Source organism: Chrysemys picta, chromosome 3, assembly GCF_011386835.1.
Source record: "Chrysemys picta bellii isolate R12L10 chromosome 3, ASM1138683v2, whole genome shotgun sequence".
Lineage (NCBI taxonomy): Eukaryota > Metazoa > Chordata > Testudines > Emydidae > Chrysemys > Chrysemys picta.
This window is the reverse complement of record NC_088793.1, coordinates 130,471,597-130,543,685: the sequence shown is the minus strand read 5'-3', so window position 1 is coordinate 130,543,685 and position 72,089 is coordinate 130,471,597. Positions and strand designations below refer to the sequence as shown.

The following is a 72,089-nucleotide window of genomic DNA, read 5'->3' as shown; positions in this document are numbered from 1 at the left end:
CCGACCCACCGGGCAGCGTGTTTTGCAAACACGTGGAGACAGAATGGTAAGGGGACTCCGGGGGGGGCAGTCAGGGAGCGGGGGACTGTTGGATGGGTCCCCGGCCTCCACCTGCCACCCCCCCTCCACGCATCCCCCCCCCGTGGGCCCTCCTCCCTGCCTGCCTCTCCCTTGTCTGCTTGTACTGCCAGAGTCAGCAGCAACTGCTGTCTGCTGCCCCCGGGTCCTTGTGCCCCCATCCACTAATGGGAAGACAGGCTGCCTTTACCCTGCCCTTCCACCCTAGCCCTGAGCCTCTCCAACGCCCCAAACCCTCAGCCCCAGCCCTCATCCCCCGCACCCTAATCCTCTGCTCCATCCCTGAGCCCCCTCCTGCATCATGAATCCCTCATCCTCAGACCCACAGCCCTCACCCCTGCGTCCCCTCCTATCCCCAAACTCCCTCTCAAACCCCCTTCCCACACACACCCTCAAACTCCATCCCAGAGTCTGCACCCCTCACCCCCTCCTGCACACCCACTCCCTGCCCCAGCCCAGAGCCTGCACCCAGCACCCAAACTCTATCCCAGAACCTGCACCCTGCACCCCTCCTGCACCCTAATCCCCAGCCCAGGACCTGCACCCCAGACCTCCTCCACCTACCCAACCCCCCTCCCAGAGCCTTAGGCAAGTGGGGGGGGGGGTTTCTGGGCACCACCAAAATTCCTACAACCCTGCCACCCATGCGAGTGGATAAGGGGCAGTCAGGGGACAGGTAGGGTCCTGGGGGGGCAGTTAGGGTGGGGGGTTCTCAGCAGGGGGCAGTCAGGGGACAAGAAGCAGGGGAGGTAGGGGTTCTGAGGGGGGCAGTTAGAGGGTGGGAAATGGGAGGGAGTGGATGGGGGCGGGCGGGGGCGGGGCTTCCCCCCCCCCAGTGTCCTCTTTTTTGATTGTGGAAATATGGTAACCCTACACACGGGCAGTTATACTGGAATAACTATAGTTGTTTAAATTCACACATTGGATTATACTAAAAAAACCTTTCCTGTGTAAACAAGACCTAAATTACTTCCAAACAGGACAATTCCATTTCAAAAAGCAATACAAAATCAGTTCCTGCAAAGCTTAAAGACAGTTCCTGTAAAGAGGGTTCTTAAGCAACCCACAAGGACAGACAGGAGCCTGCAGATTTCACATGCCTTTACTTGAAGAACTGATCTTGCAAAAGTGGTTCATGGTCCTTTGTACTGTCTACCTTAAATCTCTGAAGCTGCTGACCCTTTATGGAATAGCAGCACTCATGACCTTTACCCCTTAGGAATATGACTGTGCAATACCATTGCTATCTCATAGCAGTGCAGTTAATTTCTGAAATACTGCCACCTAGTGACAATTTAGAGATGAACTCCACAGATTTCAGTGTGGGGGTTTTATTTGTTTTGGTTTTGTGTGTTTTGTATTTTTCTATTTTATTTTGGTTCGGTTTGGGGATTTTTATATTTACCTTATACCACATGCCATGGCAGCCTCAGTCTGCCCCGACATCATCCTTATCTCATCTTGTTGTTGTTTATTGTTAGAAATCTCTTGCAGCGCAATGTGAATGCCCACAGCACTTTACAAACTGAGGGCCACCTCATGCACTCCCTTTACAAGCATGGTGGTGAGGAAAACAGGCTAAAAAGTCTTACATTGTTTCAGTGGGAGAAGGAACAAGTCAATGGAGAATCCCTGCCCCCCGCCCCTACCCTCCAACTCTACAGAAACCTTTAGGTCAAATTCTGGACAACTGAGGCTCTTCAGAGGCCCTGAGACAGTTGGCCAACAGGAGGGCTGTTCTCCACAGCATCAGCCCCCTCCAGACTCACCTGGATTTCCCTATCAGAAATCTCCTATGCAGAATCCCATGCCACAAAATCAAGCCTCCTTTGAAAGGCAAGTGTTGACCCAGGTATGGAGTGGGAGCGAGTTTCCCAGGAGAGCTGCCATGGGAGACAGGAACCCTGGGGAGAAGTGCAGATGCTCTAGGATACCCTATTAATTTCTTGGCCTTCTGCATACATATCTAGAGCTGCAGGATTTTGCTGTGGATCCATAGACTTCCATGCCTCCCTCGGCCTTGCAACACACACCCATCACTATGGGCTCTGCCCCCGCTCCATGGCAGGATGCTTTGTAGAAACTCCACAAGCTGAAACACATGGCGTTTTCTGGCCCTTGCAGTTTTCTCCTGCAGAAGGCGTGAGTTGGCTCATAAAACACATTCCCACACCCTGGAGTTCTAAGACATCCACATTACTGAGGTTAGCAATTATAACATCAGTAATGAGAAGTAGGTCAGAAAAGGAGGGATTCACTCCTATGTTGAAGTAGATTTTCATGCTTGAAGCTGGAACAAAACATGTTTGCTCAGTGTAGATTATGGTGTATTTTACAGGAATGCTCACATCAGTTCTGGCCAGAAAGAGAGTCTACTTGAGAGGCAATGGGCAGGTGACTGTTGTAATACTAAGGAGAAATATGTCATTTTCTCAGCATGTTGTGCAAAAATCTGGGAGTGTGGGACCAACCCTGCATATGCTTGTGGAAAATGGAAGACGGAGCAGAGACTCAAGAATGCACCACAGCAGGTGCAAAAAACGACATTGCGAGAGCACAGGTACCAGCCTTTGTCTTGCACAAACACAGTGCATGAACACTCCACAGGCTTGAGAGAGCCATTAAGGTGCCATCTGGAATTGGAGGCAGAGTTGGGTTTACTGCCCTATTGGTAGGGCCCTACCAAATTCACGATCCATTTGGGTCAATTTCATGGTCATAGGATTTTAAAAATTGTAAATTTCCTGATTTCAGCTATTTAAATCTGAAATTTCATGCTGTTGTAACTGTACAGGTCCTGACCCAAAATGAAGTTGTGGGGAGTCGCATGGTTACTGTAGGAGGGGGTTGCGGTACTGCTAACCATAGTTCTGCACTGCTGCTGGCGGTGTTGCCTTCAGAGCTGGACAGCTGGAGAGCGGTGGCTGCTGGGCGAGAGCCCAGCTTTGAAGGCAGAGCCATCGCCAGCAGCAGCGCAGAAGGATGGCATGGTGTGGTATTGCCTTCGTTCTGCACTGCTGCTGGCGGGGTGCTGCCTTCAGAGCTGGGCAACTGGCCAACAGCCACTGCTCCATGGCAACACAGAAGTAAGAAGTATTACGTCCCCCCTAAAATAACCTTGAGACCCCCTGCAATTCCCTTTTGGGTCAGGACCCCTAATTTGAGAAACTCTGGTCTCCCCCATGAAATTAGTATAGGGTAAAAGCACACAAAAGACCAGATTTCACAGTGGGAGACCAGATTTCACACTCCATCACATGTTTTTCAGGACCATGAATTTGTTAGGGCCCTACCTATTGGGCTAGGTGGGAAGCACATACTGAAAGGATAGTGCATTTGCTGCAGTCCCTGGGAGCTCCTGGAAATAATGTGCTTCTTGCAGCTCCCAGGTTGTGCAGCCCATGCAACATCTTTTCAGAGGGTGCAGTATAAGTGTCCCACCTAGTCTGAAGCCTTCTTCCAGCTAATAATTTTGCCAATGTTAATATTTACTGTTGTATACTGTTTTCAATCATAGATTTCAAAGTGCTTTAACAAAGGAAGTATCACTGATCCCATTTTACAGACAGGGAAACTGAAGCACATATATATTTCCAAGTTCACACAGCAGGTCAGTGACATAATCAGGAAGAGAACACAGGTCTCCTAATTCCCTGTCCTGTGACCTATCCACTCGGACATGCTGCCTCGTTTAAGACTCAGCCAAAATCAATTCCTGTCAGAGAAGCAAATTCCTGCATATATATTAACTATTTTTATTATAATCAGACACTTTTAAAAAATGAGTATTTTTTTAAATAATATTTTGGAGTTTTGCTCTAAGAAACTTGTATGATAACACCTTGTTTATCCATAATCCAACCCTTCTTTAACCCAATCACTTTTATATCTGAATCATGTTTGGTCCCCTTGAATGAAGCACTTACCCATTAACTCCCCTGATTGTCCTAAGTCCTTTTTATCTGCATGCTGTTGATGTTGCTGACACGTCTCTGTCTCTTTGGATAAATGAGATTGCGCTGCAATCAGTTCTCCTAAGCAAGATAAGCCCTGCACACTGTGCATGACTACATCTATTAAAGTTTTCTTAAGTTTGCTTTTTTTTTTTAAGAACACGAATATTCATGTTAAAGTTTAAAGGGCTGGCAAATCTTGCAACATGAGGTTTTCTCTAATTACACTCTGCATGGTGCAGTAAACTAAGTCTCCACATTTTTGTCTCTGTGTGCGCTTCATCCCTGCAAATTAAGTGGAAAACCTTTTATGGAACCCCCAGTGCTTAGCTTTGCTGCACAAAAACACCACAGATCCTGAGCCCCCTTAGGCTGTTTTCTGCCACTTTGGAGGCATAAAGTATCCCTAAAGTTTACATGGGGAATCCCCAGGTGGCACAGAGCTGGCATTATATGTGCCTGACACACCCCTTCCCATCCCAACGTGCCAGAGCTGGTTATGTCAACTCTACAGCCACTGGGGATTCTCCCATGCCAGAGAAATAAACAGCTGGGGTGGGGAGGCCAGTCTCAGCTTCTTTTTGCCACTGGAGTTCCACAAAGGGAGCAGAACAGAGACCGGGATCTGGTTTGGAGTGTGGAGGCCTGTGAACAAAAATGTTTATGAAAATGCATAGCCACATGTAGTTACTGCTGTTGCATGAGCAAATAGGATAAAGCACATGTAAGCCGATAGCTAGATGCCCAAATATCCATTTGCAATGAGGGAGCATTGAAGTCAGTGGATGGAGAGAATCAGTCAGAAACTGACCTGGAGGAAGAGGGAAAAGAAGAGGAGGGAAGGAAGCAGTGTTAGAGATAAGTTCAAGGGATCTGTGGAGGGGATAAAGAAGTATCTGCTTGGGTTGGGATGAAGAAGGAAAGATAGGAGCCACAGAAAAGGGAGAAGAGAGAAAACCTCAGATTATTTTAGAACAACTCATCTTCTGAAGGTGAAGGGAGTCCTGCAATTCAGTCTCCAACTCTAGATGAGTCCTCACGAGCTCAAAACACACACACGGAGCCAAGAGTGTCTGTTCAGAATTGCATTTAAAATCTCAAGACAATGAAATAAAGCTCTGCAGAGCACACTGACACTGAAAATCTATGGCTGCCAGCCGCCTACTAGCCATTTGTCCTCACCGTAGAATACCAAAGAGGAACATCCCATGGACCTTCCCCCTGGCAATTCTGCACACCTTTAGGCTCCCAGAAGCTGCAAATAACTGCTGCACAGTGGCAAACTGGCAGTAATGTCACAGCAGCAATATACTATCGGAGAGAGTGAAAGGGCATTTCCAATTGAGATCAAGACATGATGTTGACATTATTGCCCCCTTAGGAGAGGGCTGAAACCATCCCACTTATTTCTTTTTAATACCTTAGGTTTCATTTAGATTCCATTCCCAAAGGTGAGCAGCCAATTTCCTTCTCCATGAATAATTCAGCCTCCCTGTCTATTGACTATTTCATGTGGCATCTGCAACTCCATGTGTCACAGTTAATTTCTGACAATATCTCCACACCAGGCTGGAAAATATTTTTTCCTTTACTTATTACTCAATATTTGCTAATTCTTATGCTTAAAGATCAAAGCGCTTGGACTTGCTCCAGGAAAGGATTTTCTAGCCTGTGGCTGCATATCAACCACAGGTCTGGCAAGGTTTCAAGATTAAATTTTAGCATTGCTAGGGGAAGCTTTGCATACGTTACTGAACATTTCAGCACTGGAGGAAGAAAACAGAGAAGATTCCAGTTTTCCAAACAAATCCAGGATTTGGGATTTTCAGTAAAACAGAACCAATTTTCTTTTTAACTTCGCCCATAAACAAGATTGAAGGCACAAGGAAGCAAATGGGAAACATGTTTTCTAAGGGCCCAGTCCAACTCCAATTAAAGTCAATGAAAAGATGCCCAATTCAAAATGCACAACAAAGGTTGATTGGGGAAATGCCTCGATAGCTAAATAGAAGGCCAACAATGCAAAAAGAATGTCTGGAGGACAGGCTTACAGGTCAAAATTAGAGATGGGTCTGATCTGGACCTAAACTTCCCCCCAAATCAGGGGTGTTTGGATCCAGAAATTCTATTTGCTCCACTACCCAGGAAAAGATATCTACAAAGTTTAAATTCAGTTCCAGACTTCCTCCAAGTTCAGTGGTGTTTGAGTTTGGGATTTTTACTCAGGCCCATCTTTCCGGCAAATAAGAGGGCTGGCAAGAGACAGGTTCCTTCCCATAATCTAGACACTGTTCCCTTATCCTGCACATAAGAAAAAGTAGATCACAAATCTGGACCAGATCCCAACCTCAGTGGCATGGCTTGTAACTGCAAATCTCCCCCGTTGGAATTGGAATCTAGCCATTCAGAGTTAAAAATAATTTAGATGATCTGAGCCAAGAAAATAAAAAAGAAACACCCTCCAGCACCAGCTAATGAAATCAAGAAGCTGTATTATTAAAAGTCATTGTTGCTTTCATTTTATTATAAGTACCAGTTTACTTTATGTTCAGTATACTAAAAAATAAAGGCCTCGTTACCCTATATGTCGATGTTAACAAGGGTATTATGGGGGAGACCCTGTTCTAAGGGTACGTCTTCACTACCCGCCGTATTGGCGGGTAGCGATCGATTTATCGGGAATCGATATATCGATCCCTAAACACGCTCCCTGTTGACTCTGGAACTCCACAGGAGCGAGCAGCGGTAGCGGAGTCAACGGGGGAGCCGAGACCGTCGATCCCGCGCCATGTGGACCCCAGGTAAGTCGATCTAACATACTTCGACTTCAGCTACATTATTCACATAGCCGAAGTTGCGTATCTTAGATCGATTCCCCCCCAGTGTAGACCAGCCCTAAGAGCCCATCTCTGCTTCTACTAGGAGCATCGTCAATGATGTTCTGAATCCCCTGTGGGTACCTGTGTTGGAACTTGTTTGAACCTTCATCTATCACCTAGACCAACTTTAGCTCTTTTTTTTTCCAGTTCATATGAGTTCAGATAAGGATCTGGTGGTTTGTGCTTTAAGCACAGAGCCAGCTGCTGTCACTCCTGTCAGATGTGCAACATGCTCCAGAATTTGTGCAGATCCAAGGGCAAAATTTGGCCCAGAATACAGGAGCTGCATGTGCCCTGGGAGGAGAAAATAGACCTTCCAACTGGGCATCCCTGAAGCCATAATAATAAGATAACATAATCTCCCTTCCTCCCCATAAAATAAAGCAACGAACGACTTTTACAACACTAACAAAGGCTGCTGTCTGCCAAGGTTGAGATTTAGCCAATGACTTGCACTCTGTTTACCCAATATGGATAAATAAACTGATGTCAGAGTAAAAGTCAATGGCATATTTGTCCTAACCCTAAATTGCATAATAGTGTGTCAGGGTGCAGACATTACTTCATAATAACTAGCCTTGTTTTGTGTTTTAGGGATACTTGCCCCTATCAGCACTGATGTGAATACGCCTTCTTTTGATTTTTAAAGAAGTAAAGAACAAGTTTCAGGAGGCCCTTCAGCAAAATGTTACCATGTTGTGGGAAAATGGCTGCCAACCAAAAGTAATATCTTGTCGGGAACAAATTTAAATATTCAGACAACAAAATTTAAAAAAGGAAAAAGTTGGAGCCAGGGGATGTCGAAAAGCAAACATTGAACCCCGCAGCCTGGTCACATGCTTTTGCTGGGTTTCATACAACTATGTGGGCCCAGCTCTGTGCTCCACAGAGTTTACCCAACTGGAAAAGCTAGTTGGTCTTTTTGGTGTGAGACAGTAGTAAACATCAGAATGGATGAGCAAACACAAGAAGGAGAGCTAGGATTCCCTTGGAAAACTTCCTCAGTTAGGAAAATGGGTCAAATCCTGCTCTCAGCTAATGGATCTGAGTTCAGAGTAACTCCACTGGAGTCAATGGAATTATGCTTACTGATATAGACCGGTGTGACTGAGAACAAATTGTAGTCCATTGGATTTGTATGAACATTGCTGAGCGTGAAAGTCAGGACACCATAACAGTCCATCCTTCTGAGATACACTGATCACTCTCCTTGGACCTGGGCATTTTTCTTCCTGATTTTAAAATAATGTCTTTTTGATGAATCACAACCCTGAATGGAGGGTACAAATTATTATTATTATCCGTTACTTATATTGTGACAGTGCCTTGAGGTCCCAACTGAGAGAGGAGCCTCACTGTGCTAGATAAAGTACATTGAACCTCTTTGCACAAGCAGAGCTCACCTTGTCCTGGGAGCATTTACTCACAGGGGAGAGGGTAAATGGTATGTTCACTGCAACTCTCCCTCAGGGATTCCATCTGAGATAAGATTTTAAACTGTGGTCTGGACATCTGTGGAATTCTACTGGCAGAGGATGATACCAGGGGATGCGCTTACGAGTGCATCTTCTGGCCACACTTCCTCTTTAACCACCACCTCCTACTTCCAGAGCCCTCAGTGGAAAAATTATGTCTCTGCAACGTCCCCCAGTGGACTTTTTGCCTCAGATGGCTCTGTGCCCAGGATTACATCACTAGAAAATGGGATAATCCAGGGCTGAATCTATTGCAATGTGTTATCATGACATTTTAGACAATAAAGCTTTTCAGACAGAGTCTAACCTCCACTCATCCTTGGGAGCCAGGGACCGGGAGCATTAGGAAACCCTGCTGTTGCATATGCGATTATAGAGAAGTCTAGTACAATTAAACAAAAACTATACATAAAAGAATTGTGGTTCTTATTATAGATGGGACAAAATCAGAAACTTGAATCCAAAGTCCTATGATTTGTGACAGCTGAGATTCAAATCCTGTCTTGACATCCCATACATATGGGCTTGGTTCAGAGCTGTATTCAAAACAGAAGGGCTCTATTTTCTGGGTTCACTGGTGCTGCAACTGAAATCTCCTCTGAGGTTTTGGACCAAAACTCAGAAAGTAAGATCCACCTCTGACCTATCACTATCTCAGTGATTGGCTCACATACAGATAGGATGAGTGATAGATTAATCTACCTATATATACTCTAGCTACATTACCTAGGCACAGTGAGGTAGATTAAGGTTTAGAATCCCATTTGATATCTTCTTCCACACCCATCTTCACATATTCTTCCTGACATACAGAGCATCTTTTCTGATCTGGTCTGCAAAACCACTACACCACTCATTAAGGACTCCATCCTACTCCCACTATAGTCATTGGAAATTTTGTCATTGGCTTAAATGGAGCAGGCTCCAGCCCATAAATCCCTCCTGAAGGCCTATTTCTTCCATGATGCCTTCAAGAAACTAGCTAAGACACCTATTAGTTAATTTTATGTATTTATGCATGAAAGAATTGCACATATATGTGAAGGGAAGGATACAATATCACTGGAACTGAGGTAGGGAACTACTGTGAGGGAAAACGAGTAGGCTGAATTGTGGGGGGAAATTATAACGATGTGCCTGTCATTCTCCTGATCACTTTTTTTGTATGTTGTATCCATTTCCCCTGCCTTCTGTCTGGGTGAGATTCTCTGGTTCAAATCTTGATGCAAGAAAAAGAGGAAATTCATTGTATGAATTATTCATCCAACGCTATTAAGGACATTTCAACCCTCTCAATTTTCCAGACCTTAATATTATTTTAATCGTGCATTAGCAATGACATAGTTTAGTGTGCTGGGATTTCCTTGAAAAACGCCCGATTTCCGGGGTATTATAGCTTTGTAAAACAAAACCCTTCCAGGTTGAAATGTGATATGTTCAGCCAAGGAAGGAATTTTTTGCAGCATTTGGTAAAACAATAATCTAATCATGTAAAAATGTAAGTGCTGCCTCAGTTTGACTTGAATGCTGCTGGATGTTAATAATAATGGGTAAACCGTTTTAAACTATTTTGCACTAAAATAAACGGTATGATTTATTTTATACACAAAAAATAACTGGAATATGGAGCATGTTAAATGGAAGAGGCTATTTTGTGTCTCTTTAGTGCTTCTGATGTTTAAATCTGCCTGAGACTAGGGAGAAATGGGTTCAATTCCCTGTTCTACCACAGGCTTCCTGTGTTTGGCCATCGTGGTCATCCCTGGCCATCATAAGCAGCTGTTCAAACAGTTCCCTCTGCTGCTGGAGCTTCTACTCCCTCATCGCTCTGTCATGCTTGATGTACTCCACCACCACCCACTCCTTGCCCTCCCTTTGCATGTCCAGGAGCTGCTCCAACCTTTGTGCAAAGTCCCTATGTATGTCCTGCAGCAGGTTGTCCCTGAGCCTTTTCTTTTTGGCCAGTGTTCAGGGTCCTCCTCACCCAAACAGGCTTTGGTAGGTGCCTTGCTCCAGCTGAGGTAGAAGGTCCTGCAAAGGCAACGAAAGATTATTTTTTCCAAGGGAGGAAAAAAGTTTCTCCTCTTTAAAATTCTGCATAACAGCAAGGCCAAAACTTGAACCTTTGATCTCCTTGGTATCGGGGCCGGCTCTAGGTTTTTTGCTGCCCCAAGCAAAAAAAAAAAAAAAAAAACCTGTAGGAGCAACTGCCGAAGTCTCCGGAGTGCTGCCCCTGAAATTGTGCCACCCCAACCATGTGATTGGTTTGCTGGTGCCCAGAGCCGTCCCGGCTTGGTATGCCATTATTCCATCTCCCTACATATTCCTGCTCAGAAACAGCCCCAGCCCAGCAAGACAATGGTAAATATTTCATATTTATTTTATTTTAAAATATTCAACAAACCAGATGTCCCCAAGAACGTTGGTGTCAGCCTCCAGTCAGCTAGCAGCACGCTGGGATGGCATCTCTATTCAGTCAGGCGCCCTTCAAGTGCTATGTAGAAATGGAGCAGGCCATGTGGAATGAGGGGTATAAATTCTGACCAGGTGCATATAAACTGGTAGGTGATTTTTAGTGCAGAGGAACGGAGTAGGTAGATGGCCAGGAGAATACAGCCCCAGGGAATTGTGGGAAGGTGGTGGAGGACTATCAGAACCTGTCTTGTAACTCATATTTCAGCCTGCACTCTCACTGCGAAGTAGGTGTGTTAGAGCCTGAGTAAAAGTGAAATCTGGGCTCTAAGCTATACCCCCAACTGGGCAAACAAGCCCAGGTTCAAAGCACATATACATCCAGGGAAAGGGGTTTTGTGTGTAGATGGTGGGAGGAGGACTGGGTAAAAGCCCAGATTAACTCTGCAGTGCTTACATATCTTAATCTCTCTGTGCCTCAGTTCCCCATCTGTAAAATGGGAATAACAGCACTTCCCTACCTCACTGGAGAGTTCTAAATGCATTAAAGCTGGTGAAGTGCTCAGAGACTACGGTAATGGGGGTCATATGAGCACATTTGACTGATGAATTGAAATGTTCTGTATTTTGCAAAAGCTGATGCTTGGAATGATGAAAATAGTCACTGAAACATTGAGTGGAGCTGTGCCAAAAAAAAATCAATACTACCCCAGGCTAGAAGTGTACGGTCCTGCTGCAAAACCAAGGATAGATGTGCTTCTTCCCCTCAGCTTGCCTGCTGGCTTGGAGTGCATCCTGAACCCCAGCAGCCCCTACATAGTGCCCCCACACAAAGTGCTTTACCGGTTTCCTTTACTTGTTTCCAGTCCAGTAGGGAGAAGCTGTCTACATCCACTGACTAGGTTATTAGAAACTTTTTGAGATTCCCCACATCCCCTGAGTAGCTTTGTGCTGTAGGATGTCTTTACATTTGGAGCTGAATTCTAATCTTGACAAGTGCCTCAGCAGCTGGTTTCATAAACAGCCTATCAAGACAGAGCGGAGTATGTAAGATCCAAATGAAGCCCTTACTCGTATGTTTGTATTTGGAAGTGCCATGAATGTTCTGTTAAAGGCCTTAGCCTGTGGAGCTGTCTACCATCAGAAATAAGACTGGGCCTGCGTTTTGTAACACCCTTTGCACAACCCTGTCTCCAGTAACAGAGCCACAGAATAGCCCCAGCAACATCCTCCTGAGAGAAAACCATTGGAATTAGCCTGCATGGAATACACAGAAGCAGGGGTGAAAATTATAGTCCCTTCTTAGCTGAATCAACGTGAATCTCATTTATGTGCATGGTATTCAGATTCTGCCATAACAGCTGCATTATAAATGCATAGATAGGCGTATTATATTAATCTCAGGTTTCACAGAAATAACTCCTGCAACCACTTGGGAAGGAAACCCATTGGATTTATGACATTATAGGATTTTCCATTAAGACTTATGCAGTTGACATTAGCTTTATATGTAAGGACTTTATACAGATCTAAATCTGATTTCTGGAGTTTAAAAGGGATTGCATGGCTCAGCTGCTGTAGAACTTAATCCTGATCCAAGGGCTAAAATTTACTGTGCAGTCAGTGCAATGCAAATCTTAGGCAATGACCCATCAATTAATCTATATCAAGAAGCCAACTTTTCCCAAATATGGGAGGTGACATATATAAAAGGGCATCATATACTTTTTTTCCTGTTCCTCATTCTGGTAACCTGCTCCTCAGAGAATATACACAAAAAGAACAGGAGTACTTGTGGCACCTTAGAGACTAACAAATTTATTAGAGCATAAGCTTTCGTGGGCTACTGCCCACTTCTTCGGATGAACATACACAGTTTATGCATTGGGACCAGCAGGATTTTCTCCTTTATTATTCAGCTTCTTCCTAGTGCCATTGACTGACATTGACATGATCTTACATAGAATAGTCTGGGCTTCTTTGCTAGCACACACGTCTTATTAAAAGGAGGAGAAAGATTAAAGGTTTCCAAGCTGCCTACTGCAAGACATAAGAAAAGAAGAACGGCCATACTGGGCAGACCAATAGATCATCTAGCCTTGTATCTTCTCTCTGAAAATGGCCAGTGCCAGATGCTTCTGGCAGTTGTAGGTTTAGGGACACTCAGCGATTGGGTTTCATCCTGACCATCTTGGCTAATAGTCATTGACATAGGCGCTGACTTTTCATTTTGCCAGTGGGTGCCCCGCACCAGCTCTGCCCCCTCCCTGAGGCCCCGCCCACACTCCGCCCCAGGGCCTTGTCCCCACTCCAGCTCTTCCCACTCCACTCTGCCCCCTCCCCTGAGACCCCCTCTCCTGAGTGCCTCCCGCCAGCTGCTGGCTCCTTTCTGCTCCCTCCTGCCTTAAGGGCAGTGAGGGGGAGAGGGCAGGGCAGCCCCACTCAACAGCCGATCAGTGGACGAACCACTGAAGTGCTGCTTGGACATAGGGCCAGCTGCTGAGCAGCTAACTGGCAGCTAACCTCAGCGCCACCATAGCAGCAGCCCCAGTCAGGCCTGTGGGTGCTGAGCACCCACTATTTTTTCTCCATGGGTGCTTGAGCCCCTGTGCACCCACGAAGTCGGCATCTGTGACCATTGATAGACCTATCCTCTATGAATTTATCTAATTCTTTTCTGAACCCAGTTATAATTTTGGTCTTCACAATATCCCCTGGCAACAAGTTCCCCGGGTTGACTGTGTGTTGTGTGACAAAATACTTCCTTTTGTTTGTTTTAAACCTGCTGCCTATTAATTTCATTGGGTCACCCTTAGTTATTGTGTTATATGAAGGGGTAAATAAGTCAGGATAAATTCCTTAGTCACGTTTTCCACCCCATTCATGATTTTATATTCCAGCTTACGTACCATGGATTTATATAGAAGCATTAGGATATTGTTTGTTTTATTATCTATCTGGTTCCTAATACTCTGTTAGCTCAAGGGTTCTCAAACTGAGGTTATTACAGGGGGGATTGCGAGCTGTCAGCCTCCACTCCCAAACCCTGTTTCACCCCCATAATTTATAATAGTGTTAAATATAAATAAGTGTTTTTAATGTATAAGGGGGGGGGTCACACTCAGAGGCTTGCTGTGTGAAAGGGGTCACCAATACAAAAGTTTGAGAACCACTGTGTGTTAGCTTTTTTGACTGCCACTGCACATTAAGCAGATATTTTCAGAGAACTATCCACAATGACTCCGAGATCTCTTTCTTGAGTTGCAACAGCTCATTTAGACCCCATCATTTTGCACCGATAATTGGGATTATGTTTTCCAATGTGCATTACTTTGCATATATCAACATTGAATTTCATTTGCCATTTTGTCATCCAGTCACCAAGTTTAGTGAAATTCCTTTGTAACTCTTCACAATCAGTAATTTTGTATCATGTTGAGTAATTTTGAATCATCTGCAAATTTTGCCACCTCACTGTTCACCCCCTTTCCCAGATCATTTCTGAAAATGTTGAACAGCACTTTTCCCAATACAGATCCTTGGGGGACATTGCTATTTACCTCTCTCCCTTGTGAAAGCTGACCTTTATTCCTACCCTTTGTTTCTGATCTCGTAACCATTTACTGATCCATGAGAGGACCTTTCCTAGTGTCCCATGACTTGCTTAAGAGGGACCTTGTCAAAGACTTTCTGAAAGTCCAAGTACACAATATCCACTGGATCACCATTGTTCACATGCTTGTTGACTCCTTCAAAGAATTCTAATAGATTAAGGAGACATGATTTACCTTTACAAAAGCTGTGTTGACTCTTCCCCAACATATCATGTTTATCTATGTTTCTGATCATTCTGTTCTTTACTATAGTTTCAACCAATTTGCCTGAAGTTAGGCTTACTGGTCTGCAACTGCCAGGATTGCCTCTGGAGCCTTTTAAAAAATTGGCATTACATTATCTATCCACCAGTCATCTGTTACAGAGGCTGATTTAAAAGATAGGTTACATACCAGAGTTAGTGGTTCTGCAATTTCATATCTGAGTTCCTTCAGAACTCTTGGATGAATACCATCTGCTCCTGGTGACTTATTATAGGTTAGTTTATCAATCTGTTCCAAAACCTCATCTACTGACAACTCAATTTGTTCCTCAGATTTGTCACCTAAAAAGAATGGCTCAGGTGTGGGAATCTCCTGTGTGGGATCAACCTGACTATTTGGCAACTGCAGTTGTCCATGAGCCCTCTTTTCTCTAATGTTTACATATTCAGTTTATAACATGAGTGTCCATGGGTGCAATCAAGAGTAAAGAGGCATATGGTGCCAATACTTACATGCTGGCTGTGTGCAGACCTTTCTACACTTAAGATGGCACTTCCTGGGTTATGCAGGCCAGATATCTAAACAGATGGTTGCTTGGCACCTATGTCCATAGCAAGGACCTGATCAGCTTGTGTGCAGGCACAAGGACAAGATGGGCACATATGCAAGTGCCCAATTATGTGCACCAAGTGTAGCTGATGCGGATAAGATGCCCTTCTGGGAACACCTAAACAACTGCCCAACTTGAACTTCTACACCAGGGGTCGGTAACCTATGGCACGCGTGCCAAAGACGGCACGCGAGCCGATTTTTAATGGCACGCTGGAGCCTGCCGGGACTCCAGCGTGCCATTAAAAATCCTGCCCAGCCCGGCCCGCTCTCCTCTGCCCTCCGCTCCCCCCGCGGGGGCAGGGAGCAGAAGCATAGCCGTGTGCACGGGGTGGGCAAATGGCCCCACTCTCCCGGCACGGCAAGCCGTGGGGTCTGCGCTCCTGGGCCAGCGCGCCGGGCCGAGCGCAACAAGCTGACGGCCCCTCCCCCCACTTTCTCCCCTCCCGTGGAGCCCTGCTACCCCACGTGCAGCGCTCTGGGGGTTGGGGCTGCGCGCTCCCACGGGGCAGGGTTTGGCTCCACGGGGAGGGAAAGACGCTCCCCGCTCACCTGGAGCCCTGCCGCCTCGCGCGCAGAGCGCTGGGGGCTGAGGCTGCGCGCTCCCGTGGAACAGAGTATCTGGCTCTGCGTGGAGCCTCATGGTAAGGGGTCCGGGGCAGGGTGGGTTGGATAAGGGGTGGGAGCAGTCAGGGGACAGGGAGCAGGGGGGATTGGATGGGACATGGGAGTCCCGGGGTCTGTCAGGGGGTGGGGGGTGGATAGGGGTCAGGGCAGTCAGGGGACAGGGAGCAAGGAGGGTCCTGGGGGGGGCAGTTAGGGTGGGGAGTCTCTGGAGGGGGTTGTCCGGGGCAAGGAGCTGGGGGGTTGTATGAGTCAGGAGTTCTGGGGGTCCTGTCAGGAGGCAGGGGTGTGGAGAGGGGTTGGGGCAGGCAGGGAGCGGGAAGGGGGGGCGGTTTGGATGGGTCGGGAGTTCTGGGGGTCCTGTCAGGGGGCGGGGAGCGGTTGGATAGGCATGGGAGTCCCGGGGGTCTGGCTGGCAGCAGGGGTGTGGATAAGGGTTGGGGCAGTCAGGGGACAGGTAGGGGTAGAGTCCAGTCAGGGGACAAGGAACAGGGAGGCTTAGATAGGGGGTGGGGTCCTGGGGGGCAGTTGGGGGCAGGGGTCCCAGGAGGGGGTAGTCAGGGGTCAAGGAGCGGGGGGGTTGGGAGTTCTTGGGGGGGCAGTCACCCTGCCCTCTCCCCGAGACCTGACCCCGCACACACACACCCCACCCTCTGCCCTGAGCCCCGCACACACCCCAGGCCCCTGCCCTGAGCCCTGTACCTTTCTCATTACACACCCAGCCCTCTGCTTGACTCCTTCATCCCACCCCCACAACCCTAGCCCTGACTCTGGCACCCCCACACATACCCAGCCCCCCCTCTGCCCTGACACCTGCACCCCCCCACATCCCCAGCCCCCCCCACACTCCATGCACCCGCCACATCCCCACCCCCTCCCGGAGCATCAAACGGGAGCTCCTGCACCCCCACCCCACATTCCCATCTGCACCCCTCGCATCAAATGGCAGCTGCCCAGGTAAGTGCCCCACACCCGAACCTTCTGCTCCAACCCTGAGCCCCCTCCCTCATTTTAGCTCCTGGCCCGACCCTTCACCCCCAGTCCTGTGCTCAGTGCACTCCCACCCTCAGTTCAGTGCAGAGAGAGGAAGAGAATGGCCAGAATCCGGGAGAAGGTAGGTACCCACTGTATGTGGGGAGCACTGGGACCCCAGACTGGCAGCGGGCTGAGCGAATCCAGCAGCCGGGAACCCGGCTGGCAGGAGCCAGCAGATGGAACCCCTGAGCGGCAGTGAGCTGAGCTGCTCAGTCCACTGCCGGTCTGGGGTCCTGGCCGCCAGCCCCACACAGCCCGCTGCTGGTCTGGGGTTCTGGCTGCCCGACCCTTGCCAGCCAGGGTCCCGGCCGCAGGCCTCGCTCAGCCCGCTGCCGACCTAGGTGAACAGAACCCCAGACCAGCAGCGGGCTGAGCGACGTAAGATCAACATTTTAATTTCATTTTAAATGAAGCTTCTTAAACATTTTGAAAATCTTGTTTATTTTACAATACAACACTAGTTTAGTTATATAATATATAGACTTATAGAGAGAGACCTTCTAAAAAACATTAAAATGTATTACCGGCACGTGAAACCTTAAATTAGAGTGAATAAATGAAGACTCGGCACACCGCTTCTGAAAGGTTGCCGATCCCTGTTCTACACTAATGGTTAAAGGAAAGTACTTTTAAGTCTACTCAGAACACAATCTTAAACATGCAACAGATTTGACATTTGCACTAAGCCCCCTTTACACTACCAGAGTGGTGCAAAGGGACCTTAGCGTAAAAGAGAATCAGACCCACTGACTGTGGAAAGTGAGACCGTGACTACTTTGAATCAGGCGGAGGGTTGAGTAGTTGTGTTAGCAAAATGTGTTGCTGTGGAGTATAAAGTAGTGATTCCCCTTATGGTTGGTAGGGGCAATTTTCCCCTTCTTGAGGGACTGTGCAGTACATGGTGGAAAAAAGCATAGTTAAACATCTACACCCTTATTTAATCCATTTGATAGGCATCAGTTTAGGCAAAATGGATCTAAAAGACTTCCTTGGCTCAGCTGACTTTATAAGGGTAGCAGAGTGAAGAAATCTATACTATCTACATAACTACTGAGGATTGCTAAGAATTGAAAGTGGTATAAAACTTAGTTTACACACTTTTTGGTGTAATTTACGCACTAAAAATCATTCTTGAAAAATACTCTTGAAAGAAACAAAAGAATAATTTGATATGATGCATTGCCAATATAGCAGCAATATAGGATTCATTGTATTGTACTGTATTGCTGAACCCCTGTCCCCCAAATGGATCCACAGGAGAAGACTCCCACGCCACTTGGAGAAGTTTTAAAGATAGGAGCTATAAATGGCAGCTTTGAGTTATATGGTCTCTGACAGAATTTCACTGAAAAGCATGTCCAGTTCATGACCATTCGTTTTGTTGTTTTTTTTAACTTAAAAAACAATTGTATAAAGTTACTTGCTGTGAAAGGTCCAGCACTGGGAGCTCTAGAAACCACATTCTCTAGTTATCCACAGAACAGATACAATGCTGCACAGGTACCAGCAGTGCAAGCTTCTCTACACTGCTCTGCCGATGTATGAAAGGGAGGAAGAGGGTTATCTGCCACATTAAATCTTGTACGTAGTGTTGCTACAGTGGTGTCGGTCCCAGGATATTAGAGAGACAAGGTGGGTGAGGTAATATCTTTTATTGGATCAAGTTCTGTTGGTGAGAGAGAGGAACTTTCAAGCTTACTCGGGTCTCTTCAGCAGACCTGAAGAACAGCTTTGTGTAGCTGGAAAGCTTGTCCCTCTCACCAACAGAAGTTGGTCCAATAAAAGATATTACCTCACCCACCTTGTCGCATTAAATCTTGGTCTTTCTGCTGAGCACACCAACAAAAGAGCCAATGAGTGTTAACTGTGCTGTGTGGGTTTTGTGATGTGAACAGCTGAGAAGCTGGATTAAGATTAAACACATTTTACATAGGCCATTAGTAGGGCCCTACCAAATTCACAGCTGTGAAAAATGTGTCATGGACCATGAAATCAGACCTCCCCCATGAAATCTAGCTATTGGAGGAGAGGAGAGGGGAGGGGAAGGGGAGGAGTGGCAGTGTCTGAGCCAAGGGCTCCTACCGTGCCCGGGGCTCCAGCTGCTAGTCCCATTCAAGCTGAGGAGGGACAGGACTTGCTCTTCTGCTGCACAGCTGCTCTTGTGGGGAGAGCAGATCTACCTCCAGGTACCTCTCCCGGCTGCAGGAAGCTCCGGGGCTAGGCAGCAACCCCAGAGCTTCCTGCAGCTGCAGGAGTTTGCCAGAGGTGGAGGGAGGCGAGTCTGATCCGCCCTCCCCCCTCCAGCCCCTGAACCCCCCCAAGAGCAGCCATTCAGGGGAAGAGCAAGTCCTGTCCCTCCTCAACCCAGCCCGAACTAGCAGCTAGGAGCCCCTGGCTGGAGTGCTCTCAGCAGCACGGGGGAGATCAGACCCACCTCTAGCTCCAGGAACCTCCTGAGCTGCAGGAAGCTCTGGGGCTGCTGCCTGCAGATAGGGTGACCAGATGACAGAGGTCAAATATGGGGATGCGGGGGGGCGGAGCAAAACAAAAAAACAAAAAAAACTGCCGGAGCACAGGAAAAACTGAGAAATCACGGGCAGCTCCATGCCCCCCCACCCCCAGCTTGTCTCTGCTCCGTCTCCACCTCCCCCCTCGGGGAGGGAGGGGGGCAGCACGCAGAACCCCCCCACTTCCCCTGCCAGAGGGACCTGCCAGGGGGCCAGGTGAGTCCCAGGCAGTGCTAGCCTTACCTGGAGCGGCTCCCTGGAAGCATCCAGCAGGCAGGTCCCGTCCCTCTGACTCCTAAGGTCGGTCAGGTCGGGTTGAGGGGGGCGGGGGCAGGGGTGGGCTCGCTGCCGGCGGTGCTCGCTGCCGGCGCCTACAAGCCCCACCCCTGCAGCACACAGTGGAGACCTACTCGCCGTCTCTGTGCGTGCCTGGGGAGTGGGGCTGCAGCACGTCTGGTCACCCTACCTGCAGAGCCCAACTCTGAAGGCAGCGCAGAAGTGAGGGTGGCAATCCCACAACTCCCCCACGACTCTCTTTTGGGTCAGGACCCCCACGGTTACAATACTGTGAAATTTCAGATATAAGCATTTGAAAACATGAAATTGACTAATTTTCAAATCTTATGGCCATGAAATTAAATGGAATGGACGTGAATTTGGTAGGGCCCTGGCCATCAGTAACAATGTTCAGTCACTACCAACCTGGGCTGGATTTGAACAAATGCTCAACCATTTCAACTTGATGACATATAACTAGCTTCCTTAGAAATAAAAAAGAAGTATCTTCACATAACACAAGTATTTTCAAGGTACTGAAACTACAAATATACTCCTAAAAAGGAAAACAACAGCAGGATTAACCATCCAGAAATCCAGTAGTGGTAGGAAAGTGGTGGTTATGGCCAGGAACAGAAACCTCTTTTGGTAACCATAAGCAATATACTTTTAATATAGATATTTATAGATATTTGGTAGTTAGGACCAAATTCTTCCTTTAGATACACTTGCCCAATTCCCACTGAAGTCAAAGGCAGTTGGGTGTGAATATATGAAGATATACATATAATTTGGTCCTAAGTCTTCATTACTTAAGTTAATTTTAATGTATGGTCATTTTTAAGTCACATAAACGATCACCTCACCCTAGAAAAAAGTGTCAGTTTTAATGTATATTTATGTGATTGAACCAATGATGAAAAATGTAGAGACCGGGAACTTCAGTGTATCTCCAGAACAAACTCAGCACAGTACGTGGCAGCAAAAGCCCAGCCACTGCATCTCAGTCATGATGAAGGATCAACTCTGCTGGTGAGAGCAGTTCAGCCTTTATCTCCATTCAGTCCTTTGGCTGCCTGCTGAGATTGCCAGCAAAGGTGCCCAGGCTGTTTGAGATCGCATTTTTTGTTATACTGACTCCTGTCTGACGGGAACGGGACTGACACCATTTCACATAGAGAAGTGAAATGATAATCCATTTAAGGCAAGACTTCTCAAACTTTGTCAAAGGGTGGACCACATCCTAGTAAAGAGATTATTTCACGGAGCCTCCACCCTCCTATTCATCATCACATAACATCCCTGTGGCACCAATAGCAATTACTCAAATGGAAAAATAATATTCGAAAAGTTTTAATGTCTTTTAGCTTCTTTTAGTGAGATACAGCAGCTGAAAACAAAGAAGAGAGCCAGCACCATGTGACCAGCTAGTGCTCTGCAGGCCACCAGTAGCCCAGGGACCACAATTTGAGAACTATAGATCTACACTGTACTAGATCTACACTGTGTCTATTTTTCTGTACAAATAAATCTGATTCTCTTTAATCAGATTTATTTGTACAGAAAAAATAGACAAATCAGAAGCTCCTGGGTCAGTATAGATTCACTTGAGAAAGCAAATTCTAAAGTCTAGAGTGACATTAAGGGCCAGATTTTTAAAGGAATTTGGCATCTAGAGGTTCAGATAGGCACTGCCTATCTGCCTCTTTAGGCACCTAAATACCTTTAAAAACATAGCCCTAAACCCTGAACTTGTGCAAAAAAATTGCACGTTAAGATTTTGATTTTATCTGGGATGATGAACCGCCAGCAGCAGGCCTTGAAACCCCAAAACAATTTGCCTTCAATTGAATATGAAAAACATAATCATTGCTTCCTAAGCAGAAAGAAAATTACAGTGAGATTAACTAGCATCATCTGCAGTCAGTGTGGCTTGAAAGCTTGTCTCTCGCTAATAGAAGTTGGTCCAATAAAAGATACATCCTCACCCATCTTGTCTTTCGAATATCCTGGGACCGAAACAGCTACAACCACACTTCATACATTCAAATCAATAAATGCTCAGATAGTCGTGGAAAGGAATCAAGACTATTACATCACATGTTTGAGGATATTTGTTCCAAAAACGTGATCCAGTTGATTAGACTTCTGTCACATGACTTGGCTCTGAGTTCCTTAGAACAGAGGAAAGAGCTTCATGTTCCAGAGGTTGAACTATAGGCTCTGAGTGTTCCCTAGTAATCTATTAGGAAGCCTTGTGTTTCAAGGATGTCATGATAAAAAAATAGCAAGCACTTCAACCATTTTCTATTGTTTAAAATGAATAAATGCAGCTTATGTCATGTCCCAATATTCCTACATGTCACCAGCATAGAAGTTAGTTAAGTGACACCATCAGGCTAAGTTGACAAATACATGCTGATGCTCCCACAAAGCTGTACTCACCATAGTCACTGCATATATTTAAGTGTTCTTCATAATATGACACAATTTTTCAAAAGTGACTAGGGGTCATGGGTGCCTCCGTTTTTGGGTGCCTGGCCTGAGATACCTTAAAGGATTTTCAGGAAGAGGGTGCTTGGCACTTTTCTGATATTCAGGCCCTTTAATGTAACTCAGAGTGGGTGCCCAAAAATTTAAGCCACCCAAAATCACCAGTCACTTTTGAAAGCTGGACCTATACTCCATTTTCCTTGTCAACCTTTCTCTCATACGGTACATTTCTGTTGGTGATACAGGGATTGTCTGCACATTCATGCCCTATAAAACCCCATGACAAACAGTTTCATCACAACAAATAATGTAAAATGTTATATTATGTTCTAACGCACATAAAAAGATGGGGCCAGATCCTGGGCTGCATTAGGGCAACTTTGCACCACTCTACTGGCACAAAATTACCCTGAAGCGAACTTATCCAACCACTGGGGGGATTCTCCCTGCATAGGCAGTTTCCTCAGATGACATAGAGCCACTGCAGTGGCTCCTGTGCTCTCTCTCCTCCCTGCAGTTGGTGCAGAAGGCATGACTAGAGGAAAGGGAGTGTAACCAGGGTGTCCCTTTACATTGACAAGCACTATCTACCATAATGGTTCCATGGCTGGTAATGAGCACCATATAAGAACCTCTGTAGAACAAAATGGCTCATGAGCTGTTCACTTATTCTGGGAGAAGATCCCAGTGCAGATTTACTGCATGACCGAGAGCGCTCAAAGGTAGATTAAAGCCATTCCTCTTCCTCAGCTGCATCAAATACTCCTTGGCAGCAGCCACGGATTTGGTTCATGGTATTTAAGTGCCATATACTACCTTCAATCTTCAGACACAACTGCAGCTAGCCATCAATGGGAACTGTGTATGTGGATCAATGGCAGCATGTGGTCTTCAGTGAGGGCTGGCTGAGGGAAACACTGCAACAGTATAGGCAGGAATTTTCAAAGGAATCTAAAGGAGTTGGGGCCCAACTCCCAATGACATTCAGTGCTAGTAGGGTCGGGTGCCTAACTCCTTTAGGTTCCTTTGAACATTTCAGCCATAACTTTACATGTATATTTAATTTGGACTCTTTTCATCACTGGTTCAATGCCAGTTGAAGGCAATGGCTTCCATCTGCCATAGATTCTCTCTGTCCTTCCATGTCAAGTGCCCATGGACCAGGAAAGTATCATGAGGGAGGGAGACTCCTTTTATCTTTCTCCCCATTCCTTGAGCACCTAAGAGCTATAAGCAATATAGCTCAGAATTATCAAACAAACACACACACGGATTGATTTCAGTGCCTTTCACATGTGGCCTTTTAGTGCCACCTTCAGGTTAACCCGAGATTTGCTCTATGTGCTTTCTTCTGAGCACCAATCCTTTCCTAAGGCCTGGTCTACATTATGATTTTAATTCGGATTTAGCAGCGTTAAATCGAATTAACCCTGCACCCGTCCACACAACGAAGCCATTTCTTTCGAAATAAAGGGCTCTTAAAATCGATTTCTGTACTCCACCCCGACGAGCGGAGTAGCACCAAAATCAATATTGTCATTTCGAATTAGGGTTAGTGTGGCCGCAATTCGATGGTATTGGCCTCCGGGAGCTATCCCACAGTGCACCATTGTGACTGCTCTGGACAGCAATCTGAACTTGGATGCACTGGCCAGGTAGACAGGAAAAGCCCCGCGAACATTTGAATTTTATTTCTTGTTTGCCCAGCGTGGAGAGCACAGGTGACCACAGAGAGCACATCAGCACAGGTAACCATGCAGGCCGATAATCGAAAAAGAGCACCAGCATGGACCGTACGGGAGGTACAGGATCTGATCGCTATATGGGGAGAGGATTCAGTGCTAGCAGAACTTCGTTCAAAAAGACGAAATGCCAAAACTTTTGAAAAAAATCTCCAAGGGCATGATGGAGAGAGGCCTCAATAGGGACTCAGATCAGTGCCGCGTGAAAGTCAAGGAGCTCAGACAAGCCTATCAAAAAACAAAGGAGGCAAACGGTCACTCCGGGTCAGAGCCGCGGACATGCCGCTTCTACGCCGAGCTGCATGCAGTTCTAGGGGTGGCCGCCACCACTACCCCACCTCTTACCGTGGATTCTGAGGCGGGGGTAATCGCATCAGCTACACCTGAGGATTCTGCGGACGGGGAAGAGGAGGAGGAGGAGGACGAGCTTGCGGAGAGCACACAGCTCTCCGTTCACCCCAACAGCCAGGATCTTTTTCTCAGCCTGACTGAAGTACCCTCCCAACCCAGTATCCAAGACCATGACCCCATGGAAGGGACCTCAGGTGAGTTTACCTTTTAAAATATAAAACTTGTTTTAAAAGCAAGCGTTTTTTAATGATTACTTTGCCCTGAGGACTTAGGATGCATTCGCGGCCAGTACAGCTACTGGAAAAGTCTGTTAACGTGTCTGGGGATGGAGTGGTAATCCTCCAGGGACATCTCCATGAAGCTCTCCTGGAGGTACTCAAAAAGCCTTGCCACAGGGTTTCTGGGCAGTGGAGCCTTATTCCGTCCTCCATGGTAGGACACTTGACCACGCCATGCTAGTAGCAAGTAATCTGGTATCATTGCATGACAAAGCCTGGCAGCGTATGGTCCCGGTGTTTGCTGGCATTCAAGCAACATCCGTTCTTTATCTTGCTGTGTAATCCTCAGGAGAGTGATATCGCTCATGGTAACCTGGTTGAAATACGGGAATTTAATTAAGGGGACAGAGGTGGCCATTCCTACTGGGATGTCTGCCTGTGGCTGAAAAGAAATCCTTCCCTGCAGTTAGCCAAGCGCGGGGGGGTGGGGGTGGGGAGGGAGGAATTGGCCCTGAGCTTTTTGCGTTTGGCTAGCAGGGATCTTCCCTGATACTAGCCACGCGGTAGGGGGAGGTATAAAGCGATCATCCCAGAGAATTGGATGGGGGTGGGGGGGGGGGGGGGGGGAGTTTAGTTTGTTTTCTGCTGCTGAAGGTTAACAGGAAAACCGCAGCAGTCAACAGGCTTTCCTTGGTATGTGGGAAAGGAGGGCGCAGAAGCCGAAAGACAATGGCTTACCATGGCCGCATGCAAGCTGAATTCTGTTGCCCGGACCTGCATCTGTGATCTCTAACACCAAAGCCACAGACACTCAATATTAAGATGGAAAATGCGACCTTGTACTGAAATCACATATGCTATGTAATGTGAATAGTGTTGTTCACCATGAAAGAGTATAAGCATTGTTCTGTAAAATGTATCATTTTAAAAACTTCTCTCCTTTTTTTCATCCCTCCAGCAGCTGCAAATTTTTCAAGCCTCCCTCCTCCGTCCCGAAGGCTATCTCAGATAAGGCGGCGGAGAAAGAGGACGCGAGACGAGATGTTCTCGGAAATAATGGAATGCACCCGCAATGAAAGAGCTCATTTGAATGAGTGGAAGGACACGGTATCTAAATACATGAAAGATGCCAGTGAACGTGAGGTCACGAGGGACGCTCGAGATGAGAGGTGGCAGGCTGCAATGCTGGGGCTGCTGCGTGATCAAACGGACATGCTCCAGCGTCTGGTGGCGCTTCAGGAACGGCAGCAGGATAACAGACTGCCGCTGCAGCCGCTGTATAACCTCCCTCCCCCCCTCACCATGTTCCATATCCTCCTCACCCAGACGTGTGAGAACGTGGGGGGGGAGGCTCCGTGCACCCTCCCACTCCACCCCAGTGGACAGCCCAACCAAAAGGCTGTCATTGTATTGAATTTTTTCAGTGGCCTTTTACTTCCCTCCTATCCTCCTCCCAAACCTCACCCAGGTTACCTTGTCGGTTCTCTCCCTATGTTTATAATCAATTAATAAAGAATACATGATTTTTAAATGATAGTGACTTTATTTCGTTTAAAAGCAAGCTGTGATTTAAGGGGTGAGGGTGGTTTGATTACAGGGAATGAGTCAATCAAGGGGGCGGGTTTTCAACAAACAGAACTTTCACACCGTAGCCTGGCCAGTCATGAAACTGGTTTTCAAAGCTTCTCTGACGCGCAGCGCTTCCTGGTGTGATCTTCTAATCGCCCTGGCTGCGCATAATCAGCAGCCAGGCGATTTGCCTCAGTCTCCCACCCCGCCATAAAGGTCTCCCCCTTACTCTCACAGAGATTGTGGAGCACACAGCAAGCAGCAATAACAATGGGGATATTGGTTTGGCTGAGGTCTGACCGAGTCAGTAACGAGCGCCAGCGACCTTTTAAACGGCCAAATACACATTCTACCACCATTCTGCACTTGCTCAGCCTGTAGTTGAACAGCTCCTGACTCCTGTCCAGGCTGCCTGTGTATGGCTTCATGAGCCATGGCATTAAGGGGTAGGCTGGGTCCCCAAGGATAACTATAGGCATTTCAACATCCCCAACAGTTATTTTCTGGTCCGGGAAGTAAGTCCCTTGCTGCAGCCGTTTAAACAGATTAGTGTTCCTGAAGACGCGAGCGTCATGAACCCTTCCCGGCCAGCCCACGTTGATGTTGGTGAAACGTCCCTTGTGATCCACAAGTGCTTGCAGCACTATTGAAAAGTACCCCTTGCGGTTTATGTACTGGGTACCCTGGTGCTCCGGTGCCAAGATAGGGATATGGGTTCCATCTATCGCCCCACCACAGTTAGGGAATCCCATTGCAGTAAAGCCATCCACTATGACCTGCACATTTCCCAGAGTCACTACCTTTCGTAGCAGCAGCTCAGTGATTGCTTTGGCTACTTGCATCACAGCAGCCCCCACAGTAGATTTGCCCACTCCAAATTGATTCCCGACTGACCGGTAGCTGTCTGGCGTTGCAAGTTTCCACAGGGCTATTGCCACTCGCTTCTCAACTGTGAGGGCTGCTCTTATCTTGGTATTCTGGCGCTTCAGGGCAGGGGAAAGCAAGTCACAAAGTTCCAAGAAAGTGCCCTTATGCATGCGAAAGTTTCACAGCCACTGGTAATCGTCCCACACCTGCAACACTATGCGGTCCCACCAGTCTGTGCTTGTTTCCCGGGCCCAGAATTGGAGTTCCACGGCTATAACCTGCCCCATTAACAGCATGATCTCCAAAGCACCGGGGCCCGCGGTTTGATAGAATTCCATGTCCATGTCCTCATCACTCTCGCCGCCGCGCTGCCGTAGCCTACTCCTCACCACCTGGTTTTGCAGGTTCTGGTTCAGCATAAACTGCACGATAATGTGCGAGGTGTTTACAATGTTCATGACTGCTGTCTTGAGCTGAGCGGGCTCCATGCTTGCCGTGGTATGGCATCTGCACTGTTCACCCAGGAAAAAGGTGCGAAACGGTTGTCTGCCATTGCTTCCCTGGAGAGGGGGGAGGATGTACCCAGAACCACCCGCGACAATGTTTTTGGCCCCATCAGGCATTGGGATCTCAACCCAGAATTCCAATAGGTGGAGGAGACTGCGGGAACTATGGGATAGCTATGGGATAGCTACCCACAGTGCAACGCTCCGGAAATCGACACTAGCCCCGGTACATGGACTCACACCGCCGAATTAATGTGCTTAGTGTGGCCGCATACATTCGACTTTGTACAATCTGTTTCCAAAATTCGAATTGTATAAATTCGGATTAATCTGGTAGTGTAGACATACCCTGAGTCCTACTGCATTCCAAGACTAGCAGGAAGCCATGGAGTCTGAAGTTGATGCAGGTCTAAACAAAATCAGATCTGAACTTCAGATTCAATTTCAACTTGGTATCCCTGTAATGGGCAGAAGTAAAACATCAAGATCTGACCAACCCCAAACTTGGGTTTTTTTAAATCCATATCCAAACTGGTGCTTTCCCAATATTCAAGATATTTAGCTTTGGAATATTATAGAGAGGTTCCAGCTGCAATCTCACATCTGAATCCAGATCCAGGGTTTGACTCTGAGGTTTTGATTCAAGCCCATCTCCATTCATAAGGCACCATACACTCACATTTCTGGTATACTGGTTAGTTGAAATTTGTTGTAATTGTAAATGACTGTGGGTAAAATTTCTAAACGGACCTCATGTCTAATCTCTCATTTTGTGTCTGCAATTTTGCACCCATAATCAACTGCAGGCATAAAATTATGGTGAGGTTAATTGTGGGTATAAATGATAGGATTTAAATGTCTGTTGATCTGATGTACTGGCACAACCTGATATTTGCATGTTTACCTGCTATCTCATTTGAGTCTGCATTTACTAGCAGGTGCAACTGGCTGCAGGCACAAAATCAGAGGGCATCTTTTTAATGGGCTCATTTTTAGTGGGCCTATAATTTCTCATTATCCCACTCAAGTTAGATGCTGGTGAGGTTAGTTCTATGCAACTTTATTTGATGATTACTAAACAATAATGGCTTGTATTAAGATACAGTAGTCTACATTTTCAAACAGCAGAACTGTCAGCTATGTACTTCCCAGTTTATGTGAATTTTTTTCTTGATTTCTAAGTTTTACTTCCTGTTCTTATTTCATCTTAAAAGCAAAACTACTCAAATACCCCAATCCTAACACAACTAACCCTTTTCTTCATTCTTAGACTCATAGACTTTAAGTTCAGAAGGGACCATCGTGATCTAGTCTGACCTCCCGCACATTGCAGGCCCCAGAACCTCATCCACCCACTCCTGTAATAGACACACAATCTCTGGCTGAGTTATTGAAGTCCTCAAATCATGGTTTAAAGACTTGAAGATACACAGAATTCACCATTTACACTAGTTTAAACCTGCAAATGATCCGTGCCCCATGCTGCAGAGGATGTGGAAAAACCCCAGGGTCTCTGCCAATCTGACCCGGGGAGAAAATTCCTTCCCAATCTCAAATATGGTGATCAGACCCTGCATATGTGGGCAGAACCCATCAGACAGATACTTGGGAAAGAATTCTCTGTAGTAACTAAGAGCCCTCCCATCTCTTTGCCTTCATTGAAACCACCTCCACCTACCCTCTTTCTGTTCAATAATAATAATATTCAGCACTTTAGAGTTTTACATTTTTAATCACTTTATTACCATAAACACGTTAAGTAATCTTTTGGGGCCATTAGCTGCTACTATTTCTCTACCAATCATTAATCTCTGCATTGTGTCACTCTCCTAGCAAGCTATACATAATTAAAGAATCAAAGACAAGAAAGGTCAAATGGGACTAATTTCTATTTTAGTGAAAATGCCACTGCTGTATCTCTGTGCTCTGATACTGCTGTAAAACCACGTTTCTTCTTGTTGTTTGATGGACATTGTAACCTTTTCCTTTTGCGGGGGGAAATAAAGAAATCAATAGCATCTATACTGAGGGATTCACTGACCCTGGCCCCTTCGCCCAACCTTACCCTCATGCTGCAGTACAGTTAGCTCATGTGAAGCTCTGGTCCATGGCACACAGACAAGCAGACCTCTGTGAGAGCTTCCTGACTCCTGCCCCAGCCCCTGCACAGCAGAACCACACCAGGGGACTTCTTAAACATTGCATTTTAGACCCTCTTAAATGGTGTGTATCATGGCTATGGCTATGTTTTGGTCACAGGTATTTTTAGTAAATGTCACGGACAGGTTGCGGGCAGTAAACAAAAATTTATGACCCAAGACCTGTCCATGACTTTTACTAAAAATACTCTCAACTAAAACTTGGGGGTGAGGGCTGCCCGAGGGCACCGTGGGTGCTGAGAGAGGATGGCTTGGGTGCTGGGGCGGGCAGGCGGTGGCACATGGCCCAGGACACCTGCTGGTGCTGGGGCGGGGTTTGACAGGGCCGGCAGGCTCTCTACCTGGCTCTGCGCCTCCCCCCCCAAGCAGCAGCAGCAGCAGAGTTTGGGTGTGAGTGGAGGCAGGGGGTAGGGACATGGGACGGGGTGAGACAGGCTCTCAGCTTACCCGGGGGGCTCCCTGGAAGCGGGAACACCCCGACTCACTCAGCTCCTAGGCAAAGGCGTGGCCAGGCAGCTCTGTGCGCTGCCTCCACCTAGAATGCTGGCTTCGCAGCTCCCATTGGCCGGGAACAGCGGCCAATGGGAGCTGTGGGGGCGCTGCTTGCAGGCAGAGGCAGTGTGGAGAGCTGCCTGGCCATGCCTCCGCCTAGGAGCTGAGCAAGGGGGATGTCACCGCTTCCAGGGAGCTCACGGAAAAGTACCGCTGCATGGGTGGGTGGAGGAGAGGTGTACAAAGTTTCTTATGTACCTTATAAATACAGTACAACTTCTAGTAACATGGGGGATATTGAATAAGTTTGAATAATTAATGTTTTTAGGTAATCAAGGAAATTTTCAATTTAATTAAATGATGTCATGGGATATGACCCTGGTTTGGATAACAGAGATTATCAGATAATTAATGTTTGGCTTATCAGAGTTGCACCCTATTAAGAATCGGCTCCATTTCTTTATATATGTAAATTGTTTAAATCTTAGCACAAAAACATTACATTTTTCTAAAGCTCATTAAATGCCCTGATTAAAATACCACTGGCCTCTACAAAATGGCGAATCTGGGGGGATTTTCTTGACCAAATTACCTTAGGAGTAATTACCCCACTCTTCGCATATTCAAAACTCCCACAGGTTCCAGGATCAGGCCTTTATTACTAGCTGTCCAACAAAGCAAAATGTACTGACTGGTATCATGTACACCCACAAAAATTATTTGAATCAGTATTGAATAATTATCTATTTCCAAGCACAATCTTAAAATTCTATCTTTTCTCTCTTTTGGAAAAGCCCTACATAATTTTAAAAATATGAAAACAATAGGATTCTATGGAAATGTTATCAATTTCTATAGAAGTTGCTCTAAAAATATGGATCCTTTCCACAGGTAGTTTTAAAATTATCTTATACAAACCAAGAATGCAATTGTCTATTGAACTGTATATAATTTTTTTTAAAAAATCTTTAGAAAAGTTATCGTTTCCTATTAAGTTATATAGGATTATTATAAGATTAAGTTCTATAGGATTTTTTCATAAGGATTACCTCATATATTACTGCTATCTTTCAGCCATTATTAAAAACTCCTTTCTAAAGTACACTTTTCTAATTTGAACATTTGTGTTATTATTCATGTCCCTCTCCACTGTTGCCTATTCACGGCAACCTGCTTTTCCATCTAGCCCTGAAGCACATTCTCCAGGTGGTTAGACAAAGGGATCACAGAATTTATCAACCACCAGGGGACACTATTGACAATGGAAAGAGGATACTAATGTTGACTCATTAAAGGGAAATGCAATTTAAAACTCAAACTCCTGTGTGTGTATATATATTTATCTATATCTATATATAAATAAAACTTACTATTGTTACAAGTAATACTTAAGATTACAATACCTGAATGGAAATGGAGAAAATTTTATTTGACTTTCCCCCCCAGTTTGTTTACTTTGTGTATTTTAAATGTGTGTAATCAGTTTCACTGTTTTACTCTACATAATCAGTTAGCTATTCAGTCAGTTTCTTCTGTTATGTGTTTTCAAGAGGTGTTTTAAAATGACAAAAATAGGTGTCCTACCTGAAACTACTCAATGTACTGAAATTTACCAAATTTCAAGCAGATGGTGCCTCTTTAAAAACCTTTGTTATCAATATTTATGAATGCACCATATAATAACTAGCATAAGAATATTATATTAAAACCATCACAACCCACTGAAACAATGTTTTAAAAACAAAAGCTACTGACTTACAGAATCTAGACCTTATTAAAACAACAAGGAGTCTGGTGGCACCTTAAAGACTAACAGATTTATTTGGGCATAAGGTTTTTACTCACGAAAGCTTATGCCCAAATAAATCTGTTAGTCTTTAAGGTGCCACCAGACTCCTTGTTGTTTTTGTAGATACAGACTAACACGGCTACCCCCTGATACTAGACCTTATTAGTTGATTCATAAAAATGACACCATATATCAGAGTATGGCAAAAAGCCATGTAAATAAACCAGACAACTTCCAGACCTCAGTATTTAAATTTATTAATGAAGTTTCAGTCTGCAACTTCGACAAAACATCATTTCAGAACACCACTGAAGTCAATGAGGCTGGTAGATGCAGATGTTCACCAGTCTGGGGCTTGTTGCAGGACTAGGGCCCTAGACCATACACAGGCCGTGTCGGCTTCCAACTTTCCCCATGGGTGTTCAACCCCCACTCAGCCCCAGACCCTGCCCCAATTCCACCCCTTCCCCTGTATTTTCCAAAGGGAAAATGGGACATCCCTAGTCACTCACCCGAGCACCCTCCCCCCCCTCGCAAGGCTGTTGCCGGTCGCTGAAACCCGGACAGCCCCTCGCATGCTGGAACGCTGCATATCCCCCAGCCCGCCTCCCCCCCCGAGTGGGACTGCAATCTCCGTTTGCCTCCTCTCCCCACCCCCACACGTTCCTCTGCACCACACCACACTTTTTTGACAGAGGTGGGCATTTGTTCCATTTGCTCTTGCCAACTGACCAAGTCAGCAAGAGCAAATGGGACAAATGCCCACTTGTGCCAAAAAAGTCAGGACAGACGGAACAGCACTTAAAAAAGGGGACTGTCCTGGCCAAAATGGGATTTATGGTCACCCTAGCCCTGCCTCTTCCTGCCCCAGGCCTTGCCCTCTCTCCACCCCTTTCCCCAATCCCCCACCCCCTTACACCTCTGCTCCGCCCATTCTCACCCAGTTCTGCCCCCTCCCCCAGAGCGTGTCTCATCCCTTCTCCTCCTGCATGCCATGGAACAGCTGATCTGTGGTCGATGGGAGGCGCTGGGAGGAGGGGGAGCAGCTGGGATCAGTGGGGCAGCAGACAGGCACAAGGCACTGTGGGGAGCTTGGCTGCAGATGGGTGCTAAGCACCGGCTAATTTTTTTCCATGGGTGCTCCAGGGAGTAGGTGCCTATTTTTTTCCATGGGTGCTGGAGTAGGTGCCTATAAGACCATATCTATTACTAGGCTTTATACCTCTTCCCTCATTTCCAAGAGACTGATTATTAAGGATCAAGAACTCACAAATCTAAAAAGAACAGGAGTACATGTGGCACCTTAGAGACTAACAAATTTACAAAAATCATCACAATCCCCTCCACGTGGGGGCCAGGTTGAATATAAGGCCTTTCAGGTCAGCAGCTCTATTAATCAAACCACCACCAAGCAACTCATTTTAAGTGTGTGCCACAGGAAAACACAAGCACCCAAGCGTGGGTTGCTTCCACTAGAATCCAATCACCGGCAGCCCTCGGGCTACTGGTAGCCAGCCTGGCCTTAGGCCGGGTAAAGAGGCACAGCTAGCCCCGATGCCCCCGCGGTACCTCAGGGCCCACGAGCCACCCGCCCCAGCCACCCCACTCCTGCCTACCCCGCTGGCGGCCCAGGCCAGCGCACGAGAAGCTGCGCTGCGACCGGAAGGGTCCCACCTATCGCGCACCTGGGGCTGGCGAAGTGACACCACCCACCTGACCCTCCTCACGTGCCTCCCATACAGTTACCGGCCCTGCCCCAGCCGCGCCCCGCCCTCGCGCCCTCAGTCACCTGCCCGCGTAAGGGCGGCCACGCCCACATCACCTACTCGGCTCGCCCTGTGTTTCCTCCCAACGGCTCCGCGGCTAGTGCTAAAGCCGCGCACGTGCGCTTTGTTTTGGTGAGCGCCGTTCGGGGTGCGGAGGAGGGCAGAGAAGAGCAGACAATACGCATGTGTGGAGGAGAGACCACGCCCCCAAGAGGTTGGGGGTGAAGAGCTGCGTGCGCACGCATGCGCAGAAGTGGCAGTGCGTGCCCGTTCCAAGCCAGTTGCTGCTGCTGAGGAAGCTTCTCGGGTTGGGGGGTTTATAGCGGCGGCCGCTGTTGGGACTCGTTCCCCCTCCCCCGCCCTTTGTACCTGGCGGCCTGAGGCGCCCCCAGCCCCTCGCTCAGCACCAGCCGAAGGCGCGGGAGGAGGTGGAGGCGCGACGCTTCCAAAATGTCGCAGACAGCCATGTCCGAGACCTACGGTAAGAGCCGGGCCGGGGCCGGCGGGGCGCGGCGCTGGCCGGGGGGCTCTGCGCTTGCGGGGCGTGCGGGTCTCCCTTTCCGATCCCCCGGGCGTACCGGGTCCCGGAGGGTTCGTTCCCCCGCTCCCTGCTCTCCCGGGCGGGGCCCAGGCCCCCTTGCGGCCGGCCCGCGGGCGCTGCCCGTGCCCTGGGTGGCGGTTCGGCCCGGCAGGGGGTTGGGGACGCTCAGCGCCCCGGGGGGTGGGGGCAGGGGCAGGGCGTGTCAGCGGCTGCGGGACGGATCTGGGAGCGCTGATGGTTATGCGGTAGCGCGTGTGGCTCAGGGGCCATCGACTCCCCGGCCCCAGCGTGTGGGATGCAGCAGGAGCAGCTTCCTCTCAGGGCGCAGCGCTGCGCGGTGGCCTCGGTGCATTATCGTCCCGGGAGTGGGGGGGTGAGATTTGCATCCTTCTGAATTACCAAGAGTTGGCCACAGCTGGAGACAGAACAGGAAATTTGTTGAACCCATCGCCTCACTCAGTTTGGCAGATCCTTTGAGGTCCTGGACTGCCGCAGGCTTTTGGTGCCTATCCTTCAGCCAGATCTTTTTCTCTTACATTTGTCAAACAAACAACATACATTACTTGTGTCTTCAGCTTCCTGGATTTCACCATGGTCCTTCCCTTTGGTGCTCAGTACAAGCAGCCTAAAATTAGAATGCCTGGTTTAATATGGGTTTTCACTGTTAAGAACTGGTGAGTTATTTGACTTGGTGGTGAAATTCAGGCCTTGAATCTTAAGTAGACACTTAATACTGTTGTATTTTAAATGGGTTCAGAAGGAACATCAGAGATCCATTATTTTAGCGGGAGGTGATTGTTACTTTTATGGCAATGCTCAGAGGTTATTAGGATTAGAGTCGTCTTGTGCTAGGATCATATCTTTCTATAAGTTTGTACGGAACCTGTCTCCAAAAAGCTTAAAATCTAAGATAAAATATGTAAGTATAGCAAACCATAGGAGGGAATGGGGAAAGAGGACAAGAGAACAGTGATATCTTGTTTATGTAACCACATGTTACAGGGCAAAGTTAAGGCAATCATGGGGCCTGTGCACAGCATGGGCATCTTGTTGCCGCTTGCTCTGGCTCGCCACTGTAGCTGAGGGTGTTAGGGCTCTTCTCTTGTCCTAGAAAGGAGAAAGCGCAGTTCATAGTTGTCCTGTTAAGTTGAGGATGCCTTCAATACATCATTGTAAGGGTAAATACAATTCACGTTTACCTGAGTTCCTTCCACTGCATTGGACTTGCCTGTGCTTGACTGCTGGGATTGCAGTGGAGTCTCAAACAGGTCCTGGCTCATGGCATAGCTGGATGCACTAGTTGTATGTCCTCCAATCCGTCTCCTCGACCTCATTGTTCACACCAGGGGCCTCTGGCTTGGTCTCTTCAGACATTTCTATGGGGGCATTCAGGGTAGTGGTGGGGTCTCTGCCAAATATGGCATGCCGCTCTTTCTAAAAACAGCAGGTGCGGGGTTTGGCACTAGATTGATTGATTGGCCTTCTGATATGCCTGAAGCAGTCCCTGCTGCTGGTTCCTGTCATACCCCTTCTCCTGCAAACCTCCTCTTTTCTCCCCCTCCCCATGCAATCTGATTGTAGATGTCTCTGTTTCTAGCACTGATCCATAGGTGTGCTTGCACAGCCTCTTCTCCTCACAGGCCCAGTAGGTCCAGTATTTCATGTCTTCTCCAAGCTGGAGTGCATCTGTAGTGTGTAGCCAGCATGATCAACTGGGCAGTTGCGCGTACACACACACACACACACACACACACCCTGCTAAGTGTGCTCACCAAGCTGAACAATCAGGAAAAGGCATTTCAAAAATTCGTGGGACTTTAAAAGGTAGGAGGGCCTTCTGGTCTTTGTGACCTGTGGGCAGTGGAGTTCACAATAGTGACCAGAATAGTCAGTGTTGGGTGTTATGTGACAGCTGCTGGAGGGCAGTGATGATTGATATAAATAACATGTCTACTCTTGCTCTGCGTTGACCTCAGTACATTGACTATGGCTCAACACCAGCTGTGGATGGTGAGGTGTCTATGCTTTGAGGCTTCAAAAGTTCTGTTCCCTGTCAAGCTGTCAAAACCTTCAGATTCTCCTTGACCTCTTGAAATGAAAGTTGTGCATTGTTGGTACAAAGGTCTGACACAGAAAAATGAAAATATGGGGGATAGTATATAATAGCACAGATTACTGTACGGACTATATTTTTGTGTATTATCAAAAAATCAGTTTTTTTAATTTTAAATGAAGCTCCTGTAGAATTTAGTTTTACCAGTCCTACAAAAAAGAGTGCCTTTCTGCAGACTTTTAGATCTAGCTTAACATGACATACGCAAGGCCTTGGTTATAATCTGATATTGCTTAGGTTGAGATCTTTGTTATGATGCATTTTGATTGGACATAAGTATGTTGCAGGCAGTCCCATGTATGATGCTGCTGGATTTACTCTTGCAAAGAGCCAGGTCCATCGAAAGTGCCCATGGGCTGCGGGAAGCAGCGCGGGCTGAGGGATGTGCTGGCCGCTGCTTCCCGCCGCCCCCATTGGCCTGGAGAGGCAAACCGCAGCCACTGGGAGCCACAATCAGACGAACCTGCGGACAGGGCAGGTAAACAAACCAGTCCGCCCTGCCAGGGTGCTTAAGAACATAAGAAAGGCCATATCGGGTCAGACCAAAGGTCCATCTAGCCCAGTATCCTGTCTACTGACAGTGGCCAATGCTAGGTGCCCCAGAGGGAGTGAACCTAACAGGCAATGATCAAGTGATCTCTTTCCTGCCATCCATCTCCATCCTCTGACAGACAGAGGCTAGGGACACCATTCCTTACCCGTCCTGGCTAATAGCCATTAATGGACTTCACCACCATGAATGTATCCAGTTCTCTTTTAAACTCTGTTATAGTCCTAGCCTTCACAACCTTCTCAGGTAAGGAGTTCCACAGGTTGACTGTGCGCTGCGTGAAGAAGAACTTCCTTTTATTTGTTTTAAACCGGCTGCCTATTAATTTCATTTGATGACCCCTAACTTTTCCTTATCCACTTTCTCATCACTCATGATTTTATATACCTCTATCATATCCCCCCTTAGTCTCCTCTTTTCCAAGCTGAAGAGTCCTAGCCTCTTTAGTCTCTCCTCATATGGGACCCGTTCCAAACCCTTAATCATTTTAGTTGCCCTTTTCTGAACCTTTTCTAGTGCCAGTATATCTTTTTTGAGATGAGGAGACCACATCTGTACGCAGTATTCGAGATGAGGGCGTACCATCGATTTTATATAAGGGCAATAATATATTCTCAGTCTTATTCTCTATCCCCTTTTTAATGATTCCTAACATCCTGTTTGCTTTTTTGACCGCCTCTGCACACTGCGTGGACATTGTCAGAGAACTATCCACGATGACTCCAAGATCTTTTTCCTGACTTGTAGCTAAATTAGCCCCCATCATATTGTATGTATAGTTGGGGTTATTTTTTCCAATGTGCATTACTTTACATTTATCCACATAAAGGTGCTTACCTGCTGATCCCTGCTCTACAATGTACCGACATTGATTTAACCAGGATGTCCCATGGTATCTGGAAACATTCAGGACTAGTCTCCGTTACAAAGGCTTTGCCAAAACAGTTGTGCTGGTAAAGCTTTATTGACAGACTCCCTTAGTGGAGAGTAATACCAGCAAAAGAAATCTTGTTGGTATAGCTAATCCAACTCCCTGAATGACGTAAGGTACGCTAGCAAAGGAGTTATTTTGTCATATAGTAGCATCTGCATGGTCCATTTGACTGACAGAGATGTGATTTCTCTTTCTCCCCCCCCACCCCCGGTCTGACTGACATAGCTTGCCAACACAACTTTGCCATTTAGAAGTGATCCCACATTTTTCAGTTTGGTTCTTGGACTCTACCTACTGCAAATAAGAACTTATATTGAGATGTTCTCCTCTTTCTCCAATTAACTTTGCTGCTGATAGAATTTTGGAAAATGGAAGGTAGCTGTTTTGCTATGGAGGTGGTGTTAGCTCTTCTCACTAAATCAGAGCAGTTCCAGTAACCTTGATGATTCACATGTAGGTAACAGATTCAGTACAACTTGAAATAATCTATAGACCATCTTAAGAAACAGTCTATATTTATAGTAATATCCAGTGTATTGCTGAGATTGATTATGCAGTGTTGCTTCTTCCACTAGGTGAAAATGTATGGACTCTACCAAGAGATGCTTGAATTTGCAGTAATAGACTAGAACATTGTAATTTGCAGGTGATCTGCTGTTAAAAATAGAAAAATGTCTTAATGGTATCAAGAATATAGTATTTTGTGACTCTCATATGATATGAAATTGTTCCTAATACCATTTTTACAGAAAGTGATTTTTGTTTGCATCCAGATTTTTTTGAAACAGCTAAAGCTAGATAATTTATTTCTTAATCAAGTTTCTGTTTTGGCAGTAGATTGAAAACTTGCCCTGAGCTTAACCATGAATACATTTTCAGTGTGAGTGGAGGTTTTCAAGAGCACCTAAGGGAGTTAGTTGCCCAACTTCCACTGAAAATAAATGGGAGTTGGATACCTCACTCCCTCAAGTGCTTTGCAAATCCCACCCTGTTTACCAACAGAATTTTAGATAAGCAAACAAAAGGCTGGATGCTGTGGTGAGTCAAAGATTTGAAGGAAGGGGGTTGGAGGTCATCCCCCAGCAAATTGTAAAATACTTGGTGCAATTTTCTGCATTTCAGAAGATTTTAGACAAAAGTTTTAGGCACTATATAAATAAAAGCCAAATGAGCAGTAGGGGAGGGGAGCTATCTGTTCTTAATTTGGGGTTCTGGTGTAACTTGCCGGTGACAAATAAAATGCCAACAAAGGTGCATCAGAAATCCTGTGTTCTAAAAGATGGGGATTTTTGCATGCGATAACACTAGCATTGTCACTGTTTGGTGGGTTCTTTTTTGTTTTTAAAACAGAAGATTATCACTGTCTCCATAGACATTAGCCTTTTATGTCCGTTGCCTGACCCCAGTCCTTTCATCCTACACATATATACATTCAATAAAAATGTTTGATTCTACATCATATTTTGCTTTTCAACTTTTTATTACATAAGTAAAACAAATGTCACACTTCAGTCTTTTGATGTCTTTTTCTACTCACTGTAGGCCTTGCTGGAGCCCTAGGCACAACTAATAGTGTGAACCAGAGTAGGCCTGACCTTGGCAGAAACGCAACAAAATAGGTATTTATTAATGCCAAGAAAGCATGTACATGACGTAAGAGGATGGTACAAAAACACACATTAACTACGTACACACTCCTAAGAGATGGTACAAGAACACACATCCTCTTCATAAAGATAAGGAGGAGATGACAGGATAATGATGTTTTGTTCCAACTGTAGCAACAGGCCTGAGTACCGGAAACTTTTCCATTGCAGAAACACAGAAGTGAATGGGCAGGGTAGTGGAGTAAGGGGCAGCAAATAACTGCGCTACTCAGAGTAGGTAGGGGACCCAACAGTGATCAGGTGACAACTTGGTCCCTTTTTTCCTCTTGTTTTGGGGTGAAGTAAGCAGCATTAGGAAAAATGGCTGGCTCAGCTTTCTCCCCCATAGTGCTAACTCAGCTGTGTTGGCCAACCCATTGTGGAGGTGGAACCAACGTGCTGGTGATGCAGGTAGTCTGTGCAGGGGAGGAACAAGGTTCCTTATAAAAACAAAGAGGAGTCTCCGAGGTGCCACAAGGACTAACAAATTTATTTGGGCATAAGCTTTCATGGGCTAGAACCCACTTCATTGGATGCAATCTTTATTCAGGCCTAATCTGATGGTATCCAGTTTGCAAATTAAATGAAGTTCTGCAGCTTCACGTTAGTCTGGTTTTTGAAGTTTTTTGTTGTTGTTGAAGAATTGCCACTTTGGTCATTCAATAACAGACCTCAGATAAATTGAAGTGTTCTACTGGTTTTTGAATGTTATGATTCCTGATGTCAGATTTGTGTCTATTTATTCTTTTGTGTAGAGACTGTCCGGTTTGGCCAATGTACATGGCAGAGCGGCATTGCTAGCACATGATGGCATATATCACATTGGTAGATGTATAGGTGAACGAACCCTGGATGGTGTGGCTGATGTGGTTAGATCCTATGATGGTGTCCCTTAAATAGATATGTGGACAGAGTTGGCACCGGGGTTTGTAGAAGAGTTTGGTTCTTTGGTTAGTGTTTTTGTTGTGTGGTGTTTAGTTGCTGTTGAGTATTTGCTTCAGGATGGGGGGGCTGTCTGTAGGCGAGGACTGGCCTGTCTCCCAAGGTGAGGGATCTGCACTGTCCAGAAAGAATGATAGAATTTAAGACAGAAGCTCCTCTAGGATGATATCTGAAGGGAATGTTGGAACTAAGGCTTCTGTGTCAGTTGTGAAGAAAGAGAGAAACCACAACATGAAGTGACTTACAAAGTGCTTTTGCTTCCAATTCTGCTCTGCGAAGAGATGACTGAAAAGACATTCAGGCAATTCAGCAGCAGTAGAAGCACTAGATGTGAATTGCTTTCAGCGCCTAACACTACAGGGAGTGAGCATAGAGAAATGAGTTTTGTTCCTCACTGAGTTTGAATAAAGACTAGTGTATGCTAAAAGTACAGCTGGGCCAAGGGGACCAGTTACAACACATTTTCATGTTGGTAGGGTAGACAGGACTAAAATCATGTTTATGTACCATGTTAAAGCTTTGGCTGTGTCAGTGCAGTTCAAGGACAGTTCAAAACAGTCAAATCCTGTCTAGATTACAGAATGTAATGGAGTCACAATCGTGTCAGAAGACAGTTACGACTGGAATGTAGCATGGATCTTTGAGAGGAGTTTGCCAAAACAGCCGAGTGAAAAGTACTCACTCTTTTCTACCTTCTGATGAAGTATGGTTTTCATGCTTTGACATATTAGCCGTGACCTGATTTTTCAAAGTTAATACTTATGTAACCCATTTGACCAGTGAACACTGACTGCTTGATGGAATTAATCTTCACTTTCTGGTGGAATCCCAGTCTTCATACTTCAATTTCATGCTTATTTTGTGTTCTCTGGAAGCTAGCTGTAGTTAAAGGAGAAAACTAATAAAGATGATTAAAAGAGAACTGAGACTGCTTGGAACAAAATAGGTCTTGTAAAATTTTGTAACTTTCAGGGTGGATTGATTAGAACTCAGGGATTTAAATTGGCAAACAGGAAACCTTGATTTATAATTGATTTTAATCTTTTTTTGTATTTAGTTATTTTCCTAAAAAGAGATTAATTCTCATTGATTGGTAACAATTAAAACATAGCCTTAAGCAGAAAGTTTAGTGTATTTTGCTAATCAGAAGAATGTACTATATCTATGCACATTTAAGCAATTGTATAGCTTAATTTACTTATTTAATTTATTCAGATTCTTAATTTTTTACTTATGAAGAAAATGGCAAATGCATTTCTTATTTATTAGGTGATTAATTTTTTCTTGTGATTTGTGTTGAGCTCTATTTGGATGGAAATTAAAATGCACAAAAACAATTTTAAAAGTGTATGTTAGTTAAACTGCCTTAAATGTGCTGTATACTTTATGTATCAAAACGTGAATTTAACTCTAACTGATTGATTAACCAAAGTGAATACCTGTAGTTAGTGAGTTGGACTAATTTTTTCTTGTTACTTTGTCCTTCAAGATTTTTGAACTAGTAGATCTCTTTTCACACCTAGTTCTTAGTCATAGATTGGAAGAGAAAATGAAGCTTTGTGCTTTTTTTCAATTTCTAATGTTTCTTATCTTTGAAATAACTTGTCATAGAACTGAACAGTTGAATAAACTGAAATGACAAAAATACTGTCTCAGTACTTGCAGAAGAGGCTACTGGTCTTAACACAGGTTGTCACAATTTAGGCTTTTTAAAAAGTAAGCCTATTTTGAATTAATATATTTTTAAAATTGAATTTATCCACCCTGAACTAACATACCAAATTTCATCTTTATTGCCATGTATTGGGAAATTTAAGTCTGATATTGATATGAGAAAATTTATTAAACAGTTGAAAAAATCTTTCCTTTCCTTGTCATAAGCAAACAGTGGAAGTAGTCCCATAAGCGAAGGGTGAAGCAGATGTGGGCAGAGCACAAATACTGAACATATAAATGAGCCAGTGGACACAAACATAAAGAACTATTCAGCGAACTCCAGTGCCATGAAAAGTGATTCAGAAACAGAAGTGCCAGAAGTGGCTTAATTCATAAGGGAGATGTGAAGGCAGTGATCCTGGAATATAAATTTTTTTTTTTTTAAGCCTACACACACACACAAACTTGTTTCAGATATAGAAAATATTACAGCAGAATATGGAGTTAGGTAATTAATAAACATACTTTTAATTTTGTTCTCATTAATCTAAGCATAACAGTGCAACTCAAGAGTTTTGCACATGGCTTGATGATACAAATGCATAACCACACTAACTATCTGCAGAACATCAAGCTGTGGCTAAAGGGTGACAAGAGTTTCTGGAGGTGGTAGTGCCCAGTAATGTGTGTTTTTGTTTGTTTGGTTTTTTTTTTAAAGTGAAGTATGTGTTTAAAAACTAAGTTTTTCTTAATTTATCTTTGTAGTAGGTGTTATAATACTAAAAATCTTATTTATTCCTTACAAATTGGCTTACGTATCTTACTTGACTCCAACAGTTTATTGATTTGTAATATGCTTATGCCACAGTGTTTCCTGAACTCTAACTACTTCGTGTATCAGCATATCTTGAATGGTGTTTTGATTTTTGTTCAGCAGCATGGTGAAATTCTTGTTAGTTCTTGATACTACAAATAGTAATGCTTCATTTTCTCTTGGTTGTCTTAAGATTGACTTTTTCTGTGTTCTCTTGATGTAAGAACTGTTACGTGAAGCAGATCAGTTTTCATGTGTTTAAAATAAATCAACACTTGGGCTCTTAACAGCCAAGAGGCATGGAAATGTTATTACTTCTAAGTAATATCACTTCTACATTTTTATGGTAGGAATCAATTCCTAGGACTTTCAGTATATGACTTTCATTTTGACTTTACAGAAACATCCTCGCGTATAAGAACTGTGTTGTAATGTCTGAGCAACTTGAAATGACTTTTAAATAGTGTTTTTAGGGCTCTCATTGTGAGAAGTGGGGATACTGTGAAAAACAAGAATATGCTCTTGGAATACTAAAAGACCACCTATCTTACTATGCCTTTGTATTTTTCTTTAAATTGCTCTTTTAATCCAACTTCTCTGCTTTTTAATTATCTATCCTTATAGCTCCGTAAACATAGTGCTTTTTTTTTTTTTAAACCCCTTTATTGCTTCCTTATCTTTATGGCCATTTTCCTAAGTTTCCTATCTATTCCTCCTCTTTAGAATAACAGCTAGTGGCAGGTGGCTGACTGAAGAAGTGTTTTCTCCTTACATTACTTGCTTGGTCTGCTGACAAGGCAAAAAACAGACACTAAAACAGAAGTAATTGTCTCATAGTTGGCTCTTAGGTCTCTTTTTTTGTTTTCATTTTTCAGATTTCCTCTTTAAATTCTTGGTTATTGGAAATGCTGGAACTGGCAAGTCCTGTTTACTTCATCAGTTTATTGAGAAGAAATGTAAGTATTTATATCTGGGCATAGTGACATGTCTGATGTTTCACCATACAGTAATTTTAAAGCTCTGTCCACACTGGCATCTGTTTTTTGCTAGCCACAGCATTGTTTAAAAGTATTTTGTACTAGCAACACTTCTTTAACCAGTGTAGACAAGGATTTTGTCTGGGAACTGTGTTCAGAACCATGTTCTAAAACTGTTGTAGATTGCAGAGAAAGGTGATCTATACTATGATGCTCATTAATAATTCTTGTCCCCACTGTCCAAGTAAACCATACTAGGGCATGCTAGTAGAGAGTGTTTTAAGCAAAGTAAGCTAGCATGTTTCTGATGCCAGAGTGGACTGGGCCAACACTTGTTAGAGTACCCCTCTATCTGTTTTGTACTTGTTTATATTTGATGGCAAAAACCTGCTTTAATACCGAGTTAATGTTGCTTGGTGGTATGTCATTCCTTTGCAGAACATTGAGTTGATCAAAACTAAGACTTCAGCAAATGCAGAGTTAAGGTTGCCCATACAACCTTAACTCTTCTCTCTTTCAGCAATGCTCCCATACACCCCCTTAACACACCTACCTTTACTCTGCCAACTCCACAGTTGCTGAGCTCTTCACTTCCTTTTACAGCCTGTTCTCTCTCTCTCTTTCTCACCCACAGGATTCCATCTAATACTATTAAAGGACAAAAAAGAACAGGTTTTCCATACCCTCTTCAGGCAATATCTCATTATTCACATTGGCTCTTGGCATTATAAGATTCAGGAAGTTCCAGATCCCAGCATATATTCTCATACTTACGCTATTTTTTCTGAGGAGTTGGCTATGTGTTGCAGGGAGTTGGGGTGCACTGGCAGAGCTGGGGGTGTTATGCCTTCTTCACTTAAGCCTCTAACCTCTCACATCCCCTGCCATCCATCTCCATTTCCCCCCCTCCCTTCACTGCAGCCACAAACCCTCCTCTGTTCCTGGGAAGCCTTCACACATCTAACTCCGCCCCCCCCCCAATACTTTGTTCCCCTCCAAAATGAAAGTGCCACCCACGACTGTCAGGTCTTGTCTATGCTTAGAATGCCACAGAAGCACAGCCGCAGCACTTCAGTGAAGACACTACTACGCCAATGGGGAGACTTCTCCCCTTGGCGTAGGTAATCCACCTCCCTGAGAGGCGGTAGCTAAGTCAACAGGAGAAGCACTTCTGTTGACGTAATACTCTCTACATTTGGAGTTAGGTCAGTATAGTCTTGCATTGTTCAGGGGTGTGGATTTTATATACCTGTTTTTCCTTTTACACACCCCTGAGCAAAGTAGTTATACCAACATAAGTTGCTACAGTAGACCAAGGGCTTATCTACACTACAAAATTAAGTCGACTTAATTTATGTCGGCATACAGCCACTGCAGTAATTGCATAGTTTGTGTGTGTCCTAATTTTGCTCCTTGTGTCGGCAGGCATGTCCTGACTAAGAGCACTTTTACTGTCAGTGTGGGGCATTGTGCAATGGCTTCTCAAAGCCAGTAACAGTCGATGTAAGCAATGCAGTGTCTACCTTGGCACTGTGTCAACCTAACTACATCAACACTGACTCTGTGCCTCTCATGGAGGTCGAATTAAGTCGATACAGTGAGGCAGATACGTTGGTGGGAGCAAATTTTTAGTGTAGGCACTTACATGGTTAGGTTGACATAAGCCGCCTTGCGTTGTCTACACTACAGAGTTAGGTCCAGGCCCAAGCCTTAAATTGCAGCAACCTCCCGCCACTCAGTTGAAAACTCCTTTTGTCTTAAGTGGGGGGTTATGATTAATTATGTTAATTGAATGGTGAGTTCACAGCCATCAAGAGGTAGGTCTGTGATTCATCCATTCATAGTACCTCTCAGTGTAACAGTACAAGGCAGCAGAATAAACCATTTTGTGGGGGTGCTGTAACTTGGGAACCCCTTGGTTCAAATGACTGCAAATTTGGATCACTAACACTATCATGTGCCCCCATGAGGCACACCAAATTTCAGAGTAATCGGTTTCATTTTTTTAGAGTACTTATAAGAGATGAGTTTAAAGCATATGGATGACAGCAATGGAAACTCTTGCTGTTTTTCTATATTGGCACATGTGCACTGTAAAAAAAAAATTATATATATATTTTCTTAAAAGCTATTGTCACTAAATCCCCAAAGATTTAGTGGATGTCATGCACTACCTTAGACTCGCATTGCATCAACAGTTTGATCTGTAGCTCTGGGCGCACACACACAAACTACCCACCTAAAAATTTTTTAAGAAATGGCTCTTTTGGGAGTGGAAGCTTATATTTCTGGAACTCTGGGCTAAAATTACACTAAATTTGTGTTGTTAATCCTACCTGCTGATGAAAGAGAAATCTGACTAAGACTGTCGATTTTAGAAAACTTAGAAAGGTCCATCTTTAAACAGCTGTCATGATTCAAACTTCAACTACAGAGGCACTCCTGTTAAACTATAAGGCATGATGGTGCATAATACTCTCAGAGCATTTCACAAGGATGGGAAGGTTTTATTGCTATTTATCTAGATGGGCAGCTGAGGCAGAAAGAAGTTGAGTTTCCCAAGGACGCTCGGGTAGTCTCTCAATGCCTAGTCTCTTGCTATGACTGATAGGGCCCTACAAAATTCACTGCCATGAAAAACGTGTCATGAATTGTGAAATCTGGTCTCCCCCTGTGAAATCTGTGTTTTTGTTTGCTTTTACCCTATACTATGCAGATTTCACAGGCGAGTTTCTCAAATTGAGGGTCCTGACCCAAAAGGGAGTTGCAGGGGGATTGCACTATGGCCACTGTTACTTCTGAGCAGCCTTCAGAGCTGGCCGGTTGGAGAGCAGCAACTCTGAAGGCAGCACCACCACCAGCAGCAGCACAGAAGTAAGGGTAGCAGTAACGCAAACGCCACCCCCCCAATAATCTTGTGACCACCCCACACAAATCCTTTTGGGTGAGGACCCCTACAATTACAACACTGAAATTTCAGATTTAAATAGCTGAAACCATGAAATTTATTATTTTTAAAATCTGATGACCGTGAAATTGACCAAAATGGACCGTGAATTTGGTAGGGCCCTACTGATAGACAACCCTGCCTTTCATGTTAAATAGTTGGCAGATACTTTGACTTTGGTAGTGGTGCTTAATGTTTTACTGGTTTAGCTTACGTTTATCACTTCGAGTCATGCATTCATTATCATGATATTTAAACAAAAATGAACTGGGATTCTGATGCACAAAGTGTGCATTATGTACTGGGAGACCCATGCAACACTCACATGGTCCCATAGTTATGCACTGGAGCATGCTCCTGTGCTTAAGCAGGTGTGTGTTGCTGCCCATTTTGAAATTTGAGGGGTGTGTGTGTGCAAAAACAAGCTTTACAGGAGAAATAGAGCCTGCATATTTGTGGACAAGACTGAGTCCTGTGTGTTCTGCTATTGTATTGAATTGGTCTGTTTTTAAAAATGTAGAGCCTTAAACATGGTCTTACAGAGACTATATTAAAATTACTCCCAAAATTGCTAGTGGGTTTAGTATTATGAAGTGGCTTTATTTAAAAGCGAACCTTTCCTGCGGTGATATTTTGAATTGGTCAGGATATTCAAAAATTGGGGTGGGGGGGAGAAAATGTATTGATGGCACAGGAAATATGTTGGATTATGAACAATTCATCTGGTCTTTTGACAAGCAGGCTGTAACTTTATGGTTACACTTGAAGAGTTTTGCTCCTGCCTAAATTGGGAGCATATGCGTCACAGAAAGTGACTTATCTAGCATTTACAGTAAGTGGTAGAGATCTGTTTTTAATGGCACTTTCATTGTTTATACTCTTACCTTCACAATTAATATATATTGAAATGTTTCTAAGTTATGTAAAAACATCTAATCATAAACCTGAAATGTTCTCAAAATAAACACTAAATCTGTTTTTCTTTCTGTTTTAGTCAAAGATGACTCAAATCATACTATAGGAGTGGAATTTGGTTCAAAGATAATAAATGTAGGGGGTAAATATGTAAAATTACAGATATGGGACACGGCAGGACAAGAGAGATTCAGGTATCTTTTTTTCATTTACTTTATTAAAGAATATTAATACTAAATTGGAGATGTAGATATTATGGACCAAATTCAGCCCTGGTGTAAATGGGTGCAGTTAATGTCTGAGTCATTGGAGTTGTAGCTGCTTGTTACGGCTAACTCTGTTCCACTGAGCCTGAGTCTCAGCTTGTGTAAACTGGTGTAGCGCCATTGACTTCAGCAGAATGATGCTGACTTGCATCAGCTGAGGTTCTGGCCTTCTGTTTTTCATATAGTGAAACACCACTCATGCGGTTGGTTGTGTAGTGTAAGTTTATATAATGGTTAAAGTATGTAAATAGAAGAATACATGCCTTAAGTTTGCTAACAAAATTCAAATATTATGTTATCAAATTTTGAGTACTCAGGTTTGTGTAGAAAACTTCTGGCTGGAACAAGGAAATGCCAAGAAACTCTATGCCAATCAAAATATACAAGAAAATAAATCCCAATATCAGAGTAGTCTGTTATGAAAATAGTCCTAGTACATTTGTCAAATACATTCATAGTCTGCCAAATACACTTCTAGAGAAACTGATCTATGCCCCAGACATGCTGATATGGGTACAATATATTGTTAAAGGTACATTGGTGTTTTGGTTTTGACAATTGAAGGGCATTGCCTCTCTCCACTCCTTAAATTTTATTATTTATTATTAGGTATTTATTATCTAGTATATTCCAGGATCCCAGTTCAAATGTAGATACTGAAGGCTTTGATACAAATATTTGAATGGACCTCTATCTCAAAGTACTGAACGATAAGTTATGTCTACTTCAATATTCTTTAACTGAAATGGTTGATCAAAACTCCAATTAGAAATTTTTAGTTGCTTAAAGCTAAACTACAACTGACCTACACTGGGTGACCCTCTTTATCTGGTGAAGCTGCGAATTTTTAAAAAATATGTCCGAAACACAATGGACTTGCATTGCAGTGTAGACATACCCAGGGTTAGTGGAACTCAAGTTAGCAGACCCTGGGATAGTTAACCTAGGGTTTGAGCATCTTTACTCATTTGTAACTCCAAGTTAGTAATTGTTGAACCCAGGATCCCAACTTGGGGCACCAGTGTCTACATTGAATTATGAGGGCCCAAATACAGACACCCATATCCCAGATTTTTTAGCACTTCCCAAAATGTGGCCACTCTAGCCTGGTTGTGGTGCAGCATGGGGAAACTTCACTGTCCAGAAGACAAAGAAGGCTAGCCCATGGGATCGTGGAATATTTTTGGCAGACTCCCAGAGCGTGAGTCTAGTGGGGCTGTGCCTGCACTGGAAGGCAATAGGGCTTGAACCCTGGGTCGACTGTAGGGTCCTGGGTCCAAGCCCTGGGTTAGTGCTATTTGTGTGTAGATGGCAGAGGCGGCTAGGCTTGAGCCAAAGTTCAGAACCTGGGCTTACATTGCAGACAGTGTAGACGTACCCAATAAGAGCCTCTTAGGAAAACCTCCACTGAAGGTCACAAAAGACAGACCAAATAATAGGCATGCATCTGAAAAAGTGGGTATTCACCCACGAAAGCTCATGCTCCTATACATCTGTTAGTCTATAAGGTGTCACAGGACTCTTTGCTGCTTTTACAAATAATAGGAGAAATTAATTTCAAAGCTGAAGGCTCCTGAGAATGTCCTGCTGTTGGGCATTGCCTGTTTAAACCAGAGGACTGTTCATGCACTTCGGATGATCACAATTGCCCTGGAATGAGTGGAGACAATCTCTCGTGTAGCCAGGACCCAAAGAGTTTGGAACTCATAGGTCAAACCAACAGTTCAAGCTCCATCTGGAAGTCCCTTGCTAACCAGTGCAGATTGTAAAACATTGGTGGAAGGTGCTTCCTCAAAGAAATACTGCTTAATTATTAGCTTCAGGTTCTGAATGGTCTTTCCTGGGTGCTGGCTGGTGAGCCTTGCCCACATGCTCAGGGTTTAGCTGATCGCCATATTTGGAATTTTCCTCCAGGGCAGATTCGCAGAGGTCTTGGAGGTTTTTCGCCTTCCCCTGCAGCATGGGGCACGGGTCACTTGCTGGAGGATTCTCTGCAGTGTGAGGTCTTTAAACCACGATTTGAGGACTTCAATAACTCAGACATAGGTTAGGGGTTTGTTACAGGAGTGGGTGGGTGAGATTCTGTGGTCTGTGTTGTGCAGGAGGTCAGACTAGATGATCATAATGGTCCCTTCTGACCTTAAAGTCTTTGAAAGCATAGCCCCATGTGGAACACATCATGGTAACCCAGATTTGAGATGACAAAGGCATATGGGAGCATAATTGTATAACTTAAAATTCTCTTTCAGGTCTGTAACAAGAAGTTACTACAGAGGTGCAGCAGGTGCTTTGCTTGTCTATGACATTACCAGGTAATAAAAAATTAAGCATTTCTGGCTTTTTCTCTTTTACTTAAGTCTATAAATTCATTTGATACTAGATACTATTAATGGTTCAAAATATTTTTTTTTCTTTAAAATCAATAGCTGGGGGCTTATCAGTTGGAAGTGACAGAGGAGGAGAGAGACCTGGTTTGTTGGTCAGTCATAGGATTATTTAATGTGGTGTGGCTGTGAAAAAAGGCAAATGTGCTCTTAAGGTATATCAGGCAAGGCATTTCCAGTAGAGAGAGAAGTATTAATGCCATTGTACAAAACATTGCTAATAGGAATATTGTGTACAGTTCTGGTCACCTGTGTTCCAGTAAAATGAATTCAGCTGGAATTAGTGTGGAGAAGATCTAATGGGATGAGTAGGGTCTAAACAGTGAAGTTCCACTCTGCTCTAAAGCAGCATTAATATAAGGTAGAAACAGTGTAACAATCTGACACTAATTTACCAAGCCCAGGGTGTCACAAGTGAAGAGCAGAATTTAGCCTCTTGACTGAGGAAGCAAATTCTTTTCTGGAAACCTGACTTATCTGTGTGCTGGTATGGCAGTTCCCCTCTTGCTCTCTGGAGAAAGTGAGGTGGTTGATTGTATTTCCTTCCACCCATCACCACCCCACATTTGGAAGCTACAGCTCTAGATGTAGTACTAGAATTACTTCTGTTCATGGTTCTGTCTTAATTTTTTATTTTAAGGTTCTCTGAGATTTCTTAGCTAGTAGTGAAACCCAGTTCTCAACAATGGTTAATCAGATTTATATGCACTGACTTTAGGATCAACTGTCTTCTCCCGTTTGATGTTCTATCTACAACTTCTTGTAGAACACCAGTCTGATTTAGACTGTAACTGATTTTTATATATCCTTGAAAATTCTTTAGAGGTGGTGGTCTTGCTTAATATGGTGCCTTTTTTTTTTTAAACACTAAGCTAGATAGCTATTCAAAATGTTTAGTTAGAGGAATTTTGTATTGCCATAAACATGAACATATACCGAATGTTTCATAGTTATGTCATACTTCACTAGCAGTTTACTGGTGTACACATCAGTTCACCAAAAACTTCTAGTCTAAAGCTCTTGTGCTAAACTTCATTCCAAAGTTAGCTCTTATTGCTGAATTATAAACCCCGGTTAAAAACTTCCACAGAAATAAATGCCGATATGATTGTAGTGTACAAAACAAGTAGGTTACTCAAAACAGTAACTTTGTGTGCAAGATATGAACAAATTAGAATTGGAACAAGCTACACCACTTTTTATTTCAACAACAATACCCACAAGCAAGGGTATTCTGCTAAACACTCATCATTTAAGCAAGCACCATACCATGATAGGTGATATGAAATAGAGCCTAGAATGAACTATTGGTCAGATTATTGTATACCTCCCTGGGCTAGATGGCCCTCGTGTCATCCTCCTGGGCATTACTCTGACACTCAGCAGTCTTGCTATATGAAAAAACTAAGGGAGATCTCTCTAGAAGCTGACAGATCCTGGATCTTTGGAGCCAATAAGAGAAGGACCAGTCTCCAGTTATTATTCCAGATATACTCTGGTAGTCCTGGAATGTTTATAAAGAGATGAATCCAGAGCTGGAGGCCCAGATCTCTCCAGCTGAGAACATGGCATTAGCATGCCTCTTTCAGAGGATACAGTCTTGTTTTACAAATGAATAGGAAGAATGGCAACAACTCTTAAAATTCCTCCTGTGGCAGTGGAAGAAACTCTACAGCCTAAATTCGATATCCTCGGTTCCAAGAAGATGACTACATTGCTGCTATTGAATGAGCTTTTAGAGCCAGCCAAAAACATATGGTCCAAGCCTGCATCAATACAGGCTGTGCCCAAGAAGGGAGATAAACTATTATCAGGTTCCTTAACACAACTTTATTTTCACATTCACCCCTCTCCCAACACTCTCATAGTTGAGGCTGCAGTTCAGAGCTCAAAGGCCAATGAAGTTGACTTTACACCAGCAGACAGAGGGAAAGGTGATAGATGTAACTGGCAGAAAATTCTTGTTGGCAACGCTTGGCATCAGAGTATACAATGGCAAGGTACTAGTTGCATCTTTAGGAAAAGATGGTGGTATTTAAAGATCTCTTCCAGAAGATCAGAGCGAGCTGGCTAATGCACTGATATCAGAGGGACAGTTAGTGGCAAAACATTGTTTGCAGCATTCGATTCCTCTGATGCATTTGGAAGAGCAGTAGCCTCAGCAATCAAATGTCACACTTGTCTCAGTCTGCCTTCAGAGACAAAAGTAAGAGTAAAGAACCTCCCATTTGAAGGGGGATAGCTTATTCTCCACTAAGACGAAGGATACTAGGTCTACTGCTATGTTGTTGGGAATATACCAACCTCCCAAAGGAAACCTGAGGTAAGTCTTTAGGTAACAGACACAAAATATCCATTTTCATCTAGTTCCTCATGTTTTAATCAAAAGCTACAATACCAACATCAACAGGTCCTCCTTTGATGTTGATAAGGAGGATACTATAAGCCACAAATAAAGATCGGGAAGACCCAGTGACTTTTTCTGGGTCAGACCTGAGATCACAGACTTGATCTGAGGATCAAGAACTATGAACCAATATGGAACCATATCTCCCTCCTCTCCGCCCAGCACCTCATTTGGATACCACCTATGTAATTTTTAAAATATCTGGTTATCCCAGTCCAAGGTGGGCATTTGGAAATGTACAAAGCGGCTGCGCAAGCCAATTCAAATACTTCACCCCCTCCTTCCCTATTCACGTAGCAAGAGGTAGACTTATTTTTTAAAAACCACCCATACCGAAACAAGACATTCCACTTCACACTCTTTCCCTCTGGGGACAGGATGTGAGAACAAACATGTGACAGGTGTGTAGTCACATTGCTGAATGCACTACCAGAAAGCACTCAGATACTACAGTGATGAGCATAGTATAAGAATCTATATACAATGGATTATTCAGGAGTCCCTCTTATTTATGAAAGCTTGCTATGAACAGAGGCTCTCTCTTTTGGAGATGAGAGCCATAGAAGAAGTGCCAAAGGAGTTCAGAGAGAGAGGTTTTTACTCAAGATATTTACTGATCCCAGAGACAGAGATCTATACTGGACCTCAGAAACTTTCTGACAAAGTTTCCTATTGTGGATGTTAACCCTAGCATCTGTAATACCTTCCTTTGCCCTTCAAGATTGGTTTGGAGCACTCAGTCTCAAGGATCCATGTTTCAAATGCACAGAAAAATCTTCATTTTGTAGTGGGGAGGAAGAATGATTTCCAGTACAACATCCTCTCATGTGGTGTGTTTATTGTCCCCAAGTGCCTGTCTGCAGTTGACAGTGCATTTAAAGAGGTAAGAGATTCATGCATACCTGTCTTTAGACAATTGGCTAATCAAAGCATCCTCTCAAGTAAGCTTTCCAGTGCTATATCCCCACAACCTGCTGCCTTCTTGGAAGACTGGGACTCATAAGAGACTGTCACTTTTGCTTTCCACTCAAAGGATCCTCTTAGGCTGTTCCTACCCAAGAGTCCAGAATCACTTTCTGCCAAAGGACAAATTTTAAACTTTCTTTCAGTTATAAAGTTCCCCTCTTCCTTGGAGTTCTAACTGTAATTCTGGACTTCGGGGGCGGGAGAGGAGGATAGAAGGAAGTGAGGTGGGCAGAACATCATGCCCTCTTTTATAGTCTGACTCAAAGTTGAGGAACAGTGAAAAGAAGAGTAGGAGGGTGTGAGTGAGTGCTCCAACAGGTTCTATCAAAATAATCCACTAGAGCTGCACCATTGACATATCTCACGAGTGTGAATATGCAGAGTCTATCTCAAAGAACTCTGGTGACAGGAAATAACCTCTTGTAATGTTCTTCATCTGTAGATCTCAACATGCTTTACAAAGGAGTTCAGTTTTATCCCCATTTTGAAAATGGGGAAACTGAGGAAGTAACTTGTACAAGGCCACCCAGTGGCAGAGACAGGAATAGAACCCAGGTCTCTTGAGTTCTATCCTCTAGGTCGTCCTGGTCCAGAAGTTTATAGAAATATTAATTGTATATTATAGAAATGTTTTTGTGTTACGCAGCCGAGAAACCTACAACGCACTTACTAATTGGCTGACGGATGCAAGGATGTTAGCAAGTCAAAATATTGTTATCATACTGTGTGGGAACAAAAAAGATCTCGATGCAGATCGTGAAGTTACTTTTTTAGAAGCATCCAGGTTTGCACAAGAAAATGGTAGGTAATCTGTTTAATCTAGTTTTAAAGATTTTTTTACTTCAAATTATTCAGCTCTTGTGTCTAAGGAACTAATGTTTGCCCATTTACAAACCTTGTTAAAATTCTAATACTGTTATACATGTAATACCCCTTCCCCTTAATTTAGTATTAAATACAGAGGGCTTCGCTGAAGTAAAGGGGGAGGAAATTTTATTCACGGAGGCTCCCATCATGTAGTTTCCCGAGAGAGTTCACTTCACTGGCTTTCTTCCCCAACAACAGAAAAGGCCAAAAAGATGGCCCACAAATCCCCCATTTTCCAGGAATCCAGGGGAGGTTAGAACCATCCATGTAAGGGCTGTGTGCCTCAGGTGCTTCATCCTCTACTTCCTGTTCCCTACTAGCACAGCTTCATTGAAGTCACACTACCAAGGATTCCCCCTACACATAACTATTCTCAGGGCCCTCTTAAAGAAGGGTTCCTAACCACAGAAAAGATCCACAATGGAAATATGGCAGAAATACAGGCAACACAGCTCCAGGATATATCACCATAGGGCTGGGGAGAAGATGAGGAATAGGATCTTCTAGTTCTCACTCTTTTCCCCCGATGAGGATCCCTCTCCCATGGAGATTCTTGGGGTGGGATGGTACCACAAAGGCAGCTTCCATGTGGGAGGGGTGAGATCCAGGCATAGAGGTTCCCCTCCCTGCATGGATCTGGAAGAGCATTCTCTGGGGGAAAATATGAAAGTTAAAGGCCAGCTGATTCTTTTCTGCGATTTAAGGGGAGAAAGGGAAGGAAGACAGAACAGAGTTCTAAAAAACCCCAAGACCTGATCTTCAGTCTCCTACATGATTTTGCTATGATCCAAAAATTGGAGACAATGCAACATTATGTGAGGATCTGAGTGTGGGGATTGACTTCAAATGTTATGTCTTTTTTTTTTTTTTTCCTCACAAAGAGAAAAACAGGAAACTTGCTCTGTTAACTGGTGATAACATATAGTACAGTACTTGCTTTAAGCCACTGTGGAGCAGCATTGATTAACCTTGTCAAGGGCTTGCTGCTCTTTGAAATGTAACATGAATGGTAGGTAGGCAGGCAACATAAGCTTCTTGTGAAGATCAGGAGGGACGAAGGCAGCCCAGCAAAGCCTATAAAGTGACAGTCCTTTAGCCACTGGAACAAGTCAAGTTGGTATTGTCTATCCAAACTGCAAATATGCCCTTGGTTTGGATAGTGGGAGAAGGCATTTTGGTCTACTGCTGAGAAGAATGGCAGTGTTTCCCTGCTCTTGCCTCCCTCTCATTCCCGCAAAATCTGCTAGCCACTCTCCTTCCACCTTTAAAACTAATTTTTCCTAAGTAGACATTTTATTGAGGACTGGATTTTCTGAATGGGGTGTTCGCTCTCTCGCGCTCGCTCTCACCAAAAAACCTTGAATTTTATAACTGAAAGGTGAGGGGAGGATGTTACCAGGTAAAGTTCACTTCAGAGGCCTGGATAGAGATGCAGTAAACTTCCAAATAATTGCCTTGCTATCATATTTGACTTCTGGATAAAGTGTTAAGCTGAATTTTCATCCAAGAACTAGCTGATCATGCCATAGAGCCAATATGCAGCCTTTTGTAGTCTAGAACAACATTTTTAATTTGTCTATGATCAAATAGATAGTGAATGTAATGTTTGTGGCCTATTTGGGAAATATTAGCCACTAATTTAATTATCTCTTCTTCCTTTAGAGGTTTAAAAAATTGCTCAAAATAAGTGTATTTTAGGTTTGTCTTGGAACTGCTTCATAGTTTGGTGCTCACATCACCGTTTCCTCTGTCAGCATGCTTGCAGCTTTTTAGGGCATTCTTTTAAATTATTCACTGGAAAACACTTGTGCTGAATAACAGCATGGTGAGTTAAAGGGACATAAAACACAATCAGTTAAAGAATCCATATCTATATTACTAAAACCTCTTGATAAATCTAATGTCTTACCATAAATACTGGTATCAGAGGGGTAGCCGTGTTAGTCTGAATCTGTAAAAAGCAACAGAGGGTCCTGTGGCACCTTTGAGACTAACAGAAGTACTGGGAGCATAAGCTTTCGTGGGTCAGAACCTCACTTCTTCAGATGCAAGATGCAGCCATAAATACTGGCTGATTTTTATATTCCACTTGCTTTGAACAGTAGAACTAGATGGGCCTGTGCAGTTGGCTTCATATTCTGATTCCCATGCACAAGCACAGTGCTGTTTCCTTTGAGTTTCCAGCACTTGAGGGAGAATGTTTAAATCTCAAACCAAAAGCAGTTTTTCAGTTACATGTTATCATGACAATGTCAATATTCAGTATGTTCTAGGACTCCTACCTTCAGAACCTAATTATTTTTTGGAGAGGGTGGGGGAGGCTAAACTGCTTCAGAGTCTTACTTAAAAATAGCTTCTGTTTAAAAGAAATTCTTACTGTTCTGGCAAACTTTTTTCTTGTTTCAAGTACTGCAACAGAGCATTTCAAAGTTTTAATGACCTGAGATTTTATTTTTCTGGCATCAAATGCAGAGCTGATGTTTTTGGAAACAAGTGCACTAACCGGGGAGAATGTTGAAGAGGCCTTTGTACAGTGTGCAAGAAAAATACTTAATAAAATTGAATCAGGTAAATAAAGATTATGATTAAGTTAGAATTTATTTTCACTTCTTGTCCCACAGTAAAAACTCCAGTATCTCTCAGCTTTGGAATTTCCTTATAGTTTAGTCACAGTGAATCAGTAAATCTATGGATAGTTACTTGTAATAGATTACATGTATAAATAGATTCAATGTGTACATTCTTTTGTTGTAAAAAGATGTCCCTTTCTGTTTATCCACATCTTACCTCCCCATATATGTTAACAGGAATGAACATTAAATTGAATTGCATTCTACAAAAGGAGGATGTACCCCCATAGTTTCTTAATGTTAGACTTAATATTCAGCTTTCTGGTTGCAGGCTGCATGCTCTGTGGCCTTCTTTGTCTTCACAACTACAGAGCCTCTGAATTAGGAAGACTTAAGTTTTAGCAGCTTTCTATGCTGCATCACTGTCATAGCAGACATGACTCTTCAGATCACTTTTGCACCTGCTTTTATATAGATAGGGAATAATAATATCAAGGTGATTAAATAGATCATATACTAAGCATATGAGACCTTCCCTTGTTAGAAGTGCTCTAATTGACCTGCATGGCTTCTGACTGAGGTCAACTTACTCATTTATATTTTTGCAGGCTCCAGAATACACAAGGTGCCTCACAGTACAAGTGAGACTAGATTGTGGTAATATCATTGCAGCAAATCCACTTTCTAGTCTACTTGGTGCCTCATAAAATAACTTTTTAAAATTTAGCAAAATCAGGAAGCTCAGTCTAGTAGGGAGCCAGTTTCCATGATTTGAATTCCAAGGACATATTTTGAATGATCAGGAACTCTTTGGTGTAAATTCCTCTGTATCTTTTTAACTCAATCAAGGCCAAAACTTCATTTTTTTTAATTCATATTTTAAATGAAAATGGAGCAAAACAGAGAGCTCATGGCTAGTGTATCAAACTGATCTATCTATTCCTGGTTTGCTATGGTACTTTTGATCCTTCTTTGTTTGGGTACCCTTTCCCTTCACCACCACCACCCCCAAGAATGAAATTGGAACTATAAAGCCAACATTAGTTATTTTGGCCTTTAACTACCTCTGTAAGGGAAAAGACCTCTTGCTGCAGTCAGTCTAAGGGCTTGTCTGCACAGGGAAGCTAGTGCACAGTAAGCTAGAGTGTGAATTTAAAGTGCATTAGCTATTTTGCAAAGATCTCCCCATGTGGACACACACTCTACTGCACACTAAGGCTACATCTACATTACACACCACTTTCAGTGGCACGTAGTATACATGTAGCTAAATGCCACCGGGGAAGGCACACCGCGTCCACACTGTAGTGCATAGCTACCCAAGTTAGTGAAAACCTCTGGGAGAGGGGAGGCCACAAGAAAAGGCTTTAGCTGCTCCCTGCTGCCTGAGCCTTTCCTTGCTGCCTCCACCCCACCAAAGCCTTTCCTTGCCACTGTGAAAGCTTAACCCTTTCCCTGCTGCCTCCCCCCCTCCCCCCCCCCCCCCCCCCCCCCCCCCACACACACACACCACCAGAGCCTTTCCCTGCAGAGAAGAAGGGCTCCAACAGCAGGAGCTGGCAGCCTTTCCCTGCTGTCAGAGCTTTTTACTGCAGAGGGAAAGGCTCAAGCAGCAGGACACTACACTGCTAAAAGTAGCAGCGTAGATGGGAGGCACAGCTTGGGCCAGTAGAGAACATGTAGGGAATGTACGCCAGGTACATAGCCACACCCTTCAGGTGTGTCTACTCTACTGGCTTAATCCATGCTTCACCATCTGCACTGCCGTTTATACCATACTAAGAGGGCTGTGCGTGTATGCCCACTGCCAACAAAAATCCTGCAGTGTAGAGAGACACTGCACTTTGGACAGGCAGAGAAAGCTACTATGCACAAAGGCACTTTAGTGCGCAGTGTAAGTGTTCACATAGGAAACTAGTACACACTAGGCACTTCGGGCTTTTTCCCCATGTAGACAAGCCCTAACTCACTGGTAAGATGCACTGCTTCAGTTCTGTTCAGGTGCTGGACAATTTGAAACTACTGTGGGAAATGAGAGATGGAATTATCTGAATGATAAAACAGTGATCCAGTTCTTTATAACTGGGATAGGAAAACATAAATGCTAATAACTTTATCTAGTGTTAGCTGTTTTTACTTGTAATCTGTTATCTACAAATGAGGACAACTTATAAGGCCATTTTGTTTATCATCAGGTGAACTGGATCCAGAAAGGATGGGCTCAGGAATTCAATATGGAGATGCTGCCTTGAGACAGCTGAGATCCCCACGTAGAGCACAGGCTCAAAGTGCTCAAGAATGTGGCTGTTAAAAAAAACACAACAAAACAAACTGAACACTTGTTCTAGAAACAAAAGGTAAGCCATAGAAATTGAGAATAAGCATCTTTGGTAGGTTGCTATACCTCGTTAGTTTATTATATTGATGCCTCCATACAGAGCCTTCATATTTTGTGGTGTTGGACTTTTTCACGGCTAACCTGTTTGATGGTTTTTTGGGATAGCAAGGTGGGGTCTCTCCCCTCCCCCCTTGCCTCCAGTATGAGGGAGACTTGCTTGCACTTAGCTGGATGTCAGCTCCCTGACACCACCAGCCTGTTAGTCACCCATGCACACTCCTCTGGGCAATGCCAGCCCTTTCCACATAGTTCTCTGAAAAATCTGCTCAAAGTGCAGTGGCAGTCACAAAAGATATATGTTAGGAATGGGATAGATAAGACAATAAATATCATGCCACTGTATAAATGTATGGTATGCCCACACTTTGAATGCTATCTGCCATTCTGGTTACCCCCATCTCAAAAAGATATATTGGGATTGGAAAAGGTACAGCCAAGTGCAACAAAACTTATTAGAGGCAAGCAACAGCTTCCATATGAGAAGAGATTAAAAAGACTGGGACTGTTCACCTTAGACAAGGGAAGAATATGATAGAGGTCTGTAAAATCATGAATGGTGTGGTGAAAATGAATAAGGAAGTATTTTTTTACCCCTTCATGTAACACAAGAACCAGATATCACCCAACGAAATTGATAGGCAGTAGATTTAAAACAAACATACAAAAGTGCTTCTTTACACAGCGCATAGTCAGTCTGTTGAACTCATTGCTAGGGAATGTTGTGAAGGCTAGAAATATAACTGGGTTCAAAAACTAATTAAGTTCATGGAGGCTAGGTCCATCCATGACTATTAGCCGAGAAGGTTGGGGATGGAACCCCATGCTCTGGGTGTCCCTAAATCTCTGACTGCCAGAAGCTGGGACTGGATGACAGGATGTATCACTTGATGTTCTGTTTCATTCCCTCTGAAGCATCTGGCACCAGCCACTATCTAAAGACAGGATTCTGGACTAGGTGCACCATTGATCTGAGCCATATGGCCATTCTTATGTTCCTTTACTTTGCAAGGTGTACTCCAGTCCCTGAGTTCTTTTGAAGTGTTCCTGTAGTGTCCAGCTCCTTATCTAGTGAACACTCACAGAAATACCAGGTCTCTGGTCCCCAAGGGAACAGTGTACACACCAGCTTGTATGATGCAGCTCAGGATCAACACCTTGCTTAATACCTCAGTACTGAGATATAGTTATAGTGAAAACAATAGGCTTATTATCAGAGATTCAAGAGACGGTGAATAATAATGGATAAAGGGCTACATAAAAAACAAAATTACATGCTTTCTGGGTACTAAACTTAACTATTAGGTTAAACTTCTGTCTAATGAAGTTTTATCTAAACCAAAGCCGTTTGCAGCTTCTTTAACCAAGGCTGGTTGTGATCCTGTTTTCCTGAATGTAAATGCACTGCCCATTTACTTGGCCTTCACAACATCCTCTGGCAAAGAGTTCCACAGGTTGTGCACTGTGTGAAGAAATACTTCCTTTTTGTTTGTTTTTAAACCTGCTGCCTATTAATTTCATTTGGTGACCCTCCCCTAGTTCTTGTCATGCGAAGGAGTAAATAACACTTCCTTATTTCCTTTGTCCACACCAGTCATGATTTTATAGACCTCAATCATATCTCCCCTTAGTTGTCTCTTTTCCAAGCTGAAAAGTCAGTCTTATCAATTTCTCCTCCTATGGAAGCCGTTCCATACCCCTAATCATTTTTGGTGCCCTTTTCTGAACTTTTTCCAATTTCAATATATCTTTTTTTGAGATGGGATGACCACATCTGCACGCAGTATTCAAGATGTGGGTGTACCATGGACTTATAGAGACAATATGTTTTCTCTCATTATCTATCCCTTAATGATTCCCAACATTCTGTTTGCTTTTTTGACTGCTGCTGCACATTGATTGGATGTTTTTCAGAGAACTATCCACAATGACTCCCAAATCTTTCTTGAGTAGTAACTGCTAATTTAGGACCCCCCTCCCCATGATTTTATATGTATAGTTGGGATTATGTTTTCCAAGGTGCATTACTTCGCATTTATCAACATTTGAATTTCATCTGCCATTTGTTTCCCAGTCACCCAATTTTGAGAGAGCCTTTTGTAGCTCTTTGCAGTGTCTGAAAACTGCCATTTATTCCTACCCTTTGTTTCCTATCTTTTAATCAGTTTACCAGGCCATGAGAGGACTTTCCCTCTTATCCCATGACTGCTTACTTTGAAGAGCCTTTGGTGAGGGACCTTGTCAACAGCTTTCTAAAAATCTAACCACACTCTATCCACTGGATCACCCTTGTCCACATGCTTGTTGACCCCTTGAAAGAATTCTAGTAGATTGAGCCATGATTTCCCTTTACAAAAACCATTTTGACTCTTCCCCAACAAATTCTGTTCTTCTGTGTCTGACAATTTTGTTTTTACTATAGTTTCAACCAGTTTGCCCGGTACTGAAGTCAGGCTTACTGGCCTGCAAATTGCTGGAAGCACCTCTGGAGCCCTTTTTAAAAATTGGTGTCACATTAGCTATCCTCCAGTCATTTGGTACAGAAGCGGATTTAAATGATAGGTTACAGACTATAGTTAGTAGTTCCACAATTTCACATTTGAGTTCCTCAGAATTTTTTGGTGAATACTATCTGGTCCTGGTGACTTCTTACTGTTTATCAATTTGTTGCAAAACCTCCTCTGATGCCTCAATCTAGGACAATTTCTCAGATTTGTCACCTGAAAAGAATGTCTCAGGTTTGGGAATCTTCCTCACTGATGCAAAGAATTCATTTAGTTTCTCCACAATGGCCTTATCGTCCTTGAGTTCTTTAGCAACTCGATTGTCCAGTGGCCCCACTGGTTGTTGAGCAGGCTTCCTGCTTCTGATATACTTAAAAAATTGTTGCTATTACTTTTTGATTCTGTGGCTAGCTGTTCTTCAAATTCTTTTTTTGGCCTTCCTAATTATATTTTTACACTTCCTTTGCCGGAGTTTATACTCCTTTCTAGTTTCCTCACTAGAATTTACCTTTTACTTTTTAAAGGATGCCTTTTTGCCTCTCACTGATTCTTTTACTTTGTTTAGCCACGGTGGCACTTGTTTGGTTTTCTTACTGTGTTTTTTAATTTGGGTATACATTTAAGTTGAACCTCTATTATGGTGTCTTTTGAAAGGTTTCCATGCAGCCTGCAGGGTTTTCACTTTTGGTGCTGTACCTTTTCATTTCTGTTTAACTAACCTCCTCATTTTTGTGTAGTTCCCCTTTCTGAAATTAAATGCTACAGTGTTTGGCTGCTGTGGTGTTTTCCCTGCCACCGGGATGTTAAATTTAATTATATTATGGTCACTATTACCAGGCGGTCCAGCTATATTCACCTCTTGGACCAGATCCTGTGCTCTACTTAGTCCTAAATCAAGAATGGCCTCTCCTCTTGTGGGTTCCAGGACTAACTGCTCCAAAATGCATTTAAGGTCTCAAGAAACTTTATCTCTGCATCCCATTCCTGAGGTGATATGTACCCAGTCAATATGGGGATAGTTGAAATCCCCCATTATTATTGAGTTTTTATTTTTATTTTAATAGCATCTCTAATCTCCCGGAGCATTTGTCACTATCACTATCCTAGTCAGGTGGTCAGTAATATATCCCTACTGCTATATTCTTATAATTAGAGCATGGAATTACTATCCATAGAGATTCTATGGTACAGTTGGATTCATTTAAGATTTTTACTTCATTTGATGCTACGCTTTTTCACATATAGTGCCACTCCCCCACCAGCACGACCTGTTCTGTCCTTCCAATATATTTTGTACCCTGGTATTACTGTGTCCCATTGATTATCCTCTTTCCACCAAGTGTCTGTGATGCCTATTATATCAATATTTTAATTTAATACAAGGCACTCTAGTTCACCCATCTTATTATTTTGACTTCTAGCATTGATATATAGGCACTTGTCATTTTTTAGATGTCTGCCATTACATTCCTAAATAAATAGGATATCTCCATTAATTAATTTAGCTCCTAGAACTGGAAGGGACCTTGAAAGGTCATAGAGTCCAGCCCCCTGCCTTCACTAGCAGGACCAAGTACTGATTTTGCCCCAGATCCCTAAGTGGCCCCCTCAAGGATTGAACTCACAACCCTGGGTTTAGCAGGCCAATGCTCAAACCACTGAGCTATCCCTCCCTCCCATGATGTAATTGAATGGGACTTTTTCATTTGACTGTTTCTCATCAGATCCTACCTGTATTTTATCATCTTCCATCCTCTCCTCCATTACTAGGACATAGAGAATCTACATCCTCCCCCTAAGGGATGTCTCTGTCCGAACCACATGCTCCTTCACACCTATCAGCTTTCCCCCAGCCTTTAAAATTAAAAAGGTCATTGAGCAGTTTTTAAACTAAGTGCCAGCAATCTGGTTCCATTTTGGTTTAGGTAGAGCCCATCCTTCCTGTACAGGCTCCCCCTTTCCCAAAAGTTTCCCCAGTTCCTAATAAATCTAAACCCCTCCTCCCTACACCATTGTCTCATCCACGTATTGAGACCCTGCAGTTCTGCCTGTCTAACTGGCTCTGCACGTGGAACTGGAAGCATTTCAGAGAATGCTACCATGGAGGTTCTGAATTTCAATCTCTTATCTAGCAACCTAAATTTGGCCTCCAGGACACCCCACCTGTCCTTCCCATGTCATTGGTACCTATGTGTACCATGACCACTGGCTCCTCCCCTGCACTACACACACACCTATCTAGATGTCTCGAGAGATCCGCAACCTTCACACCAGGCAGACAAGTCACCATGCAGTTCTCCTGGTCATCGCAAACCCAGCTGTTTCTAATGATGGAATCGCCCATTACTAATACCTGTCTCTTCCTAATAACTGGAGTTCCCTCCCCTGGAGAGGTATCTTCAGTGCGAGAGGATACCACAAGGTCATCTGGAAGGAGGGTCCCAACTACAGGATTGTTTCCCTCTGTTCCAGTTGAAAGTCTCAGGGAAGGAGGACATCCATCGTCCTCAATAGCACAGAGGCTGTCACACGGGGAGTGGGACCATTCTACTGTGTCCTGGAAAGTCTCATCTATGTACCTCTCTGTCTCCCTTAGCTCCTCCAGCTTAGCCACCCTGGTCTCCAAAGCCTGTACACGGTCTCTGAGGGCCAGAGTTCCTTGAACCGAATGCACACATACGCCACCTGCTCATAGGGCAGGTAATCAATACATGCTGCATTTGGTGCAATAAACAGATAGCCACTCACTTGCTCTGAGCTGCAGATGTATTAAAAATAAAAGTGGTCTTTGAAACACAATAACTGGATTATTTTCTCTGCATTCATTTTGGCCTGAGTGTGATACATTATGAGTAGTACACATCCTCCTCATTCAAGCTGCTAGCAGAAATCTGAGCAGAGGAGGTTGAAACTTAAGAGCAAAGTTTTAAAAATTTGCAAATATTGATTTCTTAAATCAACTGTCATCCATAAATCCTAAAATGAAACTTTCTATTCCTAGTGTAATCTGTGAGTTGGCAATCCCTCAATCAAAGAGCTTTGTGCCCTTTAAATGAAGGAAAACTGGAAGGATGCAGCTTGAGGGATCCTGAGTTTACAAATGGCTTGAAGAATGCATCCATCTGAATTCCCAGGAACTTCAGTGGGGCTCCGCAAGGGTGCATGTCCATGGATCCAATTGCAGGATTTGAGCCTTTTTATTCCTAAACTTAGATTAAATTCCATAAAATGTTCACAGCAATAGTTTGTTTTTGTATTTTTCAGATGTCCATGGAATTGGTGTGTGTGTAGCAACAACTGACGCAGCTTGAAGGCTATGCAGTTTTTTTAAAACATCGTTACTACTGTATTTGAACAGAAAAACCACTGCTGGAAAAACAGTACTGTATGGTGGTAGGCAAGAATGTGCATATGACATAACAGACTGCAAAACAAACCTGACGATTCAGTGGACAATACGAAGACTCACCTGTATGTAAACATTTTCCGTTACATATTTTTGTCACTCACCTTTAAAGTATTGCTGTATACTGTATATAATGTAACAGTAAATTTCCAAAGCATGATATACTTATGTTTGATATAATAAATGTTGCACTAAAAGCAATTATATTTTATTTTTTTAATCATATTAACTAAAACTTGTTAACTGAGTTAGGCTTTATCATCATGTTTGTGTTAATTGCACACTAGGTTATATTTATGACCTGAAATACAAAGCCACTGGCACTGTCAGTGATTTTCCTACTTTACTACATTTGCCACATTCTACGAGGTGTTTACATGATCCATTCTTGAAGTACGGTGAGGACATTACCTACGTTTACTAATCTGTCAAATTTGGAATGGACGTTTTTATTGAAGAGCATCTGTCCTGTTTTCTGACAATTCTTAAATAAATTTCTCTCAACTGTATTTTTTTCCTACTTTGTAGGTTAAAAATGCTGCTGCTAAGTCTCTGAAATGACTGCTGTCTGACCTTGGAAGTTTCTTATCTGTATTCTCTGGTTCTGTTCTTTTCTTTTCCTTTTCTACTTCTGTTGTATAGAAGTGGGGGCCAATGAGATTTGTTTGTTTTTTTGGCAAAATTGTGTATCTTCTGTTTAACAGTTCTACTGCTGTGTGATGAGTCCATGAAAGATCACCACAATGATTTCTTGTGTGTCTGTATGAGAGAGCAGTTTCTATAAGGTATTGCTTAATCTCGTTAGACTGCACTTCTCAAAAATGCTTTAGCTACTAATAAAGCAATCTGCTATAAAAAGTCTGTTCAGTGAAAATACCTGTTCAGTGAGGCCAAGTGTTTCAAACGTACAGTACCTAGGAAGTGCAACCAACTATACTGAATGTGGAATTTTCATTAAAATTTATTTTAAATATTCTAAAAAACTATAATTGTATTATAGGAATTTAAACAGAGGGCTTGATGGTCCTAATTGGAGGGTCTCTTCATACAAGTCTCCCCTCTGGCCTGGAATAAGGTACCATCCTCCCTGTTGTCAGATCCCACTGAGGGTATTTCATAGTGTTGGGGATTTATATACACGAGGAAATGGAATATAGGTGGGCTACATGCATTTTCTTTCTGCCCCTGGAAACTATCAGGTATTCAGCCTGTGATATTAACTTTAGTTCAGAATTGTTTAGGATGTTGGAAGCTCCCTCCTAACCTCTTTATTGTGGGGCAAAACAGCCAGCACAGGAAATCCTGTTGTCATTGGACTGTCTCCCACCGCCTTAGTATAGCTCTAATGGAGCCATGACAACCCGAAGCCTAGGTATCTACATCACTCTCCAGGAGTGGTGGGAAATCGATATAGCTTTCGTATTGCCCCCACGCCACAGGTCCTTAAGTGACATTGCTGAAGAATGTAATAAGGAGGGGTAGAAAGGTTTCTCATTAATGTAAGTCCAGAATAACTCCATTTAGCCTAAGGTTATACTGGTGTAACTGAACAGGATTTGGCCCAGGAAACCTAGCAACATAGAAAATTATTTCTTAGATATCTATTACAATTTCATGGGCAAAAACTGCATTATTGAGGGATACCTGAATCCTCACTTGATAAAGAACACAAGTAGAATATAAATGTTTCAATATTAAAACAAAACAATTATAGTGCTATACTTCCAGAGGGTATTGGCAGCACAAGAGCACACCTAGAGTGCTTGAGGTAAATACTAGAGCCCCTCAATAGAATTTTAATCCTACATTTAAAAATAGTCCAGGGCAAGGCTTGGTTCAGTTCAATTTTTTTTCTAAAAGGGTGTGGGTCTGTATCTAAACTGAATGTAAAAGCAAGAGGATTAAATAGAATCACTTTACCATGCTTTATACAGGAAAATCTGTCTTTGAAGTCTTGTAGGCCATTAATCCAAGTAGCTTTGTGTGATATCCCTCTCTCAATCAAAATGGTCAGCATTAGACTTAAATGACATGTAGAAAAGACACTCTTATTACTCCTGGGGGAATTCTGCACCAAAAAAAAAATAAATTCTGCATGCAATATTTTTAAATTCTGTAAACTTCTACATATTTTGACACAAAATAATACACTATAATCACACCAGCTTCCATTATTTTGGTAATTTATTTCAAAATACCTGTGAGCAAGTATGTCTGTAACAATACAGACTACAAAAAAGATTCAGGAAATGTTTTTTGACAAATAGATTCCTTACTAGGCCTATTAATACAGAACTCTGAGTAATTCATTTAAATGACAATACCAAACTATATTTCTCCCCACCTTCTCTCCCCCCCCCCCCCCCCCAAGCAGAGCAAAGGCTTGGGGGAGTTAGGGGTAATGGAGGAGCTGACTGAGAGGGAAGTAAACTGCTGGGAAGGAGCCTGGATGTGAACCTAAAGGGTTGTTTGGGTAGGGGTAGGAAAAGTATGGAACTGGTTGGGGGGGGAAAGGGGTGTGGAGGGGGAGTGTCTCCACACAGACCCCGAGTGACCCCTAGCCTCTACCATTCAGTCAGGCACATCTGCCCCATCCCCATGTCTCTGTACCCCCATGCTCTATTCCCCTTCCCCACTGTAGCTCTACACCCCTCTCCCCATGTCCCTGTACCTCCAGTCCCATTCAGCCCCTGCCCCACTCTATCCTCCCCCCCCCCCCCGAACCCCTATCTGACACCCCCCTCCCCCCCCCCCCAGCAGCCCCATGTTGTCTGTCTCCCTATATCTCCTGATCTGGTCCAACAGGCACTGTGAAGAAGGCAGGCTCTTTCTCTTCCCTATCCTGGCTGGGGCTTGCCAGGAGCTGCTGCTGTGCTCTAGCACCACATTTCCCTCTGGTGGGCAAAACTGCAGCAACTTTTCAGCAGAAGCTATTTTCTACCAAAACATTTTAAAAATATGCATGGTACATGAAAATATGCACACAGGCAGTGATGCAAAATTCCCCCAGGAGTATTATATATAGCATGGATGTCTATTACCTAGCTGACCAGAAATGCTCCCAAGGAATGTTCCTCTCCTAGTGTATTTGCATATTTTTTTTGGAAACTGCCTAATACTACATTTCAAAGCCTAAAATAACTCCAAAGAATTATAATATGTAAATATCTACCTTGATCCCAATTTCTTGATTGTCTTCCAAGTACATATCATCTGGAAGTGCTTTCAGTCCTCCTGTTTCTCCTCCCAGAAAAAAAGAGAATATAACTGGTGATTCAAAATAGAGGGAGTTTGCACATCAGACTTGGAAGATCCTGCCAGTGCCTGTCCTTTGATCCCAAACTCTGCTGGGGTAGTCCAGTGGGATATGTTGCCTTCATACCACCTTCTCAAAGTTGGGAGAATTGTGTCCTGCTTTCCAGAGCCCCAAACAGGAATGAATGCTGGGAAATGACTGTGTGCTTTTCACCTTTACACCTCCTGCTCAGCTTTTTGGTAGATAGCAAGGAAAGGTGAAGGCTGCCTGACCTTCCCAGTTCTGAGATGTAGCACAAGCTGTGGTGTCTCTCTCCTGCCACTGTTGTTGTGACCAAAGTGTGTAGGGCCTTTAATCATCTAGTTTTCCTATTACCCACCAAGTTAAGGGTGCTGATAAGAGGAAGGTTTGCTTAATTCCAAGGTTTTCTAACCCCAGTGCTACTTGCACTGTGGTCTCAGGTGGCTTTCTCCTCCTTGGCTGCTAAACCTCATTCATTTTCCTTCTCTACATCTCTTTACTTTTCTCCATTACAATGTCATTATCTTCAGTGTTACAAATGTGATTTGATTTTTTTTTGTTCTTTCCAAACAATCTGAGAAATAACCAGTGCAGCTTTAGATGTGGAGTGATAAAAGCAGTATCTCTTCCCTCCTGCTGATAGAGAAGCCTTTTGTTTATATAAGAGTACTTTTTGAAGAGTTTGGTCAATTCTCTGGAACTAAAAGCTAAGCACAATTTTTTTCTGTAATCAGTTATCTTAAGCTTCCAGATTCCCTTCATGTAGAATAAGTAGCTTTATTACAGTAAGCCTTAGTGTATATACTTGATCTTAACATCTTAAAGTGTTTCTAAAAATAAAGTGCATTCAGACAGTGCACATTAACAAGGTTAAAGTGCATGACATGTTACAATTTGTACTGTGATGCATATTTCATTTTAATGACCAGTTGGTAAAGTAACAAGGTGTTTTAAAACTTAATGTAGCAAGCTTTGGGAAAAATATAATCATGACAGAGGGTAGCTCTCCAGAGTGTGTAGTTTAGATTCACTACTATTTCAGTGAGAGATTTGAAGATGTTAAATGTCATGCCAGGAACATCCCCAAACTAATAGTTCAAGTTTGCCTCTAAAATTTTAATCATACATGTAACAAACCAGATTGACAAATGTAGTGTTTACCTAAATAGTCCCCTTACCTTCCATATACATAGTGCATGCATTCCACGTGTGGAGAAGTTCTTACCCTAATTGACTTACCAAAGCAAAATGGCTTAGCAAAGCTTTCCTCCCACAACATCAGGTATCTGAAGTCTATAATTCATTGTTCATGGAGGTTTTAGATTGTTAGTCTGTAAAGGTTTAAGTATTTTATAAAACCCTCTATCCTACCTTTTGAGTGTATTCCTGCACTATGCCATTATGTTTGATGCTTGTATCTAATCTTGAATAAAGAATGTTTTCTGAAGAGTAGAGGTGTTCTGTAGTGACTCATCTTATGTCTTGTACTTCTATTACAGTGCAGAGCTGGTTTAACTAACTGTTATGTTGACAGGAGAGAGCTCTCCCCTCAGCATAGTGTAGCTACATGAGCAGTCTTACAGCAGCACAGCTATAGCTGTACAAGTGTAAGCTTGCTAGTGCAGACATGGCCTCTAAGTCTTCTGATTCAAGGCAAGGTTGCTGTAGGGGTTTGGTCACCTGTTTTGTCTCAGTTCATTTGTAAATTACAAATTGTATGTAAATAGGGTTTCCATTGTGCTGGCTTACAAAGTGAAGATACCAGAGAAGGACAATCTCCAGTTCAAGCTGAGGGCAGACCATGAACTTTGGGGAATTTAAGGGAAGGGCAAAAAGATGCCCCTTTGTCCTGTGGAGGAAGATGACTGTTTACCTTCATGAAAATGGCACCCCAAAGAACCTTGCTTGGAAATGTAATGGACATTTAGGATGAGTAAAGCTGCTTTAGGTAGATAGTCCAAGTGTAGTCTTCAGGAATTGTGTTTCTGTGTAACTTGTTTCCATTAGCCCAGTCTTAAATCTTGATCATTGAGAATAAACATTGTTTTTTACTACAAATGTTAGGTAAGTGCTGATCCTGAATTGACTAACAGGCTGAGTGTATACACTTTCTTTGGGGACAGGATATTGAGTAGTTACTAGCAGTATTCCAGTGAATGCTAGAGGGATGTGTCAAAGGGGACTAGAGTACACCTGTTAACCTGCAAGACAAAGTAGAGGCTGCATAGCCTGAAGAGTGTTGGTGGCAGGGAGCTGATCTACCCAGTTAAGCACAAGCAAATCTCTTGCTGGAGGTGGGGGGGAGGAGGAGATCAGTGACTCACTGTCCTAGGCACCCCAAAAACCATCCTATTGGTGCACCTGAGATGAAGGACCCCCTACACTAGTGCAAAGGGCAGACAGTAGGATCCTCCATTCTCCCCTTGCATCCTAAGATAGCATTGTGGCCAAGTCATTAGTAACATTTCCATAATTAGAAACACTTGCTTAAGAAAGCAGCTTTTAGGAGTGATACTGTGAAGTAAGAACATCCTCAAGGCAAGAAGTCTTCCCATGAATATTCAGTGTATAAGGGGCTGGATGCTATAGGGAACAACACTGAGAAGGCCTGTGGGTTGATGTTATAGCAAGGCTGACAGAGGCCTCACAGGTAGTGCTTGTACTGCCAGAAGCTGATGGTTTCCAGGAGCTGATACAGAGGTATTAAGACTCCTTCACATTAAGGTAGGTAGCTCACAACCCTGGGGAACATAAGATACTCATTGTTGGCATCTGGTCATCTTATCTAATGTAGTTTCCAGCTAGATCTAAAAAAGTCACTTGCTAAGCTCTTAGAACACTTCCTCTAGCCTATCCTTTGATTTTGCAATTCCCCAGGTTGCCAGAACTTTAGTGTGACACCTGCATAAACTTCTGTAACTTTTTGGAAAGTGACCATCTATGGCCCTGATTCTGCTACAAATTATTACAGATAAGCACCTGACTACTTGTGGAGTGGCCCTTCTCAGCATGAGGGTAGCAGCATCAGGCCTGAGTAAGCACACCACTGTATTAAGGCTAGGCAGGTTAGTGCATCCTTTCCTTTTCTGGAGCTCTCAATGCCACTTTGCACCAACAGTTGAACTATTTACCTAGGCAAAAGAACTGATAGAATTTCTTCTTGCCCTTGTCAGAGGGACCCTCATCTGCACTTAACAGAACAGAGCAATGAAGCCAATATTGATCTCTGTTAAGCAGATGAGGAAATGGTATTAGGGATCATGTTACACTACACTAACTACTCTAGGAACAATAGCAAAGAGGAGGGAAAAAAAGACTCCTATGGGCCACTTTCCAGTATTCCTTTGAAGATGGAAAAGCACTAATTTCTTTACATACTAGTACCTATTCCTAA

General features: G+C 43.8%; 2 protein-coding genes across 3 annotated transcripts; one reads left to right on the top strand and one right to left on the bottom strand.

Annotated features, from left to right (window-relative positions):
* Nucleotides 1–25,973: 25,973 nt before the first annotated feature.
* Nucleotides 25,974–33,816, bottom strand: LOC135982662 (uncharacterized). Of its 2 annotated transcripts, none has more exons than XM_065590507.1 (2): nucleotides 33,679–33,816; nucleotides 25,974–27,870 (listed from the first exon to the last, which is right to left on the bottom strand). In XM_065590507.1, exon 2 carries the CDS (start codon nucleotides 27,074–27,076, stop codon nucleotides 26,147–26,149), a length of 930 nt encoding a protein of 309 aa, XP_065446579.1. In that variant the 5' UTR covers nucleotides 27,077–27,870; nucleotides 33,679–33,816; the 3' UTR covers nucleotides 25,974–26,146. The 2 variants fall into 2 exon arrangements, with proteins under 2 accessions (XP_065446579.1, XP_065446578.1); XM_065590506.1 differs by having other exon boundaries at nucleotides 33,642–33,767.
* A 16-nt stretch (nucleotides 33,817–33,832) lies between these two features.
* Nucleotides 33,833–65,619, top strand: RAB4A (RAB4A, member RAS oncogene family). Its single transcript, XM_005291225.4, has 8 exons — nucleotides 33,833–34,099; nucleotides 43,690–43,770; nucleotides 47,733–47,847; nucleotides 50,169–50,231; nucleotides 54,323–54,477; nucleotides 57,016–57,111; nucleotides 59,309–59,470; nucleotides 65,277–65,619. Exons 1-7 carry the CDS (start codon nucleotides 34,069–34,071, stop codon nucleotides 59,422–59,424), a joined length of 657 nt encoding a protein of 218 aa, XP_005291282.1. The 5' UTR covers nucleotides 33,833–34,068; the 3' UTR covers nucleotides 59,425–59,470; nucleotides 65,277–65,619.
* The last annotated feature ends 6,470 nt before the right edge of the window (nucleotides 65,620–72,089 follow it).

Bases quoted from the DNA above. Each gene is read 5' to 3' on its own strand.
- RAB4A (XM_005291225.4), top strand. From the start codon at position 34,069: ATGTCGCAGACAGCCATGTCCGAGACCTACG. The intron at 43,771-47,732 runs GTAAGTATTTAT...TTTCTGTTTTAG, and splicing joins TCAGTTTATTGAGAAGAAAT to TCAAAGATGACTCAAATCAT. The intron at 47,848-50,168 runs GTATCTTTTTTT...ATTCTCTTTCAG, and splicing joins GCAGGACAAGAGAGATTCAG to GTCTGTAACAAGAAGTTACT.
- LOC135982662 (XM_065590507.1), bottom strand. From the start codon at position 27,076: ATGCATAAGGGCACTTTCTTGGAACTTTGTGACTTGCTTTCCCCTGCC.